This window comes from Bubalus bubalis, chromosome 5 (assembly GCF_019923935.1).
Source record: "Bubalus bubalis isolate 160015118507 breed Murrah chromosome 5, NDDB_SH_1, whole genome shotgun sequence".
Taxonomy (NCBI): domain Eukaryota; kingdom Metazoa; phylum Chordata; class Mammalia; order Artiodactyla; family Bovidae; genus Bubalus; species Bubalus bubalis.
In genome coordinates this window covers 29,519,306-29,582,429 of record NC_059161.1, presented here as the reverse complement: position 1 = coordinate 29,582,429, position 63,124 = coordinate 29,519,306, and the positions used below count along the sequence as shown (strand labels likewise).

At 60.3% G+C, this 63,124-nt stretch overlaps 5 protein-coding genes across 12 annotated transcripts; 2 read left to right on the top strand and 3 right to left on the bottom strand.

Annotated features, from left to right (window-relative positions):
* Positions 1-2,445: 2,445 nt before the first annotated feature.
* On the top strand, positions 2,446-7,908 carry PERM1 (PPARGC1 and ESRR induced regulator, muscle 1). 2 transcript variants are annotated; one of them, XM_045165689.1, is made up of 4 exons: positions 2,446-2,545; positions 3,484-6,165; positions 6,680-6,805; positions 7,068-7,908. In XM_045165689.1, the coding sequence occupies exons 2-4, from the start codon at positions 3,624-3,626 to the stop codon at positions 7,181-7,183; spliced, it is 2,784 nt and encodes a 927-aa protein (XP_045021624.1). In that variant the 5' UTR covers positions 2,446-2,545; positions 3,484-3,623; the 3' UTR covers positions 7,184-7,908. The 2 variants fall into 2 exon arrangements, with proteins under 2 accessions (XP_045021624.1, XP_045021623.1); XM_045165688.1 differs by having other exon boundaries at positions 2,459-6,165.
* A 684-nt stretch (positions 7,909-8,592) lies between these two features.
* Positions 8,593-16,190, bottom strand: PLEKHN1 (pleckstrin homology domain containing N1). Of its 2 annotated transcripts, none has more exons than XM_045165690.1 (16): positions 15,701-16,190; positions 15,503-15,602; positions 12,584-12,730; positions 12,415-12,495; positions 12,243-12,315; positions 11,814-11,941; positions 11,613-11,744; positions 11,421-11,501; positions 10,621-10,696; positions 10,353-10,501; positions 10,081-10,230; positions 9,808-9,948; positions 9,507-9,638; positions 9,135-9,344; positions 8,813-8,861; positions 8,593-8,730 (listed from the first exon to the last, which is right to left on the bottom strand). In XM_045165690.1, the coding sequence occupies exons 1-16, from the start codon at positions 15,781-15,783 to the stop codon at positions 8,615-8,617; spliced, it is 1,848 nt and encodes a 615-aa protein (XP_045021625.1). In that variant the 5' UTR covers positions 15,784-16,190; the 3' UTR covers positions 8,593-8,614. The 2 variants fall into 2 exon arrangements, with proteins under 2 accessions (XP_045021625.1, XP_045021626.1); XM_045165691.1 differs by having other exon boundaries at positions 11,613-11,708; positions 15,701-16,183.
* A 424-nt stretch (positions 16,191-16,614) lies between these two features.
* KLHL17 (kelch like family member 17) lies at positions 16,615-22,651 on the bottom strand. The gene is made up of 12 exons (XM_006066983.4): positions 22,152-22,651; positions 21,075-21,334; positions 20,851-20,972; positions 20,471-20,692; positions 19,883-19,999; positions 19,464-19,677; positions 19,043-19,187; positions 18,792-18,959; positions 18,296-18,384; positions 18,139-18,212; positions 17,761-17,942; positions 16,615-17,493 (listed from the first exon to the last, which is right to left on the bottom strand). Exons 1-12 carry the CDS (start codon positions 22,259-22,261, stop codon positions 17,265-17,267), a joined length of 1,932 nt encoding a protein of 643 aa, XP_006067045.1. The 5' UTR covers positions 22,262-22,651; the 3' UTR covers positions 16,615-17,264.
* A 1,020-nt stretch (positions 22,652-23,671) lies between these two features.
* Positions 23,672-35,653, top strand: NOC2L (NOC2 like nucleolar associated transcriptional repressor). 4 transcript variants are annotated; one of them, XM_044943993.2, is made up of 19 exons: positions 23,672-23,832; positions 23,975-24,127; positions 25,412-25,586; positions 25,675-25,797; positions 26,347-26,467; positions 26,554-26,644; positions 28,459-28,537; positions 28,626-28,736; positions 29,062-29,175; positions 29,574-29,762; positions 29,908-30,047; positions 30,926-31,037; positions 31,821-31,934; positions 32,155-32,256; positions 33,400-33,543; positions 33,647-33,760; positions 34,485-34,620; positions 34,975-35,076; positions 35,358-35,653. In XM_044943993.2, exons 1-19 carry the CDS (start codon positions 23,807-23,809, stop codon positions 35,462-35,464), a joined length of 2,253 nt encoding a protein of 750 aa, XP_044799928.2. In that variant the 5' UTR covers positions 23,672-23,806; the 3' UTR covers positions 35,465-35,653. The 4 variants fall into 4 exon arrangements, with proteins under 4 accessions (XP_044799928.2, XP_044799927.2, XP_044799926.2 ...); XM_044943992.2 differs by having other exon boundaries at positions 25,388-25,586; positions 26,350-26,467; XM_044943991.2 differs by having other exon boundaries at positions 25,388-25,586.
* Positions 35,604-55,490, bottom strand: SAMD11 (sterile alpha motif domain containing 11). Of its 3 annotated transcripts, none has more exons than XM_025285677.3 (14): positions 54,583-55,489; positions 53,390-53,481; positions 49,958-50,139; positions 48,507-48,557; positions 44,528-44,652; positions 41,556-41,645; positions 41,246-41,356; positions 39,162-39,324; positions 38,049-38,164; positions 37,755-37,833; positions 37,146-37,660; positions 36,781-36,905; positions 36,370-36,480; positions 35,604-36,258 (listed from the first exon to the last, which is right to left on the bottom strand). In XM_025285677.3, exons 1-14 carry the CDS (start codon positions 55,097-55,099, stop codon positions 36,013-36,015), a joined length of 2,523 nt encoding a protein of 840 aa, XP_025141462.1. In that variant the 5' UTR covers positions 55,100-55,489; the 3' UTR covers positions 35,604-36,012. The 3 variants fall into 3 exon arrangements, with proteins under 3 accessions (XP_025141462.1, XP_025141461.1, XP_044799925.1); XM_025285676.3 differs by having other exon boundaries at positions 41,246-41,380; positions 54,583-55,488; XM_044943990.2 differs by lacking the exon at positions 39,162-39,324 and having other exon boundaries at positions 37,755-37,807; positions 41,246-41,380; positions 54,583-55,490.
* Positions 55,491-63,124: the final 7,634 nt, after the last annotated feature.

The following is a 63,124-nucleotide window of genomic DNA, read 5'->3' as shown; positions in this document are numbered from 1 at the left end:
GGATGGTGTGATGGCAGGAACACGGACAGCAGGGGTCCCGCTGTCTGCCCCGCTCCGGCGCAGAACTCCTGAAAACCTGGGAATTTCTTCTGAGAGCACAGGGCCATCTTTTGTTCTAGTGAGGCTCCTGTAGGGGCTGGTCACCAGAAAGACCAAGCCAGATTAGAAGCTTCGAATTTTCAGCCCCACCCCCATTCTCTTGAGAAGATAGAGGAGCTGAAAATGGGACTAATAAATGATTATGCCTTTATGAGGAAGCCTCCGCAAAATCCCACACTGACACATGGAGGCGTCCCTGCCCCCAGCCCCCCAGCCCTGCCCATCCCCCATCTGGACCTCACCCATATCCTTCATTTTGTGGATGTGTGTGTTCTCGGTCATGTCCGACTCCTTGTGACCCCATGGACTGTAGCCCACCAGACTCCTCTGTCCATGGGATTATCCTTCAACAAAACATCAAATTTTTATAATGAACTAGTGAGTGTTAGTGAAGGTTTCCCTGAGTTCTGTGAGCTCCTCTAGCAAATTAATTGAATGCAAGGGGCAGGTGGTCATGGGAACCTCTGAGTTGTAGCCAAGTTAGACAGAAGTGGCAGGTGACTTGGGGACCACTCTTTGCCATTGGCACCTGAAGTTGAGAGCAGTCTGTGGGACTGAGCCCCCCACCCAAGAGTCTCCAGATACTATCAGAATTGAATTAACCTGTGGGACATCCAGCTGGTGTCACCAAATTGCCTGGTGTAGGAACCTCCCCCACCACTTTTGGTGACCAGAGTGTCATGGTCTGTGTGAGGGAGAATTTCCAGACATGAGGCAGAATGAGAGGAGAATAAAGTTTATTAGAGTGGGAGATGCTGTTAGAACAGCGGCCTGGCTCAAGGGAGAGATGATGTTGAACAGGGGTCCTTAGTCCATTTTTATAGCCAAGGTTCAAGGAGCAGGATAGGGGTCTTGTGGGTCATTTGCTGATTGGATGAGGCAAATGGAGCCCTTAGGGCCTCAGGAGGACCTGAAATTCATTAATAGTTACTACATGGGGGAGGGAAAGATGATAAAGGCCTGTCCGTTCCTGCATTCCAAGACCCTCCTTGGTTTTTTATCTGTTCTTTCATCCTTGGGACACCACGCAGAGCAGTGTTCTGTGTGAGCAGTCTCACAGGAGAGACACAGGAGGGTAACCTGGGTTTTCTCCACACTCAGTGATGAGGAAACACCCCGGGCCAGGCTCACCCACCCGGGGTGGCCAGGGCATCTGAGGATGCCACCTGACTTTGCTCTTCCTGGGTGTCTTGGACTCCTTCACTGAAAGCCTCAGTCCTCATGGTCCCCACACCCCATCTCCCCCCTCCATCCGCAGACACTCCTCAGAGGGCCCCCTCCTCTCCACTCTAGATCCTTCTTATGATGTGTTGCTGTCAGAAATGATCCCATTTACCTGTCTAGATGGTTACTGTCCGACCCCCTCACTCCCTCCTCTGTCCCCCAGCAGGAGGGGTGTGTGTCACTGTACCTGCCTGGGGATAGGCTACACTAGCCTCGAGGCAGGAGGGCTCTGAGCAGGGCCTTTAGGGCCCAGGTTCACTACTTACTAACCATAGTTAGTAAGTAAGTGTGGTTACGGACCACTCACCCTCTCTATATCTTACCAAACTCAACAGTGAAAGAGGGTCCTCCTGGCACCTCTCTCAGGATGGACTCAGAGGGCTGGGCAGGGTGGTGCCTGCAAGGGGCTGTTGTTCCCAGAAGCCCTGTCTCCTGCCCACCTCCTCCTGGTGGCCTGCGGGTGGCAGCACCAGACCCCATTCCTGGAGGGACAGCCTGCTTGCCACCCCCATCTTGGGCTTTGCCTGCAGGAGCCTAGGTCAGGAGAGATGCTGGCAGGAGTGACTGGCTCTCCCTGACCGCTTGCAACCACTCCCATGTGGGTGTTCTACCGGGAGCCCAACCGGGCAGGTTCACGACATTGCCAGGGGACGGGCCAGACCAGAGGGCAAGCCCTGACCCAGGTCAGCAGTGGCCATGTCCAAATGACCTCTAGGAACATTCCAGGACCCTCATTTCTGGGTTCATCACTTTCTCACTCCCTCTGTTCCCCAAAGGCATCAGGGTAAAGCCCTAAGACCCAGAAGCATGTGGATTGGTCTTGGGGAGCTGCCAGCAGGTGAAGAAGCAGGAGGAGCAGGGGTCTGAATTTTCACAGTGGGTGGGGCCACTTTAGGAGGAGAGAGCAGCTTCAGCCAAGATTGACTGCAGAGTGGCCTTCAGTTTGGGAAAGGGAGGCCCCTGCGGGCAAGACTGTTGGTCAGCATTCTCTGACCAGCATTTGACCTGACCAGGAAGGCATCCCTCACGTAGCTGGAAGCCCCTCAAATGCCATCTATTTGTGGCCTGGACTACGCTGCCTGGCAGGAGACATGTGACCATGGGGCTGTGGTATTTTTGGCAATGGGGGTGGGGCCTGTGTGGTGAGCCCTGCACCATGCCGCTCTGGGACAGGCAGCTCGGACGCCCAGCTCCGCTGCCCCGGCTGGCTGTGGGGTCCCAGGTACAGTACTGTCAGCCCCTCATTCCCACCCTAAGGGGTCCCAAAGGGGACAGCCCCTACAGGGGGCTTCCTTAGGACCAGAGAGGAGGACAAGGGGCAACGGGTCAGGAAGCCATGGTGCCCTGGTGTCAAGGCACCTCCATCGCAGGACTGTTCTGGCCAATAGCCTCCCACTCCCTGGGTCCAGCGGTACCTGACCAAGGGCCAAAGGGCCACCCCCCATCGGGGGCTGAGAGGTTAGGGGCTCCCAACCAAGAAGGGTTGCCTTGGTTCAGTGAGACGCAGGGAGGAGGGCTTTGTCAGCTGGGCAGGTCTGGGTCAGGGGCACAGACTCTGACAGTGGCCCTAGGGGGCTAGTGGGAACCAGGAGGCTCATTCTGTTCTGGGACCTCCTGACCAGGCAGGGGCAGAGCCAGGCTCTCCCTGATGAACCCTGAGTGGGGTCTGGCAGCACTGGTGTGACCTTGGTAGGCTCAGAAGAAGCCCGGCAGCCTGTCCCAGCCAAGGCTGGTGGAAGGTCATCCCTAAAGACTGGTCACCTGCTGGACACCACGGCCCTTCCCCCCGTGGCCAGCTGCCACCTGGGGCACATTGGGACACTCCAGAACTATCACTCAGGTGAACTGAACCCTAGTGGGTGGTCCTTGAAATGGGCTTTGCTGTGTCGAGTTGGCCTTTGTACTAGCAGCTCTGCAGGAAAGCTGGAGGCTGCCTCAGCTGAACAGAAAAAACACACCTTGAGGAGGGAACTTCTCCCGGGGGTGAGGAGCCCTGTGTTTTAGTGAACTTCACTGGTTCGAATGCAGGATTGTAGCAACATGTCCTTTTAATGTTACCATTTGCGCTCAATTGGGAAGCAGGGAAGGCAGGAATTTTGGATGCTCCAACTCCAGGAAGCAGCACAGCTTCTCTCTGGACTCTGTTCTGTTCTCTTTCAGGACAGAAATGGAGGGCTGGCCTCTGGGCCAGGGAAACCCAAGGGGGCAGGTGGGGTGGTGGCAGTGAGTGCGGGCCAGGGCCCCAGGCCTGGGTCTGTGAAGAACCTGGTCTGTGGCTCACGTGCCTCTGCTGACCCAGAATGGAGAACTTCCAGTACAGCGTCCAGCTGAGCGACCAGGACTGGGCTGAGTTCTCAGCTGCTGCCGAAGAGTGTGGCCTCCTGCAGGCCGGCCTGGCCTCTGGGGATGAACCCTTGTCTAGCGACACTGACCAAAGGGACAGCAGTGGCAGCAGCCCCCCAGGACCCTCACCCTTTCTCGAGGGGCAACTAGCTCCCGGAGGAAGTAGCTGGCCCAGCTTTGAGGAGGAGGACAAGGCCACCACCCGGCAGCTGGTCAGCAGGTCTTGGCATGAACCCATGCTGGCCCCAGAGGCGGGTCAGCAGACGCCCAGCACGTCCGCACAGTCAGAAGCTCGGCTGTCCCTCAGCCCTGGTGCCACCCCTCTCATCCAGGCCTCATCCCTCCCGGGGCCAGTGTCTTCCAGAGACGAGATGCAGAGGCTTCTGCAGGGGCCAGCCCCCCGGGGCCCTGCCCCTACTCCTGCTGGTGAGCCCGCTGGGAGTCCTGAGTCCCCTGGCCACAGTGCTGCCCCCCAGAGGTCCCCTGGCAGCCCTGGAGCCCCACCAAGAAGCCCTGGCCGAAAGAAGAGGCGCACTGCAGGCACCAAAGCAGGTGGGCGTTTGGGCGGCCCAGGCCCTGCTTCCACCCAGCTGGGCTCCCCACTGCTCACAGAGGCCAAGCCTGAGGACAGCCTCGGCCCTGCTGGGTCCAGGGGGAAGGGTCTCCCAGCAGGAGCAGCAAAGCAGACAGCAGGAACTGGGCCAGAGTCTGCAGGAGCCCCCGAGCAGGTGGCCAGACAAGGGCCAGGTGTGGATCTGTCTACGTCTGTCCCTACTACTGAGCGGGGAACAGACCGACTTGGAATGAGCCCCAGAGCTGACCCCTGCGCTGCGTCCACGTCTGACCCAGGGGCTCCTCTAGACGTCACAATTAAGTCAGATGTGGCTCTATCCACACCTGCCTCGGAATCTCAACCCGATGAGTCTCAGTCTACACCTGCCTTCAAGCCTCAACCTGATGAACCTCAGTCTACACCCGCCTTCAACGCTCAACCCGATGAATCTCAGTCTACGTCCGCCTTCAACGCTCAACCCAATGAGCCTCAGTCCACACCCACCTTCAGTCCTCAACCCGATGAGCCTCAGTCTACACCTGCCTTCAAGCCTCAACCTGATGAACCTCAGTCTACACCCGCCTTCAACGCTCAACCCAATGAGCCTCAGTCCACACCCACCTTCAGTCCTCAACCCGATGAGCCTCAGTCTACACCTGCCTTCAAGCCTCAACCTGATGAACCTCAGTCTACACCCGCCTTCAACGCTCAACCCAATGAGCCTCAGTCCACACCCACCTTCAGTCCTCAACCCGATGAGCCTCAGTCTACACCTGCCTTCAAGCCTCAACCTGATGAACCTCAGTCTACACCCACCTTCAACGCTCAACCCAATGAGCCTCAGTCCACACCCACCTTCAGTCCTCAACCCGATGAGCCTCAGTCTACACCCGCCTCTGAACCTCAAGCTGATGAGCCTCAGTCTACACCCACCTTCAAGCCTAGACTGGATGTGGACCTGCTTATGCCAGGCCCAGTGGTCCAGCCAGAGGTGGATTCATCTATGCCTGCCTCAAAGGCTGTACCATGCACAGCTCTGCCTCACCTTGTGCTTGAGGCTGGGTCTGATGTGGGTATTTCTACACCACCTGCTCCCACACCGCAGGCTGGGCCTGACATGGTGGAAGCAGAGGTTGTTCCTGTGGCCAAGCTGGGTTTAAGCCCTGTTCGGTCTCTAGAGGGGCACCAACAGAAGCCCAGAGGGGAGCCCTCAATAGATGCCCCTGGACACCACACTGGGGAGCCCCCTCTAGGCCCCATCCAAGCACCCAAGAAGAAGAAAGTGCGATTCTCCATGGCCATGCCCAGCTCCGAAGAGCCAGGGTCAGGAGAGGTCTCAGGCCCACCCTCTCCGGCCACAGCCCCCAGGATGGCATCTGGGGGCCACAGAGGCTCTGGAGCCTGGGACTCTGTGGCAGTTGGGCCCCGGAGCCCCCAGCCTCGGATTCTGAAGCACCTGCCTCCCCCTGCCCCCTCTGCCTCCATGGGGCCAGGGCCCAGGAGCTGCTTTGCAGTGACCCTCCTGGAAGCCTATGACTTCTTCTTTTGTGACACCATTGAGGAGGAGGACGAAGAGGCTGAGGGGGCAGCAGAGACTGCCCAGGCTCCAGCCGAAGTCCAGTGGCCGGATGTGTGTGAGTTCTTCTTCCAAGAGAGCCAAATCCAGAGGTCGAAGCACCAGGAGGGCCGCTCCCAGGCCCCACCCCTAAAGGCTGGGCCTGTGCCGGCCCCTCCACCTGGAGACCCCATGCCAATCTCCATCCCTGAGGCCTATGAACACTTCCTCGAGGAGGACAGGTCAGGGGGCACACTGGGGCCAGCCGCCCTTCTCCAGATGCAGGCCACAGAGCCCCCCAGGTCAGTCCTCTGGGGAGTGGGAACTGGCGCCCCACCGGAGTCTAGCCCAGCCACAGTGGAACAGCTCACCCTGGCCATCAGGGAAGCAGGTGTGTGTTGCGGGGGCCTCCTGGTCTGTCTAGGACCTGGGAACACACTGTCCAGGGAGTTCAGCCAAGAGGGCCATCGGGGGAGGGACAGGCCAGGATCCTGGGTTGTGAGCTGGTGGGCGGGCCTCAGGGGTGATCTGCTCAGGAAGGGCCCCTCCCCCTGCCTCCTCCCCAACTCCCAGGAGACAGTCCAGATGGGGCAGCCCCAGCCAGGCGGGGGTGGCTCCACAGTGGCTGTCACCTTGTGTTCAGCCCCAGACAACTTGGGGCATCCCCAGCTCAGTCTGCACGGCCTGCAGGTAAGGCTCACATTCCCTCTAGAAGATATTTTACAAACCAGGAAACAGTGCCCCGGATGCACTCGCCCAAGTCAGCCTGACTCAACTATGCCACACGCTGCCCTGGGTCTTGGGACAGAGGTGTCACAGGAAGGACGTGACTCAGGATAGACGTGACCAGGGCAGGTGTGTCTGAGTGGGGCAGCAGGAGCTCAGGCCATGTTTCTCTTCCCCAGTGGCACCCCGGGGTCCCCTCACCTCGTTCACCTTCAGCCAGAAAGACATGTGCATGGTGTTTGTAGCCTTTGCTACCTGGGCTGTGAGAACGTCAGACCTGCATGCCCCAGATGCCTGGAAGACAGGTTTGTGGGGCCGGAGTGGGGTGGGCTGGTGTTCAGAAGTCCAGTGGAAGGGGAGTGGTGTCCTGTCCCAGCTTCTGGGCTAGCAGGGATGAGAGGCCCATGCGGAGGTGCGGGTTTCTCTGCTGACTGATTTCCTGCGTTGCAGACCCACCCTCTCTCTGCCAGCCTGCACTCGTCCTTTGAGAGTCAGCCTGTGTGGATGGAGGGTGGTGACCAGGCCAGAACAGAGCCGGCACTCAGGAGGTCTGTGCTTCTCTTGCAGTTCTTCTAGCCAACATTGGCACCATCTCTGCCATCCGATATTTCCGCCAGCAGGTGGAGCGGGGGCGCCACAGCCGCGGTCGCAGCCCCAGCCCCAGCTCCAGCCCCAGCCCCTAGGACCCAGGCTTGGCCCAGGAAGACGCAGGACAAGGAAATGTCCACAGGTGCTCAGGACAAGGCACTGCCCTCAGGCCTTGCCCTCTGACTCTTTGTGTTCTGCAGTGTCCAAGAAGGAGACTGTGTCCTTGGTCCCGGCTCCCCTGGACTCCACTGAGGGTCTGACCAGTGGCCGAGGCCAAGGCTGTGCTCCACGCTTGGGAGCAGGGAGATTCTGGAAGGCTGGGTAGGTAGGGACCGAGCAGGAAGCTGGTTAGTAAGGTGGCCAGGTTAGCAATAAAAAGCACAGGGCGTCCAATGAAACTTGAATCTCAGACACTCAGGATGAGACCCACTTACACTAAGGAACTGTTTGTGGTTTATCTGAAACCGGAATTAACTGGAATCCTCATCCTATGTGGTTATGCTTCTGGAGGGAGGGCCACGACAGGGCAGTGGAAGTTAGAGGGGTTCAGAGCAGCAGCAAGGCCCCAGCAGGAGATCGGGGCAGGAGGCAAGGGCAAGGAGGCAGAGGGCCTCGAGGCTGGGGGGTGGGCAGTGTCCCAGCCTCTGCCCTGTTTACAAGAGGCTGGACCGGTGGAGGCCTCTGAGGCTTCTCTGACCCCAGAACCCCAAAGGTCTGGTCAAGACCTCCTTGGTTCCTGCCCGAGACGGTGAGCAGGTACCCAGAGGGGTAGGGGTCCGTAGGCAGGGCCTGGAGCCCAGCTTCTGGGGTGCCCTGGAGGAGCTGCAGAGATGGAAGGCAAGGGTATCGGGTGGAGGACACCTGGCTTTGCCCAGGGCTGAGAGGAGCTGGAGATGGGACAGGAAAGTGGGCAGGGCGCAGGCAGTGGTGGAGCAAGGGGTGCTTGGGTGGGTGTCCAGCCCTGGAAGCAGCACATGCAGGGTCCCCAGGACGCAGGGGACTACTGGCTGCTGAGGACAGGACGCATGGACACACAGCACCAATAAAACCTCCTCTTTCCTTCCTGTTTGGTCTCTTGCCAGTTTCTCCCGACCAGTTCATCCCACTCACACGCGCCCAGGCCACCCTCCTCCCTCTGCTCATCATGTCTCAGACCTCGCTGACCTCCGACTCTTGTGCCCTCTGGTTTCACATACTCTGGCCCTCGCTAACCTGACTTACTCAGCCCTCTGATCTTTATGCTTGTGCCATCCTCCTTCTCCCAGGTGAAGCCGCTGCCCCAAGTCCCCTCCCTCATTCCTTCCTGAGAGGCAGGCTGAGGTGTGGGCCCTCTGGGTGTCCAGTCACCAGCCAAGGTGTCCAGGGCCCAGGGTAACTCAGGGTTCTTGAGGCTCTCTCCACCTGCCGGGGTCAGACCCGGACTCGACACTGCCTGTGGCCCCACAGACAAGCCCCAGGTCCTGTTGCGGCCCCTCCTCCAGGGTCGATGCAGGCAGGTGGTCCCTAGCAGCAGCTGCTAGGGGCCATCAGATCCACTGGATGAGCCCCCGTTCAGGCTCTGGTGCTCCTTGAGGCCCCCGCCGCTGGGAAGGTGACAGAGCTTTGTCCTGGCCGCTGCCATAGCCCTGGGGGGGGAGGCCATCTGGTGGGGAGAGTAGACATGCATGTGTCTTCAGGAGGTGACACCCCAAACTCTCCCAGAAGGGGGCAGGGCCCTCACTCACCTGGGGGAGGTGGTGAGGGGTCGGGCGAAGCTTCTTTCTCAGGGGAGACCTGGGGACCCCAACCACAGGTCTGAGAGATGGGCCCCAGGAAAGGGAGCTTGGAGACCGGTCCACGAATCTGCCTGACCCCACCCCCTCCTTTTCCTCTTGGCCCCCTCCCTCCCCACTGCTCCCTTCCTGCCACCAAGCCCAGTCCCTGGTTTCCACTCACCCCCCTCTTCCCCTGTTTCCATCTCTCCTGCTCCCTCAGGGTCCCAGAAGGCCCCACGTGATTTCCTCTCCCCAACAGAACCCCTTGCCCGGGGTGGGGGCTGCTACTCACAAGCTGAGGGGAGTCGGGGGGCCGGGGCCCCCAGCCCTTGATGGAGGCACGATGGTGCCGAGAGGCTCGGGCCCGCGGGACTGCCTTCTCAGAAAGTAAGTGGGGGCCGGAGAGTCCACAGCTGGAGTCAGAGACAGGCACGGACACGGGGACCGAGCAGAACGGGCTGGAGGGCTCAGGTCCAAGCGAGCTCTGCATCGCACTGAGGAACTGTCAGGAGAGCACTGGTGACTGAGACCCCCTGAGAGGCTCCTGCCCCAGAAACCCCCTCAGCCGCCCACAGTGGCCTGAGCAGACCTCAGGCTTCGGGTACCCTCTCAGCCTCAGGCTGTAGGCACACCAGCTCTTTCTGTCACCTAGCAGGGGACTGACCTCATCCAGGTTCTGGACGTCTGTGATCTTGCGGTGGGAAGTGGCAGGTGGTGTGTAGGGGTCAGCATAGAGCGGGGAGTGGGGTGTCTCCAGAGAATGGTCTGGAGCCTCAGGGCCGCCGTCTAGGCTCAACTGTAGGCAAGAGACAGGAGACACAGCTTCCTGGGGCTGGAAGCGGCCAAGCCCTTCCTTCTCTGTGCAAGGGGCCTCTGGTGGTTTCAGGACTCAGGAGGCCAGGGAGGTGGAGGGTGGGAGGGAGCGGAGGGTCATGCCTAGAGCCGGGGTCAACATGCTGGCCCACCTTGGTCAGGTCCAGGTGTAGCAGGGCGGCTGGGCCAGGCCTCTCAGCCCGGGCCTTGTTCCTGGGTGATCGGCTGCCGCCGCCGCGTCTCAGCTTTGCCCTGTGCCCACCGACGCTGGTGCAGCCAGGGTTGGCTTGCTCCTGTGAGAACCAAAGACCTTCCAGAAGGTTTCCTGGGGCCCTCTCCCCATACAACGGTCTGAAGCTACAGAGTCCCTTCCCCTGAGGAACTAGGCAAGTATGCCATGGGGTCCACCCCCAACAGATACTCACCGGTGGGGGCCGGGCCGGGCAGCCTGCAGTGGATGGTGCTGAGGACTCAGGGAGGGAGTGGCTGGTGCAAGTGGAGGCGGGCGCCGGGCACCCTGAGTCCCAGCTGGTCCGTGCATCAGAGGAGAGCGAGCCTCGGCCACTGGCCACAACCTGGGCAGCCGGCAAGGGGTAAAGGTGAGCCAGGTGGCAGGAACCCTCCCCACCTCCCCGTGCCCAGGCCCACCCATCTGTTTTACCATGGCCCGGCAGCACCTGCCCTGCTGACTCCTTACCTGTGTGGATGCCCGCAGCCCCGGGAGGCTCTCAGGGCCGAGTGGTGGGGAGGCCCTGTCCTCACGGCAGACTGTCTGCAGGCAGAGCAGCCAGTGGCTATAGTCCTCATAGCTGGCACACACCACACGGATGGTGTTGATGAGACGGCCTGGTGCATGGATGCTGTGAGGGGGCCTTGCAGGCAGGATGCTCCCTGCAAGGCCCCAGCGCAGAGCTAGGTGCCCACCCAGGGCCACAGCCCCTCTCCCAGGCCTGGGTCCCACCCACCTTCAATCAGGAAAGAGCGGATCTGCTTCTCCCTCTCTTCCAGGTTGATGTGGATGGCGCTGAGCGGGAGCTCCCCCTGCAGGGCATCAAGGGGACAGGGCCTGAGTCAGGGAACAATCCCTGACCCACCACCTCGGTGAGCCCTCCTGAGTTGGGTGGGCACGTGGATGCCAGGCAGAGGGCAAAGCAGGGCTGAGGCCAACGTCTTGAGGGAGGCCAGGCACATCCTGTCTGTTCTAGAGGGGTGTCTTCACCCGGGCTCCAGGTGGGGCTTTCTCCAGCCAATGTCTGACTCAGGACTGGTCAGGGACTGGTTCCCTGGGCCACCCATTAAGATGGGGATGGGTGGGAAGGGATCACGAGGAAGCTCCCTGTGTTTCTCGATGGCTGAAGGCCATGATCACCCCCAGAATAGGAGGTACCCTGATGCACAGGATGGACCCTCACGCCCATGCCTACACCCACGCACGCACACACACACAACCTTCAGGCACCAGGAAGATGCCTGCTCAGAGGTACAGGCACCTTCCAGGAGCACTGTGGGCCCCATGCCACCCCCAGGTGACTGGCCTGCTGGTGGCTGTGGACTTGCTAGCATGATACACGGTGCTGAGGCAAGGTGCCCACCCTCCTTGCCCACGACAGGCTGAGACCAGACTGACCAGGACAGCAGGCTGGGTGGGTGGGGCCACCTGTCCCAGCAGGCCCCGACATACAGGTTCCTCCTGAGCCATTGCCCCCTCCCACCCCCATGTGCAGGGCGCCTCCCTGGGGCGGGTCTGCAGTGGGGAGGGACCCACCTTAAAGCAAAGCCCATCTGCTTCCTCGGAGAAGATGGCCAGGGAGGTTGGGTACAGGACTAGGAGGCGGTCCCACTGCTCCTGCAGGGAGGTCACAGGGTGGAGTGGGGTCTCCGCTGGCATGCACCCAGGGCCTGGCCCCATCTGGAGCCCGTACCCCGCTCCCACCTCCTCCCACCTCTGTGCCCCCACCTGTGAGGGCAGATGCTGCAGCTTGACCCTTGAGGCACAGATGGCACTGCCCATCACCTGGCGGCCTGATGCTGTCCGCAGCCGGGTTAGCCTGCGCTGCAGAGTGCAGGGGAGCGCGTCCTCAGTGGGGCCCTGGTAGGAAAGGGTCAGGGGCAGGTGGAGGAGGGGAAGGGAAAGGGGTGCAGGGTTCCCAGCACTGACCTGCAGGGGCTCTGGGGGGCAGCGAGGCACCCCTCCCACGAGGGCTATCTGCTTCTCCAGGTGGTAGAGCCAGTGGCCCAGCTCGGCCTGGCTGGGGCAGAGCACGAGAAGTGGGGCGGGCAGCGGGCCTGCGGGGGAGGGACAAAGTGGGCTAGGCCAGGGGCCCACAGGAGAGGTCCCTCAAGGGTTGGCAGGAGCCACTGATGACCACATGCACAGCTCTGGAGGCCCTCAGTCTGCTGTCCTCCACCCCAGCCTGGCACTGCACGTGTGCCCATCAGAGGAAAAGCCAGGACCCTTCAACGTGCTCAGAGTCCCGCCAAGGCCCCAGGCCGGGTCAACAGCCAGGCTCACTGAGCAGCCTTAGTGCTGTCGCCTTGTCCTGAGGGCAAGGTCAGCACAGGCAGCCCCACCCGTGCTCCCACACACCTGTGATCTGGAAGGCGTGCTCTCTAGACCCCTCGAGGGGGCAGACACTCAGCTCCATCAGTGGTAACAGCCCCTGCCAGAGCATAGAGGAGAGAAGGGCTAGGGCCCCTCTGCCTCCCACAGCTCTGCTCTCCCCCTTCCTCAGCACCTCCCTCTGCCCATCTCACCACACCTGGAAAGTGAGTCCTTCGGGACCATGGGCCTGGAAGTAGAGGTGGGAAGGGAACAGCTCCAGGTAGCAGTCACTGACATTCTAGGGGAGAGAGGGGCCAGCGTCTAAGGACTTGGGGGCAGGGTCCAGGGTGGCCCCCCTAAGCATGCCCCCCCAGCCCAGCCCCCACCTGGCTGTGCTGGAAACGCAGCTGGACCTTGGCGTAGTGCACAACGCTGCCCAGACTCCTCACTGCTGCCCTTCGCCGCCCCTCCTTGAACACACTCAGGAAAGGCTGCTCCAGGATTTCTTGCTGGCTCTGCAAACCTGGGATGTTCTAGGGTGGGGGAAGAGCTCAGGAGAGGGGGCCTGAATGGTGACCAGCAGCCTTGGCCCCCAGTCTCACCATACATAGGTTAAGAACACACGCACAGCATCACATGTGTACAGAGCCCTGTACACACACAGTCTCTTCACGTGACAACAGTGCAGAATACACACACACACACACACAAACAGCCTCTGCTGGTCACAGAACTCTGTGGTCTAGCGATGGAGCCAGCAACCTTTCAACTCATCGGAAATTCAACTCTTAGCTTCACTGTTTCCTAACTGTGTTCCCTTATTTTGGTTACTGTGCTGTTTAAAGTCCCTTCAGTCATGTCTGACTCTTTGTGACCCTATGGATTGTAGCCCTCCAGGCTCCTCTGTCCATGGGATTCTCCCGGCAAGAATACTAGAGTGGGTTGCCATGCCCTCCTCCAGGGGATCTTCCCAACCCAGGGATCCAACCCGCATCTCCTGCAGCTCCTGCATTGCAGGTGGATTCTTTACTGCTGAGCCACCAGGGAAGTCCTATTTTGGTTACTCAACCTTCCAAATCCTGTTGGTCAGAGGGGTTTTCAGGTGTTTGAGTGAGAGGATGCTCAAAACTCTCCCACACCTCAGCGTCAGTTGGTACTGGCTTAAAACTTGGCTCTATGGAGAAAGGTTAGGGTCCATGGGGTCACAAAGAGTTCGACACAACTGAGTGACTGAACAACGACAAACCGAGAAGGGGGGTGCCGATTTGCAGTATTTTCCAGTTTGCCTGGTGTAAGTATTCTCATCACAGCCTGTTAAGCGCCACATTGCCACATGCCTCCATCTCCCTCTCAGCAGAGGCCAAGGTCCTGGCAATGGCCAAGGGGTCCTCTCCCCTCACTTCAGACATCTACTTATCTCAGGATCTTTGCTCCTGCTGCCCTCTCTGACTGCAGCACTCAGCCCAGCCCCTTCTCACTTAGTCCAGCACTCGGCTCAGACTCCTTCTCTCGAGCTCCTGTCCAGTGCCCTTTCGACGCTCCAGCCTCACTGGCCCCTGCCCACTGGTCCTCCTTTACATTTCACCTTGGTGCCAGCCACATCTGATGTGCTGTCTTTTCCTTCTTTATCTTGTCATCTGGCTTTGTCATGGATGCGAATGACATGGGAACAGGGCCCTTGCCTATTTGCCCCTTTGCTGGGCCAGGATCTAGGACAGTACTGGTACACTGGGTGTAAGCCCTCGGTGTACTAGGGCTTCAGTGCCTGTCTGCTGAAGGGAGGGAGGGTCAGTGCCCACCAACAGCTGACTCTCAAACAGAGAATCCTCTATAAGCAGAGCTTTGATGATCAGAATGGGAGCCAGATCAGGACAGGTGCCCAACTGGGGCTGGAGGGGCTGAAGTCTGGGGATCAGGGCACACTGGGGAGCTGGCAGGGGCTGCTGTGCCTTGGCCAAGCTGAGCCACCCCTTGGGCAAGCCCAGGAATGTGAACAGACAGACTCAGAGCTTCTGGGCCTCTCTGCCTCTGGGTGGGGCCTCCTGCACCCACACCCAGTGCGGGGAACGATGCTGGGATGGGACCCATGAAAAATAGGCCACAGAGCAGGAAGGGCCACACAGCTGGCCCGTGGCCTGGGCTCAGGCTTGGGGCCCTGGTGGGGCAGGCTCCCACGTCAGGGCAGGGAAGGGGAGTGCTGGCTCCTCCCCTGGCCCCACCCCCCGAGGTTCAGCAAGCTGAGTCCCCTCTCCAGCTGCCATGTCCTGGCAAGAGGACCACTGGGACCACATGGTATGCCCTGGACCTGCATGGAGGGAACTGAGGTCTGAGATGTGGCCACATGGAGGGATTCTGGCCAGGGAGGGCCTTGACAGAAGTGCCCTGTCTGCTTCTCTGAGGTAGCTGGTTTCTGAAGGCAGCACAGGGAGCCCAGGGAACCCCAGGGAGCAGGAGAGGGGACAGGCCCGGGCTTCCCAGTCTGACAAGAACACTTGGAAAGGTTGCCTGGGAGCCGACACCAGCAGCTGTGAGGATGGGTGCTGGCCAGTACTCCCCACACAATCACAGATGTTGTTCCTGGGGCAATAGCCTAGAGGCTCATTTCCCTCACACGCCAGGGCCTTTGCACACAGCAGAGCCTCACTCCGACCCTTGGAGGCTGCGCCGGGTTAAAGGGCAGGTGTCTCTCCCCCTTGGTCAGCAGGTATTCAGCTCAAAGGTGGCCCAGCATATGCTCGGGAGCCCTCCTTGCTGTGTGGCACGGGGGTACAGGATGACATAGTGGTGGACCCCAAAGGGATGTCTCTTGGAGAAACCAGGGCCAAGGGTAGTGGAGAGACTGGCTCGCTGAGTACAAGAAGCACCTACTTTCTTGGAGCGACAGTGGTGGGGGGTGGTTCACAGCCCATCGCTCGCCTGACACCCATGCCCACACGGCAGCACAGATACACGTGCTTGTCCAGCTTCAACGTGCCCAGACACGCTGTCCTGCACCAGGGCGCAGGGTGGGGGCTGGACACCAGGGCCCCGGGCAGGGCTGGCACGTGGCTGGGCATGGAGGCCCCGCCCTGCCGCCCCACTGACTCAGTGCCGGGTCTCAGTTTCACTCTCCGCTCAGACTTTCGGCCTATGAGCTCCCCAGGGCGGGGCTGCACCTACTTCCTCGCTGTGCTCTGGGCTCGACTCTCCTGGGGCCGACAGGGAGACCCTGGGCCCAGTACAGATGGGACACACAGGCAGTCACACGCAGACCACCGCTACCACACCCCTCCGAGCCAGGGCACGCTACCCAGTCAGTCGCTCACCGTCCCTGGGATGTAGTGGAAGATCTTGTCAGCAGTGGTGTCCCGGTCCGCACCAGCCTCGGAGCCAAACAGGCCAGCCAGCTTCCGTGCGCCGTCCTCTCTGGGGACAAGGGAGGGGGGGCTCACAGCCTGGCCCCTGAGGCAGATCGAGGGAGACCCTGTGACCAAGCGGCCATGGCCATACCCCGCCCCCCTCACCTATTTCCCTTCAGCGAGGGCTTTCTGGAAAAGGAGGCCCGGAGCCTCCTAGGGGCCTGAGGGACGCAGTGGCTGTTCCCCATGGGTGGCAGTGGCAGCTGACCTGAGTAGAGCAGGTCGACAGGTCTGGGTCCTTCTCTCCCCAGCCTCCTGCCCCACCTCCTGGGGCGGGGCTCTGGGCCAGCCAGCCCTGCACCTAAGGGCTGGGGAGGCGGAGTCTTTCTGGGAGGAAACTGGCCCCTACCAGAGGCTGAGCTGAGCCTTTCAGCTCCCTTTCCAGGGTCCTCCACACATCAGCCAGCCTGGGGGTAGGGGAAGGGGAGGAGAGATTCCCCCCACTCACAGCCCAGTCAAGAGCCCCCATTCTGTACAGGGGCTCAAAGGCCATTGCATCAGACTGGAGGTTGCCTAGGGTAGGAGGGCCGGAATGGAGCTCCCTGAGCCCAGCGACCCCTCTCCAGACATGTGAGCGCACATCCTGTTTCCACGTAAATGCCAGCCTCTGAGTCACCAGTGACTGTACGGGACGTGTGCTCACTCTCAGCTGTTGAAGCGGAGTCTGCAACTGGGGAAGGAGGAACTAGGACCCTCCTGCAGCCTCCTCTCTGCCTCCGTCCAACCCTCACCCCAGGTCAAGATAAATGGTCCTGAGGCTTAACCAGAATCCAGATTCCAAGAGAGAGGGCATAACCCTCCCAGGTATACCTGGGACTGGTGAGGTCAGGGGGCATGCCATGCAGAGCCTGGGTAAGACATGGGCCAGCACAGCCCTGCCCCTGGACGTGATGGCGCTGTCTCAAAGCCCCCAGATGCCAATACGGAATCTCGGCTTGGGCACACGGCCACCCCAGGCCCCTCCAGTCACCCCAGACAGAACCCTGAGAGGCAGAGATGGACATTCAACCACAGGCCCGCAGAGCCCAAGAAACATGTTTATTGTTCAAGTGGCTCATATTGCTGTGTGAGGTTGGCAGCAGACGGTGCCCAGCTCAGTGCAGGATCCAGAAATGACACCACAGCCATGGGAAGGAAGCCCCATTTGTGCCCTTCCTGGGAGAGTGCCTGGCTGGGCGAGTCAAGGGTGGTGTGCAAAGCACAGGCTGGGGGGTCTGCACCTGACTCAGAAAGCCCCCTCTCACCATAACTGCTCTGCATCACCCCTCCGTCCCTCCAGGTCTGCAGAGTCCAAGTTGGCTCCTCACCCACAGGGAATGCCAGTGTCCACCCCAATGCTCCCCAGGGCCCTCAGTAGGGTGGGAGGACACCCAGGAGAGCAGCTTGGCCCCAGAGATAGGACACTTCAAGAGTAAACGAAGAAATGGGTAGCTGCAGCCTGCTCAACATCCATCAATAAATTAATGAGTGAATAAATAAACGGCACACACAAACACTGAGAAAGAAACACAGTAACGCCCGGGCTAGACGCACGGTGGACGGACGGCGCTGGATGTCCCTGGTGGGGGCCAAGCCCCGCCCCACGAGCAGGGGAGGGAGGTGCTGGGCCCTGGGGGCTTAAGGCACGAGGGAAGCCGCCGGCCGGCCTCTGTGCAGCCGTGCCACTGGGTCAGAGGCTGGTGGACGACACGGACAGCGTGGGCGAAGAGGGCGGAGGGAAGTTGAGCAGCTCCAGCACCGCCACGCCCACGCTGCTACGCCGCGTGAACATGCAGGACGCGGCCACCCACTTGTTGGTCCTCGGGTTGTACTTCTCGATGGAGTTGAGGCTGGAACTGCCGTCGTTGCCCCCTACGGCGTACAGCCATCCATCCATGGCCACCAGGTCGTGTGTGCTCCTGGGGGCAGGGTGGAAGGGGAGGAGCAGGGGGTGAGGCCTGGGGTGAGGAGGGGGCAGGGCCAGGGTCTGGAGCTGTGGCCACTGGAAAAGCCTGGGGGCACTGCCTAGGGAGTTGTCTTTGGGGCGGGGCCTTGGCAATGCGGGGGGCGGGGCCCTGAAAGGGGAGACTCAGGAGGGAGGTGGGGGACAAGCTGTGCAGGGGTAAGGCCCTGTCAGTTGGAGGAACAGAGGGCAATGGTGGTGACAGTTCTGGGGGCCTGTGCACCTTCTGATGTTCATGGGCGCCACACTCTCCCAGGCGCCTGCCTTGGGGCTGTATCTCTCCACAGAGTTGAGGCAGCTGGTTCCATCATTGCCACCAGCCACGTAGAGGGCCCCCTCCAGCACCGCCACGCCTGCCGAGCTGCGCCGGCTCAGCATGGAGGCCACGGGCGTCCAGGAGTTCACCTGAGGTGGAGGGATGGGCTGGGGGCTGACCCACCACCAGCCTCCCTCCCTACACGTGCAGACCTCTACTCCAGGGTGGGGAGTCTGTGAGACAACGTGGACATAGAGGGATGACCCTCTGGGGGATAGGGGTGGCCAGAGTGTTGACCTCAAGCACCTCTGGGGAACAGGGATATGTGACTGGGGACTTTCACACCTGCGGCTCATACTTCTCCACGGTGGCCAGGTGTGATGAGCTGTCATAGCCACCCACGGCATACAGGTTTCCATCTGCAGGGAGAGAACACACTCATGGTGCCCCCGTTGTGTGTGAGAGCCCCCGGGGCTGGGTGCTACACAGTGCAGGCGCCCACCGAGCATGGCCACGCGCACGTATCGCCTCCGTGTGCTCATGGCGGCGATGGATGTCCACGTTCCCGTCAGGGGGTCATAGCGCTCAGCACTGTAGACACCAGGACTGCGGCTGACCTTGAGCAGTGGAGGAAAGGCAGTCCCGGCCCCAGGACCTGCCCTCCCCTGAAGCATGACTAAAATTCCATGCTAGGCAGTCACGGAGGCTGACCCTAGAATCCCACTGGAGCTGGAAGCAGGGCCATGCTGGGTGGACATGGGCCACAGGCTGCCTGGACAATGCTGGGCAAGTGTCCACCTGGGTCCAGCCCCTGCCCTGGGTGAAGGACCCCAGAGAGGAAAGAACATGCCACTGGGCTGGCCAAGGTATTGGGGACCCTGGTGACCTCAGGCAGGGTGCCCCTTGGCTCCTCGCAGGCAGGACCTCTGCAGTCCTGGTGCAGTCACACCTGCTGAGCCAACTCCGAAAGGCCACCCGGCCCTGACCCCGGCCACTACCTGTTGAGGCAAGAGGCCCCATCGTAGCCACCAGCTGCATACAGGAGCCCATGCAGGGCAGCCACACCCAGGCAGCTGCGCCTCGTGCCCATGGACACCTCCGGCTGCCAGGTGTTGGTTACAGGGTCGTAGGACTCTACGGTGGCCAGATCTGAAGTCCCGTCGTAACTAAGGGAGGGTCCACTGCTGGTCAGGGCTGGCCCAGTGGGCACACGCCAAGCCCCTGACCTGAGACCAGCTTCTAGTCTTACCCGCCCACAGCATACAGCCGGTTTCCCACTGCTGCCACGCCCACCCGGGCTCGGCGTGTGGACATGGAGGCCACCACGTGCCAGCGGTCAGTGCGCGTGTCATATGCTTCACAGTCCCCGTGGATGGCGAACAGGCTCCCACCACCTAGGGATGGGGAGGTGACGGGGCAGGACGAGGGCCCAGGGAGGTAGTTGGCTAGGAGGCTCTATCACATCTCGAGATTGAGGGCCTGGAGGCTCCCAGGGCGAGTGGGGCGGGGACTGGTGAGTGGGTCACACCGTGGGGGATGGAAGAGCAGATGTGGGGTGAGTGCAGGATGGAACTAGCACAGGGTTGGGGAGTAGGGCTTGTGCTGCGCTCATGGGTAGGAACATGGGGCAGGGCTTGGGGGACAGGATGGGACAGGACAGGTGGGCATACCCACAGCAAAGAGCACAGGACCAGCGCCTTCGCAGCGCCGGGGTCGGGTGCGACTTGTGCCCAGGACGCCCCTCTGCTCGGGCAGCAGGTGGAACTTGAGGGCCTCGATGAGTAGGTCTTTGCAGTCTGGGTGGTGCCGCACCAGGCTCTCAGCATCCACATGGCCCAGCAGGAAGTCCCGGCTCAGCAGGGGCAGGCGGACACATTTCATCAGCTGGGGTGTGGATGCTATAGTCAGGTAGCAGGCCCTGCCCTGAGACCCTCTCAGGTACCCTGGAACCTTCTTGAGACACATGCCTGCATCACCCCTGTGGGGTTTGTGGGCACATAAGAGCCCAGCCACAGCTGGGTCCTCAGCCATTGCGTCCCCTCCTGAGCACTGTGGGCCCCGTCCCCCCGCCCCCCGGGCCTGGCCTCACCCGAGGAACGTGCTGCCTCCGGGCATCCACATCATGCTTGACCCAGCTCAGGACGGCACGGTAGACGTCCTCCTCTGAAGGCACGTTCAGGCTGTCGCTAGAGACCAGTTCCAGCACCTGGGGGTGGGGACCCTCAGACCTGAGATTTGGGGAGGCTCTTGGGGCCCAGGGAGCCCTGAAGGTGCCTGGGAGGGAGAGTCCAAGGGGCCCAGTGTTCCTATGAGGATGGGCCAAGCAGGGTCAGGAGCCACAGGTCCAGTTCCTGAGGGCCAATTCCAGGGTCGTCCTGGGGATGTGGAACCAGTGACTACTGGGGTAGTAGGTAGAATGTGATCAAGACAGGAGAGCATCAGGAATCAAAGGTAAGTGCTTGGGTGGAGTTAGAAAATGGGGGTGGTTGTGCCCAAGGGACAGTGTTTGGGTTGGAATGTGGGTCAGAAACTGGGGATAAAGGTTGAGAGACAAACGACCAGGTCTTTAGGGTGCAGATGATGGAGCCAGGGACCAAGGCTGGCTCTGGGGTCCAGGAACTAGGTCAGGGTCAGGATCCGGGTCAAGGTCCAGGCTGTTCCCCAGCTACCACGTTACCTGCTTCAGCGGCAACAGCATGAACTCCTCGGTCTTGGCCACGTCCACGAAGTGCTGCAGCACGTACCTGTGTGCCGCCTTGAGCAGATCACCGCAGGAGTGTGTGTCGGCGAAGCCCCGGATGCCCAGGCAGTTGGAGGGGTCCAGCTGGCTCAGCAGGAACTTGCAGCAGGCGTCTCGGACGCCATTCAGCTGCAGGAGGCTGGCGGCTGGGAGCAGAGTCTGTGAGGCAAGGTGGGAGAGAGGGCCGGGGAGCAGGGGCAGAGAAACAGATGTGAGGACTGAAGGAGTGGCCACACTACAGAGGATGCTGGGGGCATGGGGTAAACGGAGGCACCGGCACGGTGGCAGCACGGGCCGTGAGGCTGAGGCCGCCACACCTGCACGTTGCCTTCTCCCACCACAATTTCGGCTGTGTATGCAAACTGCACCAGCTGGTCCAGGGCCTGAGGGTCGATGTCGTGCAGTGTCACATGTGTCTGACGGCTCTCACTCATCTCGTCTGGGGGGGGGGGGGTGGGTACGGGACAGCGAGTCAGACTGGGGCCCACGCCAGGAGAGCTGCAGAGCCCCCCAGCACCCGGACCGGATGGGCTGTACTTGCTTGTGAACATGGCGTGGAAGTAGGGGCTGCAGGAGGCTAGCACCACCTTGTGTGCCCGGATCTCCTTGGCAGCTACGTGCAGGACGATGTCACACAGGAGGCCGCGCTGTCGCATGCGGCTCATGGCCACGAAGGCATCGTGGTAGTGCCGCTTAGAGTTGTGGGACACAGCGTGGCCCTCGCGGCTCAGCAGCTGCATTGTGCCTTCCATGGGGGCTGTGGGCCGGGCCTGCCGGGGCCGGGCACGCTCTGCCTCAGGGCTGCACATGGGCAGTGACCCGTCAGGGTGTACTCTGCACAGAACTGCTCACCCACCCTAGAGACTTTGGTCAGGGCCTGGGCACCCAGGAGGCCACCTTCCCCCAAAGAAGCCCAAACCAAGTTTCCATGAAGGACCCATGCCCCTGGGGACCCCATGTGCTCTCCAGGCGCCACCCACTCTGCTGCCTCACGGCCAGGGAGCCTCCTCGGAGTCCAGCCAGACTCTGCTCCAACCTGCTCCCCGCTCTAGGTCGGCTCCCATGCCAGACCCCGGTCGTTGAACCTGTACAGCTTCCCCTGCCACGATCCCTGCTCAGGCACATACTTCCCTCCCCCCAGGAGCACCCCCAGCTCCCTAGGCCCTCCTTGGGACTAGGCTTTCTGTCCATTGCTGGCCATCCTTCCCGCACCCCCGTCGGAGTCCGGTGTCCTCCGCACGGGCTGCGGGAAGTGCACGAGGTGAACTGATGCGTACTGGCCGGTGATCCTGAAGCAGACCCCCACATCGACAGGCAATGTAACCTCTTTTGACCCTTAATCCCTCTTCCTGCAGACAGGCCACGCGAGTCTTTGAGCGGCACAGCCGAAATTCAAGGGCGGCGGGTGGGGTCAGACCTCCGGGAGCAGCCACCTCGGGATGCCCTACCCCGCGCGGGCTGTGCGCGGATAGCGCAGAGGGTCTGGACCCTCCGCGGTCCGACGAACCGGCAGGGCGCCAGGCCGCCCCCTCCCGGCAGCCTGCCAGGGTTGACGCGCCCCTCCTTCCCTCCTACTCGGCCCTAGCCAGTCACTAACCCTAACCCCTGGCCCACTCACGCTGGAGGCTGCGGCGGCGGCGGCGGCGGCGGAGCCTCCGGCGCGGGCCCGGGGCTGCCGTGCTCCGGACTTTGCGTCCTGCCGGCCGGGCGCTCGCTGCGCGGCTGCATGGGCTCGGCCGCTGGCCCGCCGCCGATCCGCGGAGGACGCACAGACCAGCCGATGCCGGGCGGCTGAAGGGCTGCTCCGCGGTGGCGACCGGCTCGGCGTCCCTGGATCCCGCCGCTTGCCCGCAGCCGCTGTTTCTCGGCGCCGCCCGCCCGGCCTCCCGCGCTCTCCCGCGGTTTCGGGGACGCTGCCTAGCTGGCGAATCCTCTCAATGTTTTGGGGCTCCGTCCGCCTCCACCTCCAGGAAGCCCCCCGGGCCGCGCCCGTCGCCTATATCTGAGAACCCTCCAAGATCTGCCCGCGTCACCTCGTTCAAGCCTTCCCGGCCCCGGAATCTTCTGGGGGCCGAACGACCCAACGTGATTGCCCAGGCTGCGTCTGCTTGCCTCTCTCCAACGCCACGCAGGCCCCTTTGCCCGTCTGGCCTCGACTGGACGCTGGCTGCTGAGTGGGAGAGCGGGTGGGGCGCACGTCCTTAGGGCTGTGAGGTCCCCTGTCTTGGGATCTGGCTGTCCAGGTCCGCGGACCTCTGCCATTAGACGGGTGGAGGGAGGGGTGGGCATAGGTTGAGTTCTCCATCGCCTTCTTTCCCTAAGGCAACCTTCCAGCCTCACGGTCTTTGCACCGGCAGGCTGTTCCACGGACCAGGCAGAGGAAAAGTGGCTGTCCCTGCCCGGGCGGGCCTGGAGACTTAGGCAGATGCCTTAGTAACTGGAGTCCCAGGAGCGGACTCGCTGGACTGAAGTATCAGGCATCCTCTTTTAGGGAGATTTGGCCAAACTGGCTTCAATAACAATGCTTTAATCTTTCCGGGGTCTGCCTGCTCCCCCCCTTCAGTCCCGCCCAGCGCAGGTGCTATGGGACTATCCAATGAAGTGGTTCTCATCCTTCTGATCCTCATCAGTGTCGTTTATCTTTTCGCATCTCCATTTCTGTTTTCGTTTGTTTTCCGATCTGCGGAAAACTAGATTGTTGGCTTTTTATTATTGATTTGGAAAAGCTCTTTGTATAAGAGTCTTCTCTGATGCATGGTTCCCCTCACCCTCATGCAGTTTTCCCCCCGCGGTCAATGTATTGACATCCTCACTGGCATGTGTTGACAGAGCTCTGGGAGGCTGTGGGCAGGGCTGGGCGAGGGCGACCCGGGCCCCAATCCCACCTTCTGCCAGGTCGATGTCGTTATTAGTGCCTTTTTTGGAGAAAAAGATTTGTAAGCGGACAGCGGGATTCCGCCCTACGCAGTCCTGCTGGGTCCTGGAGCTCTGCAGTCCGTCCCTCAACAGAAAAAAGCGTGCGGGAGCCGTGACAGAACCAGGCCTGCGCCGGAAGCTCGAGTCCCGCTTGCCACCCTGGGAGTAGGGGCGCCGCCCGTCTAAAAAAAGAGATGTGAACGCGCCCTCCCGCCTAGATGCCGCCGCAGCCACCGTTGTAGAACCCTAAAGCCACCTGAAGGGGCGGGGCCAGGGGCGTGGTCGGCCCGCAGGAAGTTCTCCTGGCGCAAGGGCTGCTGGGACCGGAAGTAGGGTGCACGTTGAGGTCCGGCAGTCATGGCAGCGGCGCTGAGCCGCAAGCGGTGAGTTGAGGCTTCTATCCAGCCTCTCGGAGGGTGCTTACGTCCAAAGGGGTTCCCCTTGCGCCTCTCTGTGTCCCTGGGGAGGCCGGACTGGGCACACCGAGCTGGTGGGGAGTCGTGACTCCAACGGCATGGCCCGCAGGCGCCTTGAGGAGCTGACGGTGGATGAGTTTCTGGCCTCGGGCTTTGATTCCGAGTCCGAATCGGAGCCCGAAGGAGCCCCAGAGGCGGAGACGCAGGCGGTGCGCGCGGTAGCCCGGGAACCGGATGGACCAGGTGGGAGTCCCTTGGCCAGGTGAGTGGGAGCATCCTTCGTGGGCTGTGTGTAAGCCGAACCCCCTTAATCTTAATCTTCCTGGCCCGCCCTACCAGAAGTGTGCTTACCACTCTTGGCGCCTCATAACTGAGGCCTAGGGACTTCTGACTCCTCCCCCAGACCCTTCGGCTTATTTATTTCTCCATCGGTATTTACCGGGCGTCTGTTTTGTGTCAAGTCATCCAGATGATGGGCCAACGTTGGAGGATAGTCTTCTTTTCTAGCCTCGGAGAGCTTACCCGGCCTTGGATAAACGACAGTGTGTAGGGTGGTAGAAGCGAAAAGTGCTGCAGACAAGAAGGAAAAGCAGAAGGGGATAAAAAGATAAAAGAATAGGGATCCTAGCTGGGAGCGTTTAAGGAGGTGTTAATTTAGCAAAACCTGAGGGAGTAAACTGCAGCAGTAGGGGAAGAATGGCAGCAGGAACAGAAAAGGTCCTGCAGTGAGAGTGCTCACTCAGAGGTGAGCACGGCTGTGGCAGAAATGAGGGGGAAAGTAGCAGGTGTATCTGGAGTCATGATGATGGGCAGAGTCTTGTAGACTTTTTACCTGCATTCCAGTACAGCCGGAAGTTATCTCAGGGTTTTGAGTAGTGATGTAATGTCATGTAACTGGTAACAGAATAGGTCCCTTAGGTTGCTGTGCTAAGAGCAGCTGTAAGGGGAAGGGATGGACAAGGAAATTGAGAGATGTTGCTGGCTGGAGAGGAGTCATGAGAATTTTGAAAGTATTGATGGTGAGATCTCATGACAGATTGCATGCTCAATGTGAGAGTCAGAGAGGGTTTACCTTTCACCTAAGTACCTGGAAAGGGGGAGTTTTCAACAACTGAGGTGTTATTGTTCAGTTGCTAATTCTGCCACCCTGTGGACTGTAGCCCACCAGCCTCCTCGGTCCATGAGATTTGCCAGGCAAGAATACTGGAGTGGGTTCTCCAAGAGCAGGGTGTGGGCAGAGCAAGTTTGGAGGAAGCCCAAGTTCAGCGTCATATGTGTTGGGATTGAAACAAGTGCATTGAAACATGTAGAGAGACTGTTGAGTGTATGAGTTTGGGTTTTGGAGAGAGAGAGATCTACTGAAAACTTAGTCTGTGGAAATCCCCCTGCCTTGCTTGTTGGCAGCTGCTATGGAGGGAACAGACTAAATCTTATAGATTCTCTGAGGAGGACGAGAAGCCACATCCCCCCCCACCCTACCCCAACCCCTCTCCCCTCGGCCTTGGCTGTGGCTGCCAATCAGACTTGAAGACCCCCACCTTCTCAGTCGGCGTAAAGGTGGTGCGTCTGAGCACAAGGACCAGCTCTCTCGGCTGAAGGACAAAGACCCTGAGTTCTACAAGTTCCTGCAGGAGAATGACCAGAGCCTGCTGAACTTTAGCGATTCAGACAGCTCTGAGGATGAAGAGGAGCAGCTCCACTCCCTGCCAAACATGCTGGAAGTGAGGCCCTACGCAAAGTTGGTGGGGGACAGGGACATATTTGTGGTCTCTGCATCCCATACAGCCCGACCCCCTGTGTTTGGCACAGGAAGCAAGTGAAGAGGAGGAGGAGGAGGAGGAGGATGGGGTCCCCAGAGGACCTGAGGGGAAGAGGAGGGATTCTGTCCCTGTGACCCTCGCCATGGTTGAGAAATGGAAGCAGGCAGCAAAGGTGAGAAGTGGCGGGGGTGGGAAGCAGCTGACCCCCCCCTTCCCTAAGTCTGCCCTTGCTTCATTTCAGTGATTTGGGGCTGTGCAGGCTCAGGACTTCATTCTCCCCTTCATTCAGAAACTAGGGCTTCTGCCTGTACCCTTCTTCTCAGTTTTTCTCCAGGGCTCCCTGAAGTCCACTGTGGGGAAGATGTGGTCTCTGTGTCTTTGCTAGTTGGTGGAGGCAGGGCCATTTTGAGGGCCTTGCAGTGGTTTCTGCAGGGAAAAGAAAGGACAGAAAGGGAGAACTCCAGATACCACTTGGAGCTGGTCATTGTTCGGATCCGGGACCTCCACCCCTCCGCTATGGCCCTTCCAGGAGGATTGTGGACTCTCTTTGTTCCCTACATGTGGCTGAGTAACACTGCTCCCACCTCTGCTCTTGGTCTGAAGACATGGGTGAGGGATGCCTTTCTTTCAAGGCAATTCCTGGAGCTCCAGCTAGCTGCCTTTTGCTTTGCCAAGCACAACTGACCGCACCCCCAATGTCTGGGTCCTTCTGCCCCTTTAGCAGAACCTTACACCAAAGCTGTTCCATGAAGTTGTACAGGCGTTCCGAGCGGCTGTGGCCACCACCCAAGGAGACGAGGAAGGCGCTGAGACCAGCAAATTCCAGGTCACGGACAGTGCTGGTGAGCTGGGGCAAGGGGACCAGGGATACAGGCTCTCTATTTGATCCTCTGTTCTGAGAATGGCATCTCTGGACCCCTCATTGCAGTGTTCAATGCTCTGGTCACCTTTTGCATCAGAGATCTTTTTGGCTGTCTCCAGAAGCTGTTGTTCGGAAAAGCCCCAAGAGACAGCAGCAGGTAAGAGGAAAGAGGACAGCACAGGGATGTGGTCAGGGTCCGGCCCTGCGAACAGCAGTGGTGCTGGGACCTAGTGGCCCCACCTGGCCCAGAAGGATGTTGAGGACAGAGCCAGGCTCTTGGCAGGGCTCTTGGCAGAGGCTGGACACTTGGGGCCCTATGGGCATAGTTCTGTCCTTCCTCCTCCCTGCCCAGATTCCTCAACAGCTACAGAGTGTGTGCTTGGCTTTGGTCCCCCATCTTCTTGGGTCAGGATTCTCTCTTTTCTTCTTTGGACTAATCAGTCTCACCTACTCTCCTTGGTTTTTGCTCTGTGGCATGTGTGTGTGTGCATGCGTGTGTGTGTGTGTGTCTCTAAGCAGGGGCCTCATCCATGCAGGTTCTGGGCCTTGACTTCCATATTAGAGGTTGCTTGAGCAGAGAATGCCGTAGAAGGGCTTCAGAGGGGAGAGATGAGTAGCTGACATGGCAGGTTGTGGGTTACACTGGGGCTCAGAGGAGTCTGGAAACCTCCAGGGAGAGGTCTTGCTGTGACCGTCTGAACGGGAGGTGGGGGAGGCCAGGATTTGGGGATGGGAATACCTAGGTCTCCTGGTGGTGGGGGCTGGACTGATGGGTCAGGAAGGCACGGCCATGTGGAGGTGGCTCTGTCTGAGGGGACCAGGGAAGCTGATAGACTGGTGAAGGTGGACGGGGCCAGGCAGCGAATGAGTGGGCAGCACACACGCGGTACAGGTGGTGCTGGGTGTGGGCTCCCACGGGGGCCGCTACCCTGCGCAGAGCAGTCTCCATGGAGGATGGCAGGTCCTGGAGGAGGTGGCGCAGCCTCCTGGGTTGTGGCTTTAGGTGCCCAGTAGCTGGCATCAGCCAGCAGACTTTCAGGGGCCCCTGTCCTTTATTCTTTCACGTGCTTTAGCAGTTAGAATGAACACCTACGTGCTGAGTTCTGAGTGTTGAGGGACGATGCCTTTGAGAAACTTCCAGAAGTATTTGCCACTGTTGCTGAAATTAATTTGTAAGTGGCTTGGTCTCTCTAAAGTGTATGTGACCCAGGGAGTTTCCTAGTGGTCTAAGTGGTTAGATTCTGCACTTTCACTGTCATGGCTCAGGTTCAGTCTCTGGTCAGGAGACCAAGACCCTGTAAGCCAGTGGTCCCAACCTTTTTGGCACCAGGGATGGATTTCATGGAAGACAGTTTTTCCATGGAGTGGGGTGGGAGTATGGTTCAGGTGAGAATTCAAGCGATGGGGAGTACAGATGAAGCTTAGATCGCTTGCCCACTGCTTACCTGCTATGAGGCCTGGTTCCTAACAGGCTGTGGACCGGTACTGGTCCATGGCCCAGGGATTGAGGAGCCCTCCCAAAAACCATGAGGCGTGGCCAACAACAAGACAAAAGAGTGGCCCAAAGGAGCCAGCTTGTGGTTCTGGTTTGTGATGCCTGGGTCAGACCTGGGACTGCAGACTGGGTGCATGAGCCATATGGGAGCTAGAGGCCAGAGGTCCATCTGGAGATTCTGGGGAAGTGGCTGGCCCCAGCTCAGACAGGGAGGACGTTTAACCCTCTGGCTGTGTGATGGGGGTTTGAGGCTTGATGGTACCCTGCCTGAAGCATAGCTAGGGGCTACCCTTGAGAGAGTCCTAGTGTGTCTCATGTCTGTCCAGCTGGAGGAGCCCCTGAACGTCATGGGGAAGATGGTCGGGGAGGGGGGCGGTGGGGTGTCTCTCTACAGGGCCCACGTGCCCTTGTGCTTTGGACACTGGCGTCTGCCTCCTAGTGGCCTCCTGAGCTGAGGGGATGCTGTCTCTCCACAGGGTGCTGCAGCCGTCCAGTAGCCCGCTGTGGGCTAAGCTCCGGCTGGATGTCAAGGCTTACCTGAGCTCCGTCATCCAGGTGCAGTTCTGGGAGGTGGGGCCTACCAGTCACATGGGGGCCTGGCTACTCACATCCTGGGCCTCGCTGACCTCTCCTTCCTCCCCAGCTGGTGGCCTGTGTGGCAGAGGTGACAGTGGCAGCAGCCGTCCTCCAGCATGTGGGCAGCTCTGTGCCCTACTACCTGACCTTTCCCAAGCAGTGCCGCATGCTGCTAAAGGTGCGCTGGGGCGGGCACTGCTGGCCGGTGAGCAGGCGGCACCTGTGCTGCCCCATGGGGTTCTGTGTGAGCACACTCGGGGTAGCAGAGCCCAGTTACTCGAGGGTGGGCTGCCCTGGTGGTGGGCCAGCTTTCTGTCACCCCATGCATACGTGTGGATGACAGGTCCGTTTTCTCTGTGCGGCCTTCAGAAGGGGTGGTGTGCTGTGTTTTTGCTCCTCCTTGATGGAGCTCTATCTTGTGGCTCCCCCGGGCACTGTGAGAAGGGCTGCCTCTGGTTGGGCTCTAGGGGGCCAGGACAGGTGATGATAGCTCGCTTCCACAGAGGATGGTGGTCCTGTGGAGCACTGGTGAGGAGACACTGCGGGTGCTGGCCTTTGTGGTCCTCGTCAAGGTCTGCCGGCACAAGAAGGATGTCTTCCTGAGCCCCGTCCTCAAGGTAGCGGTGCCCCCAGGTCTTCCCTTGGGGTTTGGGTTGAAAGTCTTGACCTGAGGGCTGGGCAGGCTGCCTTTGTGGTTGGGGCTCTTCACAAGCCAAGGGCACTGTAGCTCCTTGCCTGATTCCATGGTTACTGACACTGCAGCTCTTTACTTCGGGTCGCAGGCCTCCCAGTGAGACCCTTCCCCTCTGCGCTGCAGACCCTTCTCAGGGCTGCTGGACTCAAGGAGCAGGACCATGATGAGGAGAGGGGTCTGCGGCAGACGTGTCTGGGCTGTGGTTCCTGCTGAGGCCAGCTCTGAGGGAAAGGCCTTGTCTGGAGGGGGCTTAGAGCTGCGTGTTGGGAGCACAGGGCACCAGGAGTTCAGAGGTAGCTCTGACTGAGGTGTTTCCGGCAGCAAATGTATATCACGTACGTGAGGAACTGCAAGTTCACCTCTCCCAGCACCCTGCCCCTCATCAACTTCATGCAGCGGACCCTGACGGAGCTGCTGGCTCTGGACACCTGCGTGGCCTACCAGCACGCCTTCCTCTACATCCGCCAGCTCGCCATCCACTTGCGCAACGCCATGACAACACGCAGGAAGGTGTGCAGGAGTGGAGCCTGACCCACCGTGGGCCCTGAGCCTCATGGGAGAGACAGCTCAGCCCCTTGGCGGGGCAGGGGCCTTGCTGGTGGGGGCTGTGGAGTAGAGGGGACCCAGGGACTGACCGAGTGGATTTCTCCGGCAGGAGACATACCAGTCAGTGTACAACTGGCAGTTCGTGCACTGCCTCTACCTGTGGTGCCGTGCCCTCAGCACCGTCTGCCCCAGTGAAGCTCTGCAGCCCTTGATCTACCCGCTATCCCAGGTTGTCATCGGCTGCATCAAGTGAGTCGGGGATGGGTGAGGCCACGCTGAGGGCCGAAGGAGGGAGGAGCCAGGGTTACATAGGTGTCCTGGGGGGTCAGGGCTAGGGTTACACAGGGCCTTCTGGGGACAAGGATACAGGAGGCTGTCCTGGAGGTCAGGATAGGGTCGAGTCACCCAAGGAGGTATCCAGGAAGGCCAGGAGGAGCTAATTTTCCAGGAGGGTCTGGCCAGTGCCCCTGGTGACTAGGGCCTCTAGGGTGTGGTGCTGTGACTTGGCAGCACCTGAGGAAGGTCTGGGGTTAGGCCGTCTGTGGCCTTGTGCCTACATTCCAGAATTCTTGTCAGCTGGGCTTCTGGTTGCCTGTGACCTTAGTCGAGGATGCAGCACACATATGTATTTCGGGGTCACAGGACAGAGGAGGTGGTGTGCAGTCTGAAGGGAATTTGGGCTTATTTGCCCAGGCCTCTTGCACAGAGCAGATTTGGTGTGATGTGCCACGGTGTGCATATGAATATTCAGTGTTGGTCTCTGGGAGCAGAGACTGGAGGAGCCATGTGTGGCCAGGAGAGGGCATCACTGACCTCCTGAAGGGAAGAAAGAAAGGTTTTCACCAGAGGCTTCCGCTGCCCCACCATGTCATGCCTTGAAATGAAATTCAGTTGGCAGGCAGGGAGGGTGTGTCCCCGTGTAACGGAGTAAAGAGGCAGGTCCTTACAACTTCGGCAGGGACCTTTTACTCTGCCCTTACTTGTCCAGGGCAGGCGTGGCCACTGGCCCTGCTGGGGAAGAACCCTTCCTGAGATTGGAGCCCAGTGAGTGGGGAGAGGTTGGGGCAGCTGGGCCAGGAGGGTCTGAGGCTGGGCCTTTGTTTACTCCCTCCTTCCCATGTGCCCAGGTTGGTCCCCACGGCCCGCTTTTACCCGCTGCGCATGCACTGCGTGCGCGCCCTGACACTGCTCTCGGAGAGCACGGGCACCTTCATCCCAGTGCTGCCCTTCATCCTCGAGGTGAGCCTGTGCCCAGGGTTGTCGGGGGAAATGCCTCCTGTTGCATGTGGCCTGATCACCCCTCACCTTGGTACCACTGTCCTGAGTGCTGGCTCCTCGCCCATAGCACATGGGTATGACATAGCACGTAGGTGTCGTCAGGGCGTTGCTCTGCATGGAGCCTGCCTGTGAGTACTCTGCGTGGTGGGCGAGAGTGGCACTACAGGTGAGGACAGCTGCTCTGCAGGGCCGGCCCGAGAGCACTGGTTTTAGGTCACAGACTTGGGTTGATCCGCGTGTTTGCCAGTATCAGCGGCAGAGCTGGGCTGGAAGCCCCGTTAACTCCAAAATGTGTTCCTGTGCTTGTCTCTGTGCATGTGCATCTGTGTGTACACGTGTGCACACAGCTCAGGTCAGGAAAGGCTTCTCTCCAAACGCTAGAGAGCAGGACCAGGCTGTGGGGGTGCGGTTGTGGGTGAGGAAGTTGCAGTGATGGCGACCCCGGGCTGGAGGGACCCTTCTTTGTCTCCAGATGCTGGTTCACAAGGTTTTCTGGCCCATTTGAGGAGGAGGGCAGCAGCAGTAAATGAAGGTCCTGCCCTGGTCCTGCTCCCTCAGCCAGGGACCTGCTCTGTGGCAGAGGGACTCTGGGGGACCAGAGATCTGGAACTCGAGCTGATGGGGGGAAAGGCTGTGTTTGGGGGCCGAAGGGCTGGCACTGCGTCTTGTCCTTGGCTTCAAGAAGGGTCTCTAGGGACCCAGGGTCCCATAGTGTGCAGGGGGGCTGACAGGTTCTTGGGACAGATTTTCCAGCAGGTTGACTTCAACAGGAGGCCGGGGCGCATAAGCTCCAGACCCATCAACTTCGCTGTGATCCTGAAGCTGTCCAAGGTCAACCTGCAGGAGAAGGCATACCGGGTGAGCCCGGCCTCTGGGAGGGTCTGGGAGTGCCCTGGGCAGGGTCATTGCAGGGTGTTGGAGAGCATCGTGTGTGGGGTGCCTAGAGGTTGATGAGTATGGACCGGAGAAGGCTCACTGCCCTCCAGAGCTGAACCTTGTGGGCCTCCTGGGGTTGGGGGAGCCTGGTGAACCTGAGCCCCCATCTGCCCTGACGCTGACCGCTCTCTCGCTACCTCAGGACGGCCTGGTGGAGCAGCTGTATGACCTCACCCTGGAGTACCTGCACAGTCAGGCCCACAGCATCGCGTTCCCTGAGCTGGTGCTCCCCGCTGTCCTGCAGGTGTGTGCCCGCTGCCTCCCGCCTGGATGCTTCCATGGGCCCAGACCCCTCAGCAGACCAGACCATCTCCTAATGGGCTAGCTCCCCTCATGTGGAACTAGAGTGAGACTTTGCAGTCCCAGCCACATGGGACAAGTGGCAGAGCCTGGGCAGTTGGCGTCTCTGCTGACACTGCCTGGCAGCTAGATCCCTGGGTGTGGAGCCTGAATGGGCTGGCATGGGTGTACTGCGAGGACCCCAGGACCTGCCAGCACTTCTCCACCCTGCCACAGCCCAGGGTCCAGACCAGCCATGAGGTTGCTTGGAGGTGCTGGGGTTGAGCAGGCTGGACCTGGCCCCCCAGCTCTGGGTTGGGCTAGTCTGAATGCATGCTTTTCCAGGTGCTCTTGGGCTGGGTGATGCAATAGGAGAGGTTTGGGGCGGGAAGAAGCCTTGGCTGTCCACCTTAGCTTTTCTTCAGGCAATACTTGGTGGGGGTGGGGGGACTCTCCCTCCACAGAGCTCCTTCTAGGCCACTTGGAGGTCTGTCACCCTCAGCCTAGATCCTTCCCGTCTCAGGGAGGCCTGTGCCCGTGGGCCTGGTGGTGAGTGGAGCGGGGCTACCCACACATAGTGTGTGTGCACCTGCTGTGTCTGAGTCCCAGGGATCGTGGTCTGGAAAAGGGTCAGCAAATGTTTTTGGTAAAAAGTCAGATGGTAAATATTTTAAGCTTTGCAGTTACATGGTTTCTCGAAACTGCTTAACTTACCCGCAGAAAGAAGGACAAAAAAACTCACAGAAATGCATGAACAAATGCGCCAGTACAGCTTTATTTACAGAGACAGGCAGTGGGTGGGATGTAGCCTGGAGAGTAGTTGGATGCTGTGCCCGCCACTGCCCATCCCTCTGCCTGGCCCCCAGGCTTGGCGCACATTCTCCCATCAGCCCTGCATAGGCCCCCGGGGGCTGGGCTATAGAGGTCACACAGCAACCCCCCACACCATGTGCACCAGGGCTCCCCTGTCAGAGGAGTGTCCCCCAGGCCTGAAACACAGAAACCCATGACATCACCCCACCCCCCGCCCCTGCCTGTCTGCGGTCACTGCACACAGGGTACAGAACAGCCTTGTGCCTGGAACTAGGCTGAGCCTCTTCTTCTGCAGCTGAAATCCTTCCTCCGGGAGTGCAAGGTGGCCAACTACTGCCGTCAGGTACGCCAGCTGCTCGAGAAGGTGCAGGAGAACGCAGAGCACATCCGCAGTGTCCGCCAGAAAGTCTCCTTCGGCGTGTCTGATCAGCGTGCAGTGGTCAGCTGGGGGCCAGAGCCCAGGCCCTGGGGGCACCAGTCAGTGTATGGCTGGTGTATGGGAGTTTGCCTAGGGTGGGACATGACCTTGGACTTCTACACAGGATGCCTGGGAGAAGCAAACCCGAGAAGAGGGGACCCCACTTACCAAGTACTACAGCCAGTGGCGAAAGCTGAGGGACCGCGAGATTCAGCTGGAGATTAGTGGCAAAGAACGAGTATGGCGGGGGTTCTGGGATGTGAGCTTGGCTGGGAGGATGTGAGCGGGGGTCGGTGGGTGCTACCCCCAGCTGCTGCTGCTGCTCTGACAGCAGATGGTGGGCAGAGCCAGGTAGAGTCTGGGGGCTTCTCCTGTGACCCCCAGGAGGAAAGGCCCCAGGGCTGTGCTGGGGCAGAGCATCTGCTGCCCCTTCTCAGGCCTGATGGGCTAGGACTTTTGTGGGGTGAATTCTGGGCTAACCTTGTCATGTGGGCCAGCTGTGGACCAGCAGGGAGGGCTGCGAAGAGCTCTAGCTGTCTTTGGGTCTGGTCCTGAGCAGTGGGTGTGGACGGCGTGACCTGAGGGGATGGCTTCGTGCCAAGTGACATGGCTGTCTGCAGCCCTGCCCTGCTGTCAGTGTGGGCTGCGTCTATTCTGGGGTGATGGCTGAAATTGGGGGGAACAGGAAGGTTGGCGCTTCAATGGCACTTCGTGGCCTCCTTACTGGCCTGGTGAGGCTGCTGTCCAGGAATCCTGCCCGGTGATGCTGACTAATCGTCCCGAAAGTGGCTGGGCAGGGTCCTTGCTTGGAGGGTAGGCTGGACGCTAGAGGAGGGGTGCTGGGGGGCGAGGGGGAGCAGGACTGGGTCTGGTAAAGCCATCAGTGGGAATGTGAGTGGGGCTCTGGCTGTGGTGGGTGGGCTACCACCCTTACCTGCTGCTCTTGGTCCCTATCCTTCCAGCTGGAAGATTTGAACTTCCCAGAGGTAAAGCGCCGCAAGGTAGGGGACAGGAAGGATGAGGACAGGGCAGAATTCAAGGACCTGTTCGATCTGGAGAGTGATGATGAGGATGATGCCCCAGACTTCACAAAGAGAGGTTTGGCCTGAGTGAACTTCAGCTTGTACTGGGGTCCTGGGAGCAGGTGGGCCTAGCAAGCTTCCCACCTCATTGAACCACAGGAAGGGTGCTTGTCATCACCCCTCCTGCCATGTGGCTGGCTTTGAGGTGGGGGCCCTCCTGGAATTGGAACACAGGCCCCTAAGCCTTGTGTCACCCCCTCCCACCACAACTTTTTGGGGGCAGTTCTGGGTCCTCTCCAGTTGAACAAAGGAGACCTAAGGGAAGGTGTGGTACAAGGCTGTGCCCCTAGCCCCCCCTGCTGCTTTAGCAGCCACCTCTGTGCATTTGCTGGTGGGTCCACTCCCATGGGCTCTTGTGCTTGGTTCCCAGGGATGCCTGGGTCCCCAGGAACATGGCAGAAAGTGGAGGAGGAGGAGGAGGAGGACGACAGCAGCAGTAGCAGCGGGGAGGAGGAAGTCAGCGAGTCAAAGGGTAAGTGTTTCCCAGAGTGAGGGCTGCTATGGTTTTTGAGCCCATCTGTCTGGAGCCCAGGGCTGCCTTGGGGGATCTTGTGGGTGGCTAGAGCCATTGGCTCTAAGCTGGGCCCACGCCCCTCCCTGGGGACATTGGGCCAGCTGCTCCATCCTGGCTGTCTCTGCAACAGCAGCAGCGATAAATTAATTAGTGCTGTGATTAATTAGTGATGAGTAACCTCTGAGGCTGGCTTCTTCCTGATAAAGCAGAATTTATGTAGCTGTGCTCTCTCCCTGCAGATGGACGCCCAGACACAGAGGCGGGGCTGGACCCCCAGGAGCTGTGGCAGCTGGCCCAGGGGCCAGAGGATGAGCTGCAGGACCTTCAGCTCTCTGAGGAGGACTGAAGGCTGCCCACCTAGAGTCTGGCGGGGGCTGCTGCGCAGGGTTCCCGCCTCCCCAGGCAGTCAGGTGCGCTGCTTCTCCACTGGGGCTGAGCCCGGAGGCCCTGAGGTTAGCGCCCCTGCAGGGTGAAAGGGCAGTAGATGGTGGACAGGCCTTTATTTTTACAACATAAAAGACCAGAAAGTACCAAATGCCGTCCAGTTCCTGGAGCTGCGTCCGTAAGCCACCGTGGGGCCTGCTTCCCACCACAGCCCACGGTGGCAGATGGGAATGCACCTACCCGGTGGGGCGGGCTGACGCAGCCATGCGGTGGGGCCAGCGCCACGTGCCTCTGTAGCTCCTTGGTCTCTGGCTTATTTGCAGCTCCTGGGATGCAGAGTACTGACCCCCAGGGTCTGCACCAGGCTCTGCAGTCACCCCCAGAGTCTGTGGAAACTGAATGTCGTGTTTAAAATTGTTTTTTGCATCCAAACAAAAAGGGGATAAGCTGTGGGCGGGGTGGCCTTTGCCTGGGAGTGGCTGGCACTGAAGGCCTGGGTCTGACACCAGCTCAGCACAGAGACTGGGAGGGGTCCGCAGGCCCTGGGAGCAGAGTCATGGTTCCATTCTCGTGCTTGGGTGAGGCGCGGCTGGCCGGGGGGTGCACCCCCCCATAGGGGGAGGGGGCCAATGCTGGGGACAGAGGCTGCTCCCCCGAGCTGAGCTCCCGTTCAGGAGCCCGCGCTGTTGGTGGCTGCAGCGGCAGAGCCACGGGGAGGCTGGCCATGTAGAAGACGCGGCCCAGGCGCTTGGCCACCTGTGGAGACACGGCCCGATGGGGCCTGTGAGGCTGCTGGCGTGCAGCCACGCAGAGCCTCCGTGCTGCCCCTTGGCCATCTGGAGACCACTGCCCCTTTCAGGTGCTCACCTGGGCCCGGATCTTGAGAGCAGGCCCCAGCTTCAGCCCCATGGTGGTCAGGAGGTGTTCTTCCGTCAGCAGGGGCAGGGTCTCCCCGTCAATCCCCTGTTCTCTGAAAACCTGGGAGGGGGCAGGGGTGCAGTATCAGGGCCTGAGTGCTGGGGCTCTGTGTCCTAGGGTGTCCTCCGCTCTCCAGAGAAAGCAGATCCAAGAGACCCTGGTGGTGCAACTTGGGGAAAATGTCAGAAGAAAAACTGTCCTCTGTTGGGCATGTGCCCATGCTGGAGGCAGAAGCACTGACAAGGAGAGGGAGGAGCATTCACTAGGACCTCCCTCCCCCAGTCTTTGAGAAGTCTGGGGTGGGCAGCACAGCAGGGGAATGGGAGGGCTCAGAACCATCCTGGGCAGGTGCCCCCTCACCGGTGCGTATTCTCCACAGCCAGACAGGCCCCCCACAAAGCTGCAGACATCGTCCACTGTCCACTTGCTGACGTCCTCAGGGGCTGTGGCCTCCTCCCCATCCATGAAGAGGCCCCCCATGGTGCCTGAGTTGGGGAGGATTGTGTTACTAGGACTCTGGCCAGCGCTTTTCTATGACCCCACCCCTGTCTGCTGACCTTTGCTCACCCTAATTATTCAGAAATGTTGGATTGATGACTGAAAGGAACTTGTCTCCCCATGAAGACCCTCCCTGAGACCCTGGGTGGGACGTAGGGGGACTGGGTCTCCTTCCACCCCATGGAAAGATCTGAAGGCACGTGGGGGTGGGGGGGGGCGGTGCCCACCTGTGTGGAAGAAGGGGCTGACAGTGTAGGGTAAGCCCAGGGGCAGTGGAGGGGGCAGCATGGACCCTGAGAGAAGACCCTTCCCTTCAGAGCTGGCCCCTCCAGGTGGGGCTTGGCCTGGGTGGGGGGCCTGGCCTCCAGCAGCCACCATCTCGGAGTCCTCGCCGTCTGAGTCCTTGGGGGGTTCATCTTCAGAACCGTCTGGTGCCCAGAGTCCAGCCCCCGTTGTCTCCTTGGACTCACTGGGCCGGCCTGAGGCAGGGCTGGGGCCCCCTTTCCGAGGAGCTCGGCGGGCAGGCTCTCGGGGTGGGGTAGGGGGCCCGGGGCCCGGCGGGCCCTGGGGAGGCAGGGCCAGCAGCGGTGCGGAGCTGTGTCTCAGCACCAGCATGGCCCCGCGCCGCTGCAGCTCCTCGGCACCGTCCGGCGGGCGCAGGGCGGCCTCGGGCGCCAGCAGTTGTGGCCGGTGCGAGCTCTCCAGCTCCTTCTGGCGCAAGAGCTCTGCTGACATCTCCAGCCTGGCGGTGGGGACAGCCCGCAGGGGGTCAGGCAGCTCCGCAGAGCCACTTCCGCCCCGTCACCCCTCCCCCCCCCCCCAGCCAAAGCACATACCGGGCCAGATTCTGCTTCCGCAGGAGCTCTTGCTGCCGGGCGAACATCTCCGCCTGGGCAGGGGGCAGGAAGCCGTAACCTGGGGGGAAGGGGACAGACCACGAGGCCGGGTGCCCGAGTGGTCCAGGGCCAGCCAAGCCCGCCCTGGTCTGTACTTGGCTTCAACAAGGGCAGGGATGGGTTCGCCGGGAGCACTGATGGACACCGGTTCGGTAATAGACATACCCGATGCCCCGCACCAACAGCCCCTCCCCGCGCCCGAGGGACAAAATCGCACACCCGACTACTGCTCACCTGGGGTCTGGCACAGGGCCGAGGGCACCCCCAAAAAGGGGGGCCTGAGGTGGGGGCCCAGAGCGATGTGTGGGGCATTCTGGGGCGACAGCAAGGGGGGCGGTTGCGACAGCTCCCTGTGGACGGCAGGGCGAAAGCTGCCTGTGGACTGCTGGGCCACGCGCGCCGCAGGCTCGGGCCCCCTCCTTCCCGGAATTGCCGCCCCAGCCCCCGCGGCCCCCGCTCTGGCCGCCTCTGCTAATTGCCGGCCCTGCGGGCGGTCGATGTGCGCCCGCCCCGGCTCCGGTCGTCCCTGCCCCCGCTGGCGGCGCCAATTAATCTCGGCGGCGGCGCGGAGGCGCTGGCCCGGCGGGCGGCGGCGACTGTGGCGGTAATTACCGCGCGGCAGCCCCTGGCCCCACGGCCCTGGCCCCCCTTTTACCGCCCCCGCCCCCGCCCAGCCCAGCCAACCTTGTGCAGACCGGGCGCAATTAGCCATGGTCCGGGAGGCGGCGGCTGCCGCGAACACCAGCCGGGTGCGGGGGGGGTGGGGGGGGGGGTCTCCCGGCGGGAGGGGCGGGGAGCAGTCAAAGTCCTCCAGCCCCCGCCCCTGCCTGGAGTCTCCCGGCCCCTACAAGCCTGGGGGGCTCTTCCGTGCAGCCAGCAGCTCCAGTGTCTGAGTCGGTGCTGCGGCGGGGTTCTCCCCTTCCTCAGCCCTCCCCCGACCTCGACCTTGGGGCTGCCAGACCTCGTGCTGCTCCCCCTCACCTCCCTGTTGGGGAAGCAAAGCCCTCAGCTGTCTCAGGGGCCCCTGGATTCAGCCCCACAGCTGCTCAACAGAAAGACACCCCACCCAGAGGGGCGGTCATCCTCAGCCTACCCCGAGAATGTTCCCCTGGGCCTCTGCCTGGCTGAGGGGGCATTACGTTGCTGCTGCAGAGCAGGCCGCCAACCTAGGCCCAAGCACAGCGCCAGGTCCACTGAGGACTCTGGCTGTGCGGCTGGGATGGGGAGATGCGGGCTGTGGACTTGACCTGCAGACACCAGCTGATGGGTCTGCCACCTGCAGCTCTCTAGCCCAGAAGCCAGCACAGGAAATGTAGAGGCCTCTCTGAAATGCAGGCATCCTGATACCTCTCTGAGAAGGACGGGGCGCCAGCTGGGCCGGTGGCGTCTCTGTGCTGAGCCAGGCTCTGCTTCCGACGCTGACCTGCCGTGGATGAGGGCAGGTGGACCTCCAGGCCACTGGGGCTCCTCGCAGCTGCTGCCGCCACCTCCTGTCGGACCCTCAGGAGATCTGAGGAGGGTAGGCACCAGCAGTGACCCAGAGGCCAGCCCCCACCAGGCTCTCATGTTCCTCACCCTGTTCAGCACAGGACATTGGCCAAGGACGCAGACTGGGAGCTTATTCTCCCAGATCCTGCTGGTTGGTCACCGGTGCAGAAAGATGAGCAGAAGGCCACAGGGCAGGGCAGACACCAGACATCCCTAGGCAAGGTGCCTGGCTGCACCGACTGGTCTTGGGACTGGGGCCAGGTGAGCATTTATAAGGGATGTGGAGAAGTTAGGAACCAAAACGTGGTTGGGATGGAGAAAGGGAAAGGCCCAGACAGGGAAGGCTGGTAGTTCAGGAACCTTGACTTCGACAAGAACTGACACTGCCAAGAGCCAGACTGCAGGGCCCGTGAAGGGAGGGGTCACGCAAAGGCTAGAGTGTGGGGGCAGCGGGGCTGGAGTCCAGGAGCTGGGGCAGGTCTCCAGCCCTCTCCTAGGTAACACCTGGGCTCACTGCGCAGTCTAGGCGCTCTGCTCTCCACCCCAAGCCCTCTGTCCAGCTCAGGCCCCGACTTCAGAGTTCCCCGCCCCCCCGCCCCGCAGCCCCCCACTGTGCCGGCTCCGCTGCCACCGCCTGTTTATAAATTAATTACCCGAAAAGCGGAGGTGGGTCCTGCCCTGGGCTGGATGCCAGCCCGCAGAGCCCAGCCGGCGCGGCCGCCCGCATCGATCTCGGCAGGGTCCTGCGCCCCCGCCCGCCCGCGGCCTCGGTTATTTACCGTCGGCTCCCGGCGGGGGCGGCAGGCGGAGGCCTGATTGACAGCCCGGCTCCGCGCCGCTCCTGGCGGCCGGCGCCCCTCCCCCGCACAGCCAGCGGAGCCGGCCCCAGGCAGGGCAGGGAAAGCAATTAAAAAGGAAGATTTTTAAATTATTAACATTTGGTGAATTATTCAGGCTCTCGGTGCCTGACTGCCCTGGGGGACAGTGCCTGTGTAAGGAGAGGAAATCCAGCCCCTTTTCCCAGCAAGTACCCCTCACCCAGCTCCAGCCAGGAAAGGCAAACTACTCCCCCTGGGCTGGGGTCTGCAAGGTCAGGGTGCAGCTGGACAGGGTGCCAGACGGTGCCCCTGTGGTGGTAGGGGGACTTCCAGGTGCTCCTCCTGAGCACCAGTGAAAGCTGGGCCACCAAACCTGAACTGCTGTCCATCCTGCTGCTGGACAGACATCCATGTGGACGTTCAGGGGGCTGACTGCTGCTCTGCTCCTGGCCCCACCCTCCAGAGAAGGGGTCTGGCACAGACTCTGCCCTGACTGCAGCTGGAGTCAGGAAGGACTACAGTATCCAGACCACACCATTCAGATGGGGGCAGGGGTGGGCGGGGACCCACAAGGACCTGCATGTGCTGGAGAGGGATGGGTCGGCCTGGTGAAACCCCCACCTCCCACTCTCCCTTCAGATCCCCCAAGCAGCTTCCTCCTCTGTGAAATGGCAGTGGGCAGTGGCTATTTGGAGAAGGAAATGGCAACCCACTCCAGTGTTCTTGCCTTGAGAATCCCAGGGATGGGGGAGCCTGGTGGGCTGCCGTCTATGGGGTCGCACAGAGTCGGACACGACTGAAGCGGCTTAGCAGCAGCAGCAGCAGCAGCAGCAGTGGCCATTTGAGGCCCTGCTGGGAGAGCCTTCGGGAGACTTATTGGTGAGGGACCACCCTCCCTACCAGATCTACCCAAACAGGCCACTGTATTGGGTGCAGGGAGGAGGAGGTGGGCCTCACTGTCCACCTACAAGGGCTTTCAAGGCTTGAGGAGCCAAAAGACCTGCATCCAATCCCAGCCTTGGTGTCAGCAGCCACTCTTTTCAGGGTAAGCAGAGACCTAACAGGACAGGGCGAGTCCAAAGCACATTGTGGACACTCACGATGCCGTGGGGTGGGGCAGCATACCATGGCTGGGGAGGCCCAGGTGGTAGAGACGCTGAGGGTCCTCAAAGGTGCTGGCCTCACTCAGGGCGGACACCAGCCGGCGGTAATGGTCCTCGGGGGCCATGCTGGGCCCTAGTTCCGGAAGCAACAGAGTCTCTGGGTTGGGCAAACACAGGAGAGGGGGCTTCCCCTTTAGACACTGCTGAGGGAGAGAAGCAGGGGCTCCCCTCTTAGAATCTGCTGCTGGCTGACTATGCCCAGCAGAGGGTCCAGACTGTCCCCCTCCCTCTCCAGTGGCTGTTCCCTCACCCCCCCGGGGTAAAGCCCACACCTTGAGGAGACTTGCTTCGGGCCTTCTTCTCCAAAGGGCAGTCACTGCTGATGTGGGGGGAGCGACCCAGCCTCTTGCCCAACAGGTCACCTGGGAGAGGGCAGAGTGAACCCCATCCTGCGTTCAGGCCTCAGAGAGGCCAGGATAGGAACAGCTCCGGCCCACCCCAGTACCGGCCTCAATGCCGGCCCAGCTCCAGCTCAGCCCAGAACCATAGCTCTCATCACTCGGGTGCCTATGGGTCCTGGCCAGGTTCAAGCCTTGCCCAGTCCAGCAGGGTTGGGTCAGAGTGAGGGAATGGGGCAGTCCAGACCTGGGCTCTGGACTGCATGTGTGTAGATGTGATGGGAGATGCGTGGTTATGGCCTCAGGCAGCAACTCAGGACCCCACAGGCACCATGATGCTCCCACCTGCCAGACAAGCCTCCTCTGCAGAGTAAGGAGCCCTCCTCCACACCTTACCAACCTCTCCTCCTGGGGCAGGGGTGACTGACTACCAGCAGTGCAGGGTCCCATGCCAGGGTAGCCCAACCTCCTCCTAGAGGCCGCAGGCCCTGGAGGTCAGGTGCATCTGCCCCATCCATTCTTCCTGGGTTCCTCCCCGCCAGGACACACCCATCATTGCCCCCAGAAAGCCCAAGGACGCTACCTGTCCAGCTGGGCTAAGTGCCCAAGAGCACCCCATCACCCACTGTGCACAGCCCCTCACGTGGCCCAGAGCCTGCCCCACCCCTATCCTAAAGTCCTCTTTCCGATCCCCAGGAGTCAGCCTTTCTCTACCTCAGCCACTGGCACCCTGATGCCAGGCTCCCTCCTGAGCCCAAGGTCTGGGAGGTCTTTGTGGAACAGTTCAGCAATTGTGTCGGCTTCCAATCCAAACCCTGTGCTCCTGGCCCCGCTCCCTCCTCATGAGGCCATCTGGGTGAAGGGGCCACCCCCTCAGTGACCCAGGCGCACCATGACACCTCAGCAAGGGGAGCCTGAGAAACCCTGCGGTCAGCTCCAGAGCCTAATTCCTTTTTCTTATTCCCTTAATCTGTCATTTTTATCAGGCGAGGAAGTGCAGCAGTGGAGTGCCGATCAATCTCCACTTTACAGCTGACAGAATGGTGCTAATAACTTATTGATCTCAGCCACCTCCTGCCACTGGCCTGGGCCCAGTGGCCTAGCCCCAGACCTTGCCCTGAGGGGGACGAGGACGAGGTCCCCACCACCCAGACAAAGGTCCCTACCTTAGTGACCTGGTAGGATGGGTAGGGGTTGCTCAACCAGCATGAAGCCCCTGAGGAAGGCAGAGAGCCTCTGGCCAGCAGTACCACCAGGGCTGCAGCGTCCAGCTCTGCCAAGCCTGGGAAGGGCTGGGTCCACATCTGCTGCCTGCACCCGACCCTGCACATACCCCTTGGGGACCCAGAGAATACCCCAGGGCTTCCACTTCCCTCGATCCAGTTCTCATTCTCCACAGTGGGAAGACCCCCTCCCCTTTCTCTTGGGGGGTGATGGCTCGTCTCTGCCTGGCAGAGGTGCTTGGGAGGGGGTGGCAGGCGGGTCCACAGTGAGACCCATGCCTACGGTCATAGAGAGGTCCTGCCATGGGGGTCTGGAGCTCATCAGTCCCTGATGAGGGCTGCATATACTCACACACACACATACAGTAAGGAGATGTCTGCAGGGCCCACCGCGAGCCCAGTCCTCCCTGACCCCTCCTGCTCAGGTGAACACAGAGCTGACACGTGCTCCTGGGGAGGAGGAGGTGAGGACAGGCCGAGGCCTCCACCCAGGGGCTGGCAGAAAGACATGGAAGCTGGTGAGGACTAGAGTCCCAAGAAGAGGGCAGGACCTGGATGAAACCCGGACACAGGACACATGGCACTTCATACAGATCATTGTGACCCATGAAGTGCTCATATGCGGGTCCTATACCTCAGCAGGAAGACAGTGAGGGCACTTTGACGCACACGTGTCACACGGGTGTAAGTGGAAGCCCAAGCCTTTGGCCAGACCCGGGGCACACAAGCACTCAGGCCAGGCACCATGAGGAGGTCTCCGCGTGTGCAGGCAGCAGAGGAGCCCTCTGGCTCTGAATATCTCAATCACTGTGGGTCTCTGGAGGCTCACTCGATCGATGGGGCAATTAGATTTTTATCAGCTGCCTGCTCAGAGCCTCTAACTCGGCTCCAGAAGCAGCAGCCCTCCATCCCCAACAGAGGACTACCCAGGCACTGGCACACCTGGAGGGCCTGATGGGGGTACTCAGGGGTCCCAGGATGGACCACCCCCTGCCCAGCCTTCCTGAGAGCTGCAGCCACTGCTGGGAAATTCCTGGGTCTGCCCTGGTCCATAGGGCAGAAAGGGACCCCTGCCAGCTCCTCTCAGCATGCAGAGCCCCCTTCAGCCAAAGCTCAGCAAGCTGCCCCCTCCCTCGGAGCTCTTGTTGCCTCCAGGAGCTAGCCCTCCACAGGGACAGAGCCCCGGGCGAGCACCCTCCTGCCCCAGCCCTCTTCTCTCAGGACATGGACCCTTCTCTCCCGGGGGCCCTGGCTCTGGGGTCGGTGTGTGCAGAGCGCATCCCTGCCCATCCAGGAGCCATGCCCAGGTGTACGCCTCCACGAGGCCTGCGCTCCCTGACTGTCCTGCCTCTATCTGCCCCCGAGAGCAGGGGATAGCTGTGGCCTCTGGCCACTCCAAGCCCACCCCAGCAGCAGCCACAGTGGAGCCACCGCCTCCGCCTCCTGTCTGCCCGGCTGGCTGGGATTAACACAATTACCATCACACGGAGCCCCGGGGGACAGCCGGCTTCGCCACCTCCCGCCTCCTCCACTGGACTTCCTGGCTGCCCGCCAAGGCTGCTGGGGGTGGCGGCATCCAGAGCCGCTGAGCAGAGACGCAGGGAGGCTGCAAGGCGGCTGTCCTCACGCTGCTCTGCGCAGCCTGGCAGCCCTGCTTCACCCAGCGCTGCCCTGGCTCCTCACCTGCGGCTCCCAGGCCTATTTCCACGCTGCCTCTCTGGAATTCACAGCGGCTCTGATGCTCAGGCATAACGAGGTGGCGGCTGCGATGCACACTGGATATGAGGGTGGGAAGGTCACTGTCCTGGCTGCAGCAAAGCAAGACAGGGAAGGTGAGACCCCTCGGGGCTCCTGGCTGAGCCTGAGTGTGAGCATGCATGGCCCAGGGGACACTGAGTGTGACAACACCTCGTGCACACCATTCCTGTGAGCATCTCCATCTCCTCCTGGGTGCTGGAGTCTCACCCTGACCTATGCAGGCCCCACCTGGGACCACCAGGACCTGCCAAGTGTCTGCTGAACACAGCAGCCTTGTACTCAGCCCCACTGCTGCTCCCAGGGAGGGTCGTCCGTGTGGAGTGCAGGGCTGGCCCCATCCGGACTCTGCTCTCTCCAGAGAGACCGGCCACTGTCCTTGCTTCTTGCTCTGGGGGGCAGCCAGGTCCCACCAGGGCCGGCCCAAGGCTGCCAGAGAGGACACGTGGACCCAGCACTTGCTCCTGTGCACATACTGCTATTGCAACTAAAACTTCCAACCACCCACGGACTCGCAGCTTTTTCAAATCCAGAAACCAAGGTTGAGACCAAACTCTGCAGCCAATGAGCTGTGTGCCCATGCAGGGCCATACATGGGCGTGCGCACACACACTCACACGGACCTGCAGACACACACAGACACAGATGCACACCGCAGTCACCAGTGTGCCTGTGCTCAGGACACTGTGCTCTTCTCAGGGCTCCCCATCAAGAACCTTGGGATAAACAGGAATTTAATTTCATTCTGTCTTTGCTCTTCCTGTTAAATCAGCTCACTGCCTATATCACAGAACCCCAGACAAAAGAGGGAGGGAATGGCCCCCACGGCATTTGCCCTTGGGGTTCTGAGAGCATCTCTGTTAGCACAGAGAAGGGCCCCTGCCACCTCCCAGACGCACTTGGAGTGGCAGGAAGTCAGGACAGGACAGAAGAGGAGCAGGGAGGGACCCCAGCCCACCCTGCGGCACATCCCTCCCCAGCACCCTTGCTCCCCAGCCCACCTGTAATGGAGCAGCCTTCTGGCTGGGCCACCTCAAGGGGGGCCTCCACCAAGTGACCTGGGAACCAATCTTAAACCTCATTAAATAACCCCCAGGCGCCACCCCCGCTCTGGCCGAGGTGGCCGGAGCAGGCTAATCCAGAGCTGGCCCCTAAGCAGATCAGTTTCAGCACCAAAGCCTCCAGGGCTGGGCTCTAGAGCTGCTGGGAGACCCTGATGCAAGCTCTCTCCCCACCCCCAACCCCTCTCCCTGGAGAAGGGAAACCCCCCCAACCCCCCGCCATGCAAACAAGAGGGCAGGTGGGGTGGGAGTAAGTACTTTATGGGATTAATTGGCAGCAATTCTCATCCTCTCTATCATCCTCATCAATGCGGGGGGCAGGGGTGGAAGAGAGAAGTGCTGTCCTCAGCATCAGGGAGGGGTAGGGGTGCCTGGTGCCAGGACTGCTGCTGCCCGAGTTCTCCCTTGAGAGAACCTCCTTTTGGCGCCCCCAGGACTCCTGCAGGAGGTGGACCAGCCCCCAGAGACTTAAGGTTGGGATCAGGCCCGTTCATTTGTTTCCCGTGAATCCTCAGCTGAGTGCTTACACAGGGACTGGGGCTCAGCGCTCACAACCGCTGTGGCCAGTAACTCTTTCAGCTGCTCATTCAGACACTCAGGTGGTGCTGCGGCTCCATGGAGGTGATGCCTTGTGGGAATCAAGACACAGCCCACACATCAAACCTCCACTTCCTGCCTTGGGGGCTCGCCCCATGAGCTCCAAGACAGCATGGCCTGGCCCCAGAAAACCTGCGTAGACACTCGGTTGTTCACTGAACAAATTATGCCAGGTTTTATGCAAAGAACCATGAAGAGGACTTCTCTGGTGGCTCAGTGGTAAAGAATCTGCCTCCCAATGCAGGAGACATAGGTTTGATCCTTGGTCTGGAAAGATCCCATGTGCTATGGGCAACATGTGCCATAACTACTAAGTCTGTGCTATGGAGCCCAGTTGAACTACAACTGCTGAGCCCACATGCGGCAGCTACTGAAGCCTGCACACCCTAGAGCCCATGCTCTGTAGCAGAAGCCACTGCACTGAGAAGCCTGAGCGCTACGACTGGAGAGTAGCCTGTATAACCAAGACCCAGCAGAGCCAGAAATAATTAAATAAAATTATTTTTAAAAAAATGTGTGAACCATCAGACTCTTTCTCCCCATGAGGAGCCCCTCCAGTGCCTGGTATACTGTCCAGTCCTTGTCCATCTCTTGGTCAGTTCAGGGGCCTCAGGAAGGCAGGGCCCACATCTCCTGCCTGCTGCCCTGGATGCACGGGGCTTAAGGGGGAGCTCCAACCCGGCAAGTGGTTATGGCAGACTCAGGCAGACAGAGGGATGGGGGTGAATGCATAGATGAGTGGAACTGAGGGACAGACAGACAGATGAAGACTGATGGATGAAGTCAGGCTCTACTGGATAGACAGAAAGGATGGAAACAGCAAACAGACAGATGGACAGAGCCTGAAGGACAGACAGCAGCGTGAGACAGAAAGACACAGGGACGGGGCCAAAAGGAGCCAGGAAGAGACAAAGGCAGAGCTGAGATGGGGGTGTGTGAAGCAGCTGCGCTGTGGGCTTGCTCAGCCCTCCCTGGCCAGACGCCGGGGTGCCACAGCAGGGCGAGGTGGGGGGCAGATCGTCTGTAAGTCCTGTTGGCTAACCCCCCAATCTCCCCTCTGGTAAAATCCAGACAATCATCGCAGCTGTTTTGAGGGTCCACCACACACACTGGGACCTGGCCTCTTACTGTGTCTGGACACCCGGGCCCTCTCCCACATCCCATGGCCAGCTGGGGTGAGCAGGGGGCAGCAGGCAGGGAAAGAGCAGCCTGGGATTCCCCTACAGGCCTTACTGACAATTTCTCATGTAGCTTCCCAAGTAAAAAGCTCATAAAATGTCATCAACGTTCATGACGGTTCATAAAAATGATCAGTTGAGCAGGCAACTTCAAAATGAGGTGGAAATAAGTTCAAAGATGTTTTCATTGTAATTTGGCTCCAGGACCTAGACATTCTCAGAAGTATAAATAATAACACATCTGGCACAGAGCCAGGCTGTGAGAGGGGCCCGAAGGCCCTGGATGCCCACTGCCTGCTCGGCTGGGCCTGTCCTGTGCCTTCCCTGGAAGCCCTGGGCTAAGACTTAATCCCACTGACCAGACACCAGCGCCAGGGCTCCACTCTGTCCTTCTGAGATGGGGGCCTTGGGTCTCCCCAACACCCCCAACCTCCACATCAGGTCTCCCCATTTTTATCTCCTTACTATGGCTTGAATTTACAGCCCCTCCACGGACTGGAGCAAACCCCAACCTGCTGGATGGGGCCTACAGCAGGACCTTGTCAAAGCATACACCAACCACTTCTCTGCTCAAGAGCTTTCAGTAGCTCCCCACTGCCTGAAGGAAAATGCCCAATAGGCCCAGTATCTAAGGCCAGTTAAGACAGGCCTGCCAGCTTCCCCTCCTCCCTTCCTACATCCCCTTCCCTCATTCCTCCATGTCTCTGTAGACACCCCGTTTCCCTAGTGAGCTCCTATGTGTCCTTCAAGACCCCACTCACACATCACCATTCTCACATTCTGTTAGGTCTCTGGGAGAGTGGGAGGGGGCAGGCACGGCCTTATCTATGGGCAGATGGGCTCACATGTGAGAGGGGGAGCACACTCTGGCTTCAGGGCTGGGCCCAGAACCCATATCTGAGCTGCTGTCACAGCTTAGGCAGAAGTCAACAATAGACCACGGACCAAGGGGAGGAGGAGCGGAGGGAGGCTGCAGGGATTTAGAGTCAGAACCAGAGGACATGGAGCGACAAGGCTCTGTGCTGCCTGTGCACAACACGTAAGGGAAGCCCAGCCCAGGCCCGGCCCTACCTGCAGGACGTCTCTCGGAAGGAGATGTTCACGTCCCAGTGGGTGTGGACTCTGCAAGGAGAGAAGCAGAGGGTCAGTGTGGCCTCCAGGACTCAGCACGTGGACAGCAGAGCATGTACGTGGCATGCCCTGTGTCTTCCCTGGAGTGCCAGCCTCAAGGGAACTGGGCTGGCTCAGAACCGCCTCTAGCATCATCTGGTACCAGCTCAACACGTTGGTGGCTGCAGCCAGGACAGACCCACGGGGCAGGCGCCTGCTCCAGGGCTCAGCAGACAAGGAATTGGGAAGGACAGAACTGAGGTCCCACGTCTCTGCCTCTTGTGTGGAGCCAGCAGAGCCCCCACTTGTGCTAGGAGTGGGGGCCGTGACTTCCTCTGCATGTGCCACTCGTGTGACTGAACCCAAATTCCTAGTTGCTAGAGCTGCTCCGGGGGTGCTGGGAACCAGGTCGAGGAATGAACCCCATGGCCACCACCACTGGCTCCGGTGGTGGCCCCTGGGTCCCAGCGGCTGCCAAGCCGCCTCCTGAAAGTGACAGTCATACAGCAGAGGTAGGAGGGGTCAAGCAAGCAAATAGCTCTGTGCTGTGCCCACCCTCTCACCCACAGCAGTGTCCCTGAGAAGACCTGCGGGCTGAGGCAGGCTGGGGGCAGGCCCACGCGGTGCTTTCCCTCAGCACAGGTGGGAGTCGGGGCTGGGAGGGGGGCTCTCTGGTGTCCAAAAGGGTTAGGGTAGGAGAAATTAGAATATGTTAAAAGACTGAGCAGGAAAAAGGCCTGGAAATTCTGGGTATATATGACATGCTGGACAGACGACAATGGATGGACAGATGGATGGATGGATGGAACTTTAAAGAGGTGAGTGGGCAGAGGGAGAGGCTTCTGCCAGGAGGGAGGGGAGAAAGAAGGAGGTCAGGAACGGTGGACCCAAGCCTGGGGGAGACAGTAAGGAGCCAAGGGAGTGGCCACTCCAAAGAGAGGGAGTGTGAGTGTCAGGGGTGCTCCCATGAGGATCCACGCAGCTCCCTCCTCCCTGCCTGGCTGTGGTGCCATGAGACTTTCCTCCAAGAGCCTTTCTCCTTCCACAACCCAGCGGCTCTGGCCCTCCTTGGCCCTTCCCCACACAGGCCACATGGACCCTCCCTGGCCTGCTCTGGCCTTGACTATTGGTGGTACCTGCTCCTCAATGATACCATTGAGTCCTGGCCTGGCACTCGACCCCCAAGTGAGGGCAAAGCAGGTTCACAGTGGTCCTGAGGCATGTCCCTGGGAGTCCAGGCTTTGTTTCACCTGCGGCAGCTGTCAGCGTCCACGGGGAGGATAGAAGCTAAGCTGGGGCCCTGTCCTCAGGGCAAAGGCTCTCCACCTCTAGGTCTGACCTGGCCTTCCGCTGCCTGAAGTCCCCACCCCCGCCAGAGCCCGCGTGCCCTCCCCTCCTGGTCCCTTTAGCACCTTCTCTTCATGATACGGACATGCGGCTCGTCTTCCTGCTTCAAGCCCAGCCGCTGCCCACAGGCCGGACCACTCCCGTCGCTGTCGCCATCACTGGCTGAGAAGCTGGGGGTCAGCTCCTTCTTCAGGATCCGGGCAGGGGGCAGGGCAACTGTCCTCTTGTCTGCCAGCCGCCCCCGGTTCTGAACAGGGAGGGAGGAGAGGACGCTTAGGCCAAACCGTGTTGCTCAGCCTCCTGGGCGCCCCCACCTACAGCAGAGGGGCCTCCAGCCCTCCAGGACACTCACAACTGGCCAGAGGCCAAGACAAGAGCAGGGAGGCAAGGCTTCCTTCACAAACCCATCCAGAGACTGCCTTCCACTCCACCCTGGTAGGCGCTCAGGAGTAAGCGTATGGGCACTGCCCTGTCCAGACTCCACACTCAGGCCAGCCCCTCCACAGGTGCTAGGCCTGTGTGTGGACACCTGCTGGGGACCAACCCGGTGTTCCCAGCCCCTAAAGGGCTGCGAGCACCCGCAGGACGCTGTGTGTCCTGACCCCGTGCAGTTACCTCTGCATGCACGCCTGCCTGACAATCCCACTCAGACTCTGTGTGAACCCCTACCCATGCCAAGCCCGCTTTCGATGCTTAGTGCCAAATGAAGCCCAGCTCAGGGGTATCTGAAGCCTGGAGTCTGGGGCTGATCCCTTGTAAATTGCAGACCTTTGGTTCACAGGTCATCTGGCAGCCAAAGCCCTTTGTCCTATGCACCCTGGGGGGACTGATCCCCTTGGTCAGGAACTACGAGATTCAGAGTTTTTCTACGAGGTGCACCTTTCCCCTGCTCCCAGTGTGAGCAGGGAGCAGAGCCTCCACAGAAGGGCCCAGAGCCTGCAAACATGCTGGGCCAGGGCCCTGCATAGCATGGCACCCGCTGGTGTCTGCAGGTCCTGCCACCCCAGGGAAGAAGAGCTCCCGTTTTCTGGTGGGCTGGAGGCTTTTTCTTATTTAATAACTACTGGTTCAGGATGGTGGCAGGGACCTTGGAATTATCTAATTCTCTCTCATCTTTTCAGTGACTGAGGCCTTCTAGGACTCCACCCTCCTGTTGCCAGGATAATTTTGTCCCCATTATACACAGGAGCTTGGGGAGGAAGGTATCCAGGGGGGTTTCGCCCCTCCCCACAGAGTGTCCCCCTGGATCTGAAGGGCAGCTGTGTGTGGCCACCACAGCCCTATCCTCCAGAGAAGAGGTTCTCTTCAGATCCAGACCAGCCTCACCTCCAGACACATGGCCCACCCCAGTCCCAGATTTGGGCAGTGCCCCTGACAGGGTCAGGGAGCCACAGTCTGCCACACCTGCCCTCACAAATCCACCCAGGAGGTGTCCCATGGTCCTCTCTTCAACACACCCAGTGAGAGAGTGGGCAGCACTGGGGAAGGTGGGATGGAGGGAGCAGTGAAGTTGGGGGTAGGCCTACGAGATGAAACGGGGGGGCCCCATGCTTCTAAGACCCTGGCCTTGGCTCCAAGCTATACCAGTGACAGCAGAGCTTCAGTGAGGCAGGGAGGCAGAGGGGGTGGCTAACGGCCCCATGCCTCCTCCGGCCAGGCTCTGGGGGGCAGGGTTTTCAGCAGCTCTGGCCTGTCTGGGGTGTGCTTGGCTGCAAAGCCCCTCAGCTCTGCCCTTCTCTAGCCTGCTGTAGGCCAAGCACCAGGACCTCCTCTCCTGCCTTTCCACTTTAAACTATTCTCTGAAGAAAAAGTTTCCGTGCACTTCCCTTTACTTCTCATCTGTGGGACAAGGATGAGGAGAGGGAAACGGAGCAGTGAGGCTGCCACTTGGGTAAGGCCATACTAGGTACGGTGGCCTGGAACGGCTCTGGTAGTGGGGCGTTAAGGAAGACGGACCAGGATGAGCAGTCCTGACCTGAACCAAGGACAGGGACACATCTGCCTCCCACATACACCAGAGACCTCAGCTGCTGACCCCTGCTCAGCACACAGATTTAAGAATTGGGTGCTAAGCCCCTGTCCCAGCCAAGCACTGGCTCCTCAGTCCTTCCTGTCAAGAAATGTCTTAGAGGGGACTGATGCTGGGCTCAGTCCACCTGCCCACCCCCTCCTGTGGGAGACCTTCAGAAGGGGATGGTGGGAGGGTTCTTCCCGCCTGAGCAGAGGCCCCAGACCAGCCTGGAGGGTGTTCTCTCTGGTACCAACTGCTTGAGAAGTGAAAGGGAGTTCAACTTCCTGCCCCAGGCAGGTGTGCTGGCTTTCAGCAAAGGTAGGCTGCCTGCGCACATGCTCTGTCTGGGGGCTCTGCATGCAGGCTTGCCTGTGAGTACAATGAGCTCAAGCCAGACAGTGTGTGGGGTGGGCAAGTGGGGAGGCTCAGCTGTGTCCCCTTCCCCTGGCCAACCTGTGTGTCTTTACAGGTTTGTCTGTGGCTTCCTGGCTTGCCCACCCCCAAGGCCCACCAGGAATCCAAGGCTTCCCCACCCCCGCCCTACCACCAGTCCAAAGTAAACAAGCTGAAGGCCGCCTGCAGGGTCCTTTCAGGCCTTCCTGGCAGAGGGGGCTGCTGAGTGGTGCCAGGAGCCGTGGTCCTCATGGGCTCTCCCCCAGGAGCTCAGACTGTCCCTCTCAAGACAAGATTTTCAGATGGCGCCTCCAGCCACTGCTGCCTGGAGGGCATGGGAGGGGGAAGGCAGTGCTTCAGGGCAGGCACAGGCCCCAGCTCTCCTGTGCACCCCAACCCCCAGGCTAATGAGGGCTCAACAGACTTCTACACTGGGCTGGAGGCCCCACACCAGCTTCTAGATGCAGTTCTCTTGACACCAAGGCCCACACTGCACCTTCTGTGCCCCAGACCAGGCTGTATCCTCAGACATTCCTGGACATCCCTGGCCTTGTCCCACAGGGCTCCAGCGCTAGGCATCCAGACATGCAGGTCACTCACATCCAAGCCTGTGGCCACTCAGAAAGTCCATCCAGGCTGGCCGACACTGTCACATCCCATAACAAGTATCCCCTTAGGACCAGCTCCTCTCCCAGGCTGGGCCAACTGACATGGTGAAACTGTGCTCCCCCCACACCCCACACAAGGCAAAGGTGTTACACACCTGTAACAAGGCAAAGTCCCCAGGCCCCGATCAGATGACACTGTCCAGGGAGGAGTCCTTCACACCATGAGCTGTCCCCAGGACCTCAGGAGAAGCAGCTCCCGGGCTCCCAAAGAGACGCTTCAGGATAGGCAGGACCCTGCCCTTAATCAAGGGGGACGGGGTCTGATGCCCCAGCATACCCACCAAAGCCGTCTCCTCTATTTGCCCCTGAGGGCTCCCTCCTGCCCACTGGCAGAGTTGAGGTTAGGACTGATTCTAGAAAACATAGGCCAAGCTCCGCAGCGGAGAAACAAGCCCTGAAGCCCCAGGTTTTCTCCCACATCTCACCACCGGGGAGGATATTCGACAGCCGGGACAGTCGCAGATCGGAGGATGCACCTGAAGGATCCCCTTGGACATAAGCGTCTTCAGACTTTTCCCTGCAAGGAGAGTCGAGGCAGGACCGGTAAGGGAGCGGGGCCGGGCACAGGTGGGGCCGGGCACGCGGGCATGCTTCCGGGGCGCTGCCAGAGGCAAGGCCGGGTTCCCTCCCGCCACGAGTATGAACACCCGCCTCCGTCCAACTTCCGAACCCACACCCGGCCTCGCCGCCCACCCCACCCTCGCAGACGTCGCGGGGATCTGCAGAGCTCGGAATTCAAGATCCGGCGAGCGCCCTCCCCTGACGCAGGGCGGTCTCTCCCTCCTCTTCCCCCGCCTCTGCGCGCCCCTCCTCCCGCGCTCCACCCTCTCCAAGCAGGTCCCCGGGAATCCGGAGCTGGACCGTGGAGGTCGGGCCTGGCGCAGGTGAGCGGCGCTGTCAGGACCCGGGACTGCGCTTGACCCCGCGGAGCCACGAGCCCCTGAGTCGACGAGCGTGATTGGGTCCCTAACTTTCTAACTATCCCCCACCCCTAGCCTAGCGCTCACCCCCTCTCCCTCCGCATGCCCGCTCTGACGCCCACACGTCGCGGCCTTGGAGCCAGACTCCTGCGGGAGCCCTAGAGACTGCTCCCAGCTCTGCCGCCACTCTGCTCCGCGCGCGCTCCCGCCCCGACGCGCGCCCCCGCAGCCCCCACCTGCCTGCGCCACCCGTGCACCTTGCCGTTCTCTCTACCAGCGCGCGTCCGCACCCGGCCTCACTTGTGCCCCTCCACTCCCGCCAGAACCCGTGGCTCCTCGACCCCGGAGGGCAGTATCCTGCCGAGTCGGCCTCCCGCCCGCTCTCCCGAGTTCCCGTAAACTTCCCCGGAGCCTGAAGGCCCAGGAATCCCGCAAAGACCTTCCGGGCAGAAAGAGCCGCCCGCTCGTGCGGCCAGCGCTGGGGGGGACCACGGAGGCCGAGGGCGCTCAGCCCGGGTCCAACAAGGCGACCGTGCTTGGGGGAAGGGGGTGTCCCTGCGGCGGCCCCAGAGTCTCAGCGCCCTCTCTAGGCAGAACTGGAGTCTCCCAGGTGGCAGACGAGGGGGATCCGGACCCACGGGTCCTCAGGGAGCAGAGGGGAGGGACCGGAGCGGTCCGCGCCCCCACGGCGGCCGCACCTTTGTGGCGGATGCTGCGTTTCCAGTCCTTGGCCGTCTCGCGGCCGCTGACGAACTGGAACTCGTTGGGTGTGAGCCACTCGCCGCGGTGGCGGATGGACGGACCCTTGCTGCCCTGGCAGAGTTTGCGCACGTAGAGCAGCGCGCGGTTGGCGCCGCACTCCACCTCGATGCAGGGCTCGCCGTTGTCCAGCAGCGGCTGGAAATCCGGTGCCGCGGCCGCAGTGGCCGAAAAGCGCTCGAGGGCCAGAGGGTCTCTGGGCAGGTGGAGGTGCGGGGCGGCCTCATGCAGGCTCAGGTAGGCGCGAGGGGCACGGAGCGGCGGGGCCAACAGCGCCTCGTAGCCCGCTGTTGCGGCTGGTAGCGAGGCTGCCGGGGGCAGGGCGGCCGCGGCGGGCAGTGGCGCCAGGTAGCCAGGCAGCGGCGGCAGTGGCAACGCTGCCAGGGTCGGGTGGAAGGTGGCCAGAGCCAGAGCGAGGTCTTCGCGGCCGGGTAGCTCCTTCTTGACCGCCGGCATGGTGGGCCTGTGTTCCTGCAGCCTGGCCCTCCGCCGCCGGCGCAACTTGTTCCGGCCCGGGCTGGAGTTGGGTCTCGAGGGCCGGGGCTCTGGAGCCTCCTGGCTGCACACCCGCCCTCCCCGCTACTGTGCCCCGGCCGGGCCACCTCGGACCGCTGCCCATCCGGCTAGCAGGGCCTCTGCCGCCCGAGACATGGTGCTGCCGGAGCTCTATCGATCCCCGATCGACCTGCCCAGCGCCGCAGCTCCAGGGCCTTGGGGCTCCACTGGGCGCTGGGCCACCTGCGCCCGCGCCCCCTGGGGCGGCCGGGCGCCCGGCTCGCTGCTGCGCCCGCGGGGCCGAGCCGGGCAGTGAGGAGTTGTGCAGCCTCCGGCCGCGTGCCCCGCCCCGCCCGAGGGTCCCAGGCCCCCGCCCCGCCCCACCGTCCCAGCCGCGCACCCGCGTACTCCAGCGCGCGCCCGCCCGGCGGGGACTTGGGAGACTCGCGCCGCCGCCGCCGCCACAACTTGGCCCATTTAAACGGCCCTGGCGCGGCGGGCGGGCGGCACGGGCTCCAGTAGGGGGTGCGTGACGGCCGACTGGGCTCAGACGGGGGCGACGGGACCTGGCTGCACCTCCTGCCTTATTCCTGGGTGGGCGTTCTCGTTCGGGAGGAAAGAAGACCGGTGTGTGTGGGGCGGGGTGGAGGAGGGGGGGGGCGCGGATGGGAGGTGGTGGTGCGGGGGACGGAGGCCAGCGAGTCGCAGCGCGCACAGCCGGCGACACTGCTGAGGGAGTCACTGTTAGGGCGCCCCAGTCCGAGTCCCGGAGTCCACGTGGGGCGAGGGCTGGCTCCTTGCGAAAGAGAGTATCCGGGATCGGAATTGCCGTTTTCCTGGCGGGTGCCTGTGAGCCAGCAGCTCTGGGTAGGTGGTAGGAATCAGTGCGGAGGGCGTGAGTGGTCTCCTCAGCGTCTACAGGGTGTGCGCTGTGGGTTTGTGGTGTGTGGTCGCGGAAAATGTGTTGGGGAAGGTTTGTGGTCTGTGAATAACAACGACAATTCTATCAATAAGTGCCCCCCTTACCATGCACTTCACAAGCCTTAGTTCATCTGATCATCTGAGTTTTTTTTGTTTGTTTGTTTGTTTTTGATACCCAAAGGGTTTTTATTTTACAGACGAGGAAGGGCGAGATACAAAAGGGCCAAGTAACTCCTGGTGTCACACAGTTGTTTCAAATCCAGGCTGTCTGCCTCCACAACAAACAGTATGGGGTGGGCCAAGGAAGTGGGGCTAGAGGCAATCTGGGTGGAGGGTGGGGTGTGTGGGGAGGAGGAGAGGCAGCTGAATGTGGGATTGTGCACTTGAGCATATTTCTGTTACCTGCCACGTGCAAGTCTGAGGACGAGGGACCTCTGCATCTGTGTCCACCTCTTCCTCCAGCCTTGGTCTAGCCCTGGAATGAGGGGGGTTGTCCCCTGGGATCAACCCATACCTCCCTTCAGTTTGGCATGGTGGCCCCGCCGTGGGAAAATTGGGAAGAGAAACTGAGAAACTCGGTGGCTTTGATAGTACTTGGTGAGACCTTGTATTTCTCGGGTGTGCCATTTTGGACAAGCTAGAAAGTAGCCTCAGCTCCCAACTTTGCTCTCAGACCCCTGCCCCTGCCCCTCTGAGATGTACCTGGTGGGGCGCCCATATGAGCATCTTCCTGACCAGGCTCTGGGGCAGGAGCTGGGGAGGTGGGGGGGAGTGAGCTGGATCATAGGAGTGCTTGCACCTTCTGCAAGGGTGGGCTGGGAGTGAGGGAACACTCCACCCCTACTCCCCAAGGGCCTCCTACCAGACGTCAGCACCAGCTGGACATGTGGCTGACTGTTGGGGACCCCTGTGCTGATGTACACTGCTCTCCTCACTCTCAGCTTAGGTATCAGCCAGCCCCAAGACCAACCTGGGGAGTGAGGTCTGGGCTCAGACCAAGAATGTGTCTGGGAACTTCCACTCCTTTACTTCTCGTATATTTGTCTGTGGGGGTTTAAGGGGTGGGTAGCAAGACAGGTGTGAATGCGAGTGACCCCTCCTTACTTCACCACCCTCAGCCCCATTGCTCTCTTTGTAACCTGGACTCCTGCACATACCTGACCCCAGGAGTGACAGCTAGGGAGCTCCTCCCACACCCAGCCTCTGTGGCCTATATCTTGTTCTCAGGTGTGATGCTCCGTGTCTAATGGATGCAGGAGGCTGTCCTCACCTGAGCACCAAGACCCATGGGGAGCTGTCATGTTAATCTGCGGTCATAGCTCTATATGGAGAGGCCACGTCCAATGAGCCTGTTTGGCTACAGCCCTGACCCAGCTGCCAAAAGACAGCCTCCGCCCAGCTCTTCTAATGTTTGCCTGCACCTGTCCGCTGAGCCTCAGGCCTCTTAACCCCTGATCTTCACACTGTGGTCTGGGGAAGGGAGGCTGAAAGCTCATCTCTAGATCTGAGAAGATACCAGGGAGCTGTCAGGTCCGGCCTCTCCTCTGTCCTGAGTCTGAGCAGGGGTCCTCCCAGAACCATTCTTCACTCATCCCCGGCCTCTTTCGTCACACTTGTGCCCACAGTGGTTAGGAGTGGCATGCAGGACCCCCAACTGTGGCTCTCAGGGAGGGGCCCAGCTTTCAAGGTGTGGGGCTGACCTACCGGACCCAGCCTAACCTCCATGCCGCCATCTGGCTCCAGCCTTCGTTGGAGGACCAGGACCCTCCTGAAAACACCGTGACTGGGTCCAAAATTCCCTGCAGGACCCCCCTCCTCCTAGGGCCACTCTTAACTCCAAGGAGACATCTTCCAGGGGTCCTCCAGGGTCTTGACTGATCAGGGCAGTTTACCCCAGCCCCCACATATTTCCCCCTGTTCTTGGGAAATAGAACCTTCTGCCCAACGGGGGCTCAGAGCAGCTTTCCCCTGGGGGAGTAGGTATTCTCACCCTATCATAGCCTATCATGCTGCTGCTAAGTCACTTCAGTCGTGTCCGACTCTGTGCGACCCCATAGAGGGCCTTCCCAAAAGGATCTGCTCCCTTCCTCCCGCCTGTCCACTTGTGTCCGTCTGGCGCCTGAGCCCGCACGTTCCTCTGCACTTCTCACACTGGAGTCAGGCCAGAGGGACAGAATTCTGGCATTGGGATCGCCGCCACCTTGCCCTCAGGCTTGGCGACCCCGCGGAGAGCGAAAGTGGGGTCGGCGGCTGCAGCTCCTCCTCTGGCCCGAGGAGGCCCCGCCCCCGCCCGCCGGCCTCCGCGGCGCCATCGCTTCTCGAGGTTCCCCCGCGCGGGGCCCTCCGCTGCTGCTGCCGCCCGCCGCCGCCGCCGCCGCCGCCAGGGAGGGAGAGGGGGTCATAAATAACCCGCGGGGCGGCGCGGCCGGCGGTGCAGACGGTGACCCGAGACGTCCCCAGGGAGCGCGGGGGCGGCCCACAGACCCTGATGCCCCCGACCCAGGCTCTGCCAGCCTTGATCGCCCGGCTGGCGCTGCCCCGCCGGTCCAAAGCTGGCGCTCCCTCCTATCCTGGAGTGCCCGCCTTCCTCCCCTCCAGAACACCCCCTCAAAGTCCCCTTTTCATCCATTCCTTCACCAATCAATCACTTATTGAGTACCAGATGTGGTAAAACCCCAGGAAGAAAGACCTAGAGGTGAGGCTGGAAAATACAGAAGAAAGCAGTGGGTCGCGGAGACCACAGGTGCAGGGGCACCTTCATTCAGCCTCCGGTTTTCCTGTGCTCACCCCGAGTACCTTAGGGGGTAGGAGAGCAGGCCCAGACCCGCCCAGACAGGAAGGCATGCCAGGACAGATCACAGGGGCCCCACAGGTGTGGGCAGAGCCTCACACACATGCCCACACAAGCACCCACAGCAACCAACAGATCCATGCCTTCTCAAAGGCACACAGACAGCAGCCCACATGCGTGCTCACAGCCGCACGCACACCCAGCAGCTCCCAAAGCTGCTGGCACAGGACAGGTGCAGACACGGATGCTGACATCCTCAGCACAAATATGCACAGACGGTGTGTGTGCTAACTTATATGACAGCCAAGATGGAAGACACCACCAGGACCTATGCACGAAACATACATAGACACACGGGCCTGCAGCAAGAGTGCCAGATGGATACGGTTGTCATGTCCAAGACAGCTTGTCCAGTTAAAGGGTCTGATTTGCAGCACTATTCCATCAGGAAAGGGTAGATGAGAGGTCAGAGGTGAGTGGCGCAGTGGCTCCCTCAGACACCCCTGCAGAAATGGTCAGAACCTTCAGGAAGCATCTGTTCCTGGTTCCAGGTCAGACACAGGAGGGGCCACCCTGCTGGGACATGCCTCGCTGTTGGCCAGCTGTGAACTGGCTGCAGGCCATGCTGTCTCTCTCAGGAAAGTAGGTGTTTCTGAGGCTGGTCTGTCCGCTGACCTTTTGTTGTTGTTGTTCAGTTGCTAGTTGCTAGTTTGTAAGTTGCGTCCAACTCTTTGCAACCCCATGGATTGCAGCATACCAGGCCTCCCTGTTCCTCACCATCTCCCAGCGTTTGCCCAAGTTCATGTCCATTGAATCAGTGTTGCTATCCAAGCCTTTCATCCTCTGCTGCCCTCTTCTTTCACCTTCAATCTTTTCCAACATCAAGGTCTTTTCCAATGAGTCAGCTGTTTGCATCAGGTGGCCAAAGTATTGGGGCTTCAGCCTGAGCATCAGTCCTTCCAATGAGTATTCAGGGTTGATTTCCCTTAGGACTGACTGGTTTGATCTTCTTGCTGTCCAAGAGGCTCTCAAGAGTCTTCTCCAGTACATTTCGAAAGCATCAGTTCTTCAGCATTCAGCCTTCTTTATGGTCCACTGACCTTAACTTAATGCCATTTAAAGAAGTAAAGAGTTAGGGTCTGGTGTCCCGATTCAGGGCGCCCGTGGGGTGCACACTATCGGTTCCATGTGCCATGATATTCACCTGTTTTACACATTCTGACATATGCACAGCTTCTCAGACAGATGAAGTGACCCCAGACACAAGGACAGTGACGCACATGTGCTTGACAAGCTACAGAATACACTGGGTGCACTGATGCCAGCACAGAGGGAGCTGTTGTCTGCTCACATGGGTGGGTGTCTTAGCTGCCACTGACTCTGCATGCCTGGTCCCTCCCCGGGAGTGAAAACACTCACTTACTGGCATCACTGGGGCAGCCTGCTCAGTGCCGTGGCCCTGCCTGGGCCTGAGCTGGCTGGAAAGGCTGAAGCAGGCAGTGGAGAGAGCAGACCCTGCAGTGTCCTGAGACTTGGGTCCTCCTGGCCAACCACTGTGTGACATAGCCCCCTCTGCCCTATCGTCACCTTGGTTTCCCCATCTGAAAATGAGAGAGGGGCTCAACATCTGTGGGGTCCTCTTTGGCTTGGAGCAGACAGGGTGAAATGTGGCTACAGGGGCCCTGGTCAATACTGTGATGAGCCCTGGCATACCCTCCATGTTTTCTCCATAAATGGTCTCAGAGTGCAGGAGCTGGAGGCTTCCCCCTGAAAGTGGGGCCAAGCGAAGGTATGGGAGTCCTCCAGGACCCTTAGAGACACCTACTGTGCATCCTCAAGGCATCAGTCAAGGACCATGGGGACAGGAAGAGGGGGCTTACGGAAAAGGGGGCCAGGTAGGCTCTCTGCCAGGCTGCTGGGTGCAAACTGAAGCAGAGAGGGCATCCAGGCAGGGACCCTGAAGACCAAGAGAAGCTGGAGCTGAGGCGCTGGTTCGGGGGTAGTAGCAGAAGTCACTGCCTCCATACCCAGCTCTGTGAGGCTCCCAGACTGTGCAGGGAGACCAGACTAGCCCAGCAGTAACCATTTATATGATGGACTTCCTGCAGAATGTGAACTCCTGGCAACAGCTCCCCAGACACACTCATGTGTCAGTGTGAGGACTGTCCTTGGGGGCCATCCCCATGTGACCCACTCCCAGTCCAGCTTGGCCTCCTGGCCTAGGACAGCTCCACCCCTGTTCACCTCTTCTCCCAGCACCTGCCCACCCTACTGTCCCAGAAGCTCCTCCTCACCAGAGCGAGAGAAAAACCTCAGGAGGCTGGGAGACCCTCCCGCAGGAGTCAGAGTGAGCACGCTTGGTTGTCAGCAGGTGTTGCGCAGAGTGATGGGGAGGTCAGAGCCCAAGGACAGGTGTGGTCCACTGTTCTGAGGTCCTGGCAAGGTTTGCATCCACTCCTGCATGAAGAAGCAACCACAGACCTTGGAGGAGGTCTCAGAGACAGGCTGTGACTGGCTGAGCCCTCCAGTCCCCTGTCTCACTTTCTTTCCACAAAGTGCCTTCTCTGCTACATAGAGGGGTCACCAGCATTTTGTTCTCTGGGACCTTAGAGGGCAGAACTCAAGCACAGGGGAAGCAGAGTAAACCTCAAAGAGAAACAGCCAGAAGTACCTGGAAATGGCCTTCACTCTCTCTGTCCTGGGTAATGGGCTCCTCCAACCCCATCACTCCCAGCTGCTCTCCAGGGTGCCCGCCTCATGGCCAGTAAGTGGGGTCAGGGGTACTGAGGAACCTCACGGAAACCACTGTTGCTTTGGATTCCCATTCATTTTTCTTTCTTTAATGAAACTTGTACCCCAACAGAATTTACAGGGTTTCACTGTGCAGTTGGCTATATATTTTAGGATCTCATCCGCCTGTGCCCTGGTGGGATTGCTGCTCTGCACCTGCCTGCACCAGGAGGAGGAGTGGGTGGTCTGAGCCTCTCGTACACAGTCTCACCACAGGGTCACCTGGAGAGCCAGCAATCACTTTGTCAGCATAGATTTGTCTGTTAGGGATTTTCAGAAGTAGAGAGCTTAGGTATACAGTGAGTTTTACTGTTTCTCTCCACAGCTCTGGCCCAGGCTGGTGTTCTGAGGTCATAGGTTTAGCCTGACCCCATCCCAGGGCAAGTCTTGGACTCCCATTGCCAATGAGCCCTTCTCTCCAGGACAGATTGAATCAGTAACATCCTGTGGGGTGCTTTGATGTCTTTGTGGGCACTCTCTGTGAGCTGCTGAGCTCTCCATGAGCCCATCTTATCTTCTGTGCTGATGTCTAGGGTGTCACAATGGGTGGCCCTGGGGCATACATGCCCCTGGAGTTACGCACAGTGCCCTGCATGTGGACCCATACGTGGGTTGGCTGAAGGGCACAGCATGGTACTGGCTGAGATCCTGAGTAGAGCCCATGTGCCGAGGCCAGACCACACCTACCATAGACATGGGAGGGCAGCAGCTCCAGGCCTCTGTCCAAGGACACAACCTGACGCGTTCCTCAGAGCATTTAAGAGTCCCAGCTTGGCCCTGGGGGCTTCCCACCTGCAGACTGGGGAAGTGGGAAGACTGCTTGGAGGCCACTGAGAATGGGAGGAGAAGAGGCAGTTGGCAGAGCTGGGGCTTGTATAGGGTATTTTCACCTCTGTGTAGAGGAGTGTAGGCATCTCCCAATATGGGGTCCTCATGCCCTGCCAGGTCAGAGGACCCCAGTCTTTGATGCTCTGTGTACATCAGATGCCAACAGACTCTCCTAGAACAGACACACCACCCTCCTGGATTAACTGGCCTTGTCAAAATCTGAGAATTTGCCTCATGTCAGCAGTTGTGTAACTTTCTATCTGAGATCCAGTTGGTATGTGTGGGTTCCTGAGTGCCTAAGGCCTCAGAGATGCAACAGGTGATTCAAAATTGGTAAAGAGCACAGCTATTACTTGGGCTGGGTCATCCCATCTTCCAGCCAGGAACATGGCCCTCAGGAAACTTGTCAGCTTCTGCTCAATGCAATATGCTATCTAGGTTTGTCATAGCTTTCTTCCAAGGAGCAAGCACCTAGACAGCATATTAAAAAGCAGAGACATCACTTTGCCAACTGAGGTCTGTATAGTCAAAGCTATGGCTTTTCCAGTAGTCATGTACAGATGTGAGTGATGGACCATAAAGACAGCTGAGTGCCAAAGAATTGATGGTATCGAACTATGGTGCTGGAGAAGACTCTTGAGAGTCCCTTGGACAGC

Excerpts from the sequence above, each read along its gene's own strand:
- PERM1 (XM_045165689.1), top strand. The coding sequence starts at position 3,624 with ATGGAGAACTTCCAGTACAGCGTCCAGCTGAGCGACCAGGACTGGGCT. Across the intron at positions 6,166-6,679 it reads CCTGGCCATCAGGGAAGCAG|TGGCACCCCGGGGTCCCCTC; the intron begins GTGTGTGTTGCG and ends TCTCTTCCCCAG. Across the intron at positions 6,806-7,067 it reads CCCAGATGCCTGGAAGACAG|TTCTTCTAGCCAACATTGGC; the intron begins GTTTGTGGGGCC and ends CTTCTCTTGCAG.
- NOC2L (XM_044943991.2), top strand. The coding sequence starts at position 23,807 with ATGGCAGCGGCGCTGAGCCGCAAGCG. Across the intron at positions 31,935-32,154 it reads TGCAGGAGAAGGCATACCGG|GACGGCCTGGTGGAGCAGCT; the intron begins GTGAGCCCGGCC and ends TCGCTACCTCAG. Across the intron at positions 33,761-34,484 it reads AGATTAGTGGCAAAGAACGA|CTGGAAGATTTGAACTTCCC; the intron begins GTATGGCGGGGG and ends CTATCCTTCCAG.
- PLEKHN1 (XM_045165690.1), bottom strand. The coding sequence starts at position 15,783 with ATGGGGAACAGCCACTGCGTCCCTCAGGCCCCTAGGAGGCTCCGGGCC. Across the intron at positions 10,502-10,620 it reads CCGCTCTTTCCTGATTGAAG|GCCGTCTCATCAACACCATC; the intron begins GTGGGTGGGACC and ends TCCATGCACCAG. Across the intron at positions 8,731-8,812 it reads CCCCTCACCACCTCCCCCAG|ATGGCCTCCCCCCCCAGGGC; the intron begins GTGAGTGAGGGC and ends TCTCCCCACCAG.
- KLHL17 (XM_006066983.4), bottom strand. The coding sequence starts at position 22,261 with ATGCAGCCGCGCAGCGAGCGCCCGGCCGGCAGGACGCAAAGTCCGGAG. Across the intron at positions 21,335-22,151 it reads CCGCCGCCGCAGCCTCCAGC|CCCTGAGGCAGAGCGTGCCC; the intron begins GTGAGTGGGCCA and ends GCCCATGTGCAG. Across the intron at positions 17,943-18,138 it reads TGGAGAAGTATGAGCCGCAG|GTGAACTCCTGGACGCCCGT; the intron begins GTGTGAAAGTCC and ends CCTCCACCTCAG.
- SAMD11 (XM_025285676.3), bottom strand. The coding sequence starts at position 55,099 with ATGCCGGCGGTCAAGAAGGAGCTACCCGGCCGCGAAGACCTCGCTCTG. Across the intron at positions 41,381-41,555 it reads CCGAAGCAAGTCTCCTCAAG|AGACTCTGTTGCTTCCGGAA; the intron begins GTGTGGGCTTTA and ends TGCCCAACCCAG. Across the intron at positions 37,834-38,048 it reads GGCCCTGTGCCAGACCCCAG|GTTACGGCTTCCTGCCCCCT; the intron begins GTGAGCAGTAGT and ends CCTTCCCCCCAG.